Source organism: Solanum lycopersicum, chromosome 7, assembly GCF_036512215.1.
Source record: "Solanum lycopersicum chromosome 7, SLM_r2.1".
NCBI classification, from domain to species: Eukaryota; Viridiplantae; Streptophyta; class Magnoliopsida; order Solanales; family Solanaceae; genus Solanum; species Solanum lycopersicum.
The window spans coordinates 60635521-60691731 of NC_090806.1; the positions used below are offsets into that span (position 1 = coordinate 60635521).

The following is a 56211-nucleotide window of genomic DNA, read 5'->3' on the forward strand; positions in this document are numbered from 1 at the left end:
GTTGGTCGGCGGCGGCTCTTCATATTTTCCCGGGCGTAAATGGAGGCATGAATATGAGGGTAGAGTAGAGACTGTAGACGCCATAACTCGTTGTTGATTCTGCATTCACGAAGCTCTCTCTCTGCATATAATCAGGTAAGTCATCTCTGTTCTTTGTAATAAATCTCCTCTCGTTTGTTTATATGAACTTATTGCTGCTGTTCGCCTAACTCCTAGGGTTCTACTCATAAAAAGGGGTAAGTTTGGGTTGGAGTAGTATTTTTTCCATTGGGGAGTGAGAACACAGTTGATATCATTTGGATTTTGTTTAGCATTTGAACTCTCAAGCTGGTTCAAGTTTTTTTTTTAAAAAAAGAAAAAAGTAGAAGTGACTTCTTAGGTGATTTTTTTTTGAGTTAAACTGACATCTGATTAGTATAATTTGTTGATTCTATTTTCAATTGAATGTGAAAGTTTTTTAACCGAGATTAGCGAACAACTGCACCGGAGAGAGATAGGATAAGCACGGTGAGGTCTCTCAGGTTCAATTTCGAGCATAAACAAAACACTTGGTGATTTTTTTCCATCTGTTCTAGCCTTGGAAGACAGAGTTATATGGTATTTGTTACTGGTGGGAGGTGATATGTATCTTGTGGAACTAGTTGAGTTCTGGTGGGAGGTGACATGCATCTTGTGGAACTAGTTGAGTTGCATGCAAGCTCGCATGCATACTACTATTATAAAAGAATAGTATTAGCAAATAACTAGTTGGTATCAAGATGTGTAAAGAAGAGTTTTGGTGGGTTGATAAAGAAATAGACGTTGCGTCTCACTCAACTGCATAAGCTAGCTATTGCCCAAGATCATTTAAACCTGGTCTCGCAAATGTGAGACTCCAACAACCCGGGGGAGCCAACATCCGAGATAATGAATTGGGACGAGTATAACTATGATACCATGGTAAAGAATGGATTTTGGGCTTAACTCAACTCCAAAATCTAGCTCATGAGGAGAGGATTGCTCAAGACCAAATTAGGAGACCGAGAAGTCCTTGTCCCACCGATGTGAGACTCCAAATAGAAGGGTACATGGGATTGATAAGGCGTAACTAAGGGATATTATTGAAATAAGCTTATACAATTTAGGTGTAACTTCGGAATAAATGAATGTGTTTTAAATTAATAAGTGATTACTGGTGTTTTAAATGATAATCACACAACTTGACTCTTGAAAAAATAAAATGTGTTACATGATTTTTTATGGAGAAATAAACAGTAGAAGGAATTGATACAGGATCATTAGCCACCATTTTCATGTGACCTGTTGTGGATCCCATACTTCCATCTTCACCTTTGGACATTTTTAACTTAAGAATGTGTATGTTATAGTCAATGGAATTTAATAACTTCATATTCAGACTGTTGTGTGGTACAATCTTTTAAACTTAATAAATCATACAAAAGTAGTGTTTTATCAAGGGATTGATACTTCATCTTCTTAGACGTACTCACCTAAAAATAGCTGAACACAAGTAGTGGTACTTCATATAGTTTTTCCAAAATAGTCTTAAAAATTGACCATGCCCATGTCAAATCCATATTGGAGTTGGGTACTCATATCATGCCACAATTCATGCAATGTATTTGATCTTTGGACAAAATCCCACAGAAAAACTGTCATAAATAGAAGAAAGTTGAAGAAAAGAACTTTCAATTTGAGCAAATTTTGATAGTGTACCCACATATGAAATGTGATATCTTTTATGCGTCAAGCTTCTAATTTGATTAATCTCAAGTGCAGTTTATGAACTTGAAATGACTAATGGAAAGCGGAAAACACTCCATGACTTCTTTCCTGGATCTGGTATTCTTCTTTTCGTTTGCTTGATTTAGTTGTATACCACTGTCATATCTCCACTCTCATAATGTAAGTATCTACGCATTAACACGTCATTTGGTCCACATAGTAGTTAACCAAGATTTTTTTGCTGTGAATCAAACTAGAAGTGATTATTATTCAGTGAATAGTCTAGGAGTTATTATGTGGTGAATAGTACTACATGGAAATAATGTGGGATTGCTTACTTTAAGTACACTTTTGTCTTTAAGTACTTTTATCTTTGTATTGCTAACAAGTTTATTTTTCACATTCTATCTTGTATGAAATAATATAACAATTCGCATAACTTAATGTGATTATTATTTAATATCGTCAGCCATTAGATTAGTTATGTGGCGATTGTTTTTTTTTCTTATACAGTCAACCAAAAACTGCATGAGTTATTCAGATTATTTTCCTAATCTGCCACCCAAATACTATTATTTTATATGGAACGTTATGCTTGCATTATGTTTCATTATCTCTCCAACCAAATAGACTGTAAAGTGGTTCTTTATTTTGTTTTCCAGATGTATCAAAAAAGGGGAAAAGTCATGAATGTGGACCAAGAAATGCAAATCTTAGGGACGAGAACAGTACTAATATTGGGGAGGAGCAAGTTATCTATGAAGAAACAGCTTATCGTGCTTTGGCAAAGTTTTTCTGTCAATCCGGTACACCTCCAAAGTCAGTAGAAGACATGTACTTCAGAAAATTTATTGTTTATCTTAATCCTAAATTTCATCCTTCATCTGCCATTCTCTCACGGTATTGCTTGAAATTGTATGAGGAAGAGAGAGCAAAAGTTAAAGAAATTTTGAGAAGCTTGAATGGACGAGTTAGCCTCTCAGTTGAGAGGCTAAAATATAAAAAATTCAATGGCTTTGGCTACTGCTCTACCTCAGATTTTAGGGGATCTTTTTCTGATTTCATTTGCTTAACAGTTCATTTCATTGACGAAAACTGGAAGCTAAGAAGTTGGGTTGTTAGTTTTAGGTCTCTTGAGGCATATGGAGATTATGTTGGTGAGACAATTCAGTGTCTTTCAGATTTTGGTATTGAAGATAAAATATGTGCTGTCACTGTGCATAGCTATCTGGACTTTGATGAGATTGTTGATGTCATTAAAAGTAAACTTCTTGAAAAGAAAAGACTCCAGCTAGATGGACAATTTTTTCGTGTATCTTGTAATGCAGACATTTTTAGTTCAATGGTGAAAAAAGCATTTGGGATGATAGAGGATATAATTAATGACATTCGTCTCTTAGTATTTTGGGGCAAATCACTACCAGTGTGGAATGTGACATTTCATAAACTACAGGAAGCATTGGAATTAGAGGCTAAAGGAGAATACTTGAGAAAGATGATTATAAGGATTATGATATACCTTCTCCCCAAGAGTGGGAGAAAGTTAAGGAAGTATGTAAACTTGTAGGACATGTCTATACTGCAGCAGAAGTGTTATTTATGGAAAAGCGACCCAGTGCAGGCCTTTACTTCCACAATCTTAATAAGCTTCGAATTAATCTGATGAAAGATTCCATGAGTTCAGATGAATTTGCTAGAAGTTTAGCCAATATTATGCTGAAAAAGTTTGGCAAGTATTGGACGCACATGTATTTGGTGTTGGCTCTAGCTACTATTATGGATCCACGCTACAAAGTGAAGTACTTAGAGTTCTGTTTCTTGAAGTATGAAGGTAATGATCTTTTACCGCTATCATCTATTTTGGAGGCCATCCAAAGGCTTCTCGATGACTATGTGGTGCACAGGTCCTCAATGGAGTACCCTATGAGCGATTCAGATTCTGACAATTCTGATACGGGTGAAGATCTCATTTCTGATGAATTTGGTACGAGTGAAGATCTCCTTGAGCCGATGGAAGTTGTTAATGATCCTAGTTTTGGATTTGACTGTTCAGATGAGTTTAGCAAATTCATCCAAACAACTAGTCAACCACCAAAGTCAGAACTTGATTGCTATCTGGAAGAACCTATTGTGCCTTGGACCAAGAACTTTGATGTGCTGAGTTGGTGGAAAGCTGCAAGTCCCCGATATCCTGTCCTATCAAAGTTGGCTCGTGATCTTTTGTCAATACAATTGTCTCTTGTTACAGGCTATGATTCTTATTACACTGATTTGCGTGAACCTGATAGAGATATGACATCCATGGAGTCTGATTTAGTGAATGCCTTGATGTCTACTAAAAGCTGGTTTGGTAAACAACGTCACAATGCGGTAATCACTGATCCTCTGTTTTATGACATCCGTTTCTTCCATTATTTAATTCTTGGTAATTGAGTGCTAGAAGTGGATACAAATGACTTAATTACTAAGCAGATATGTAGATCTAACATATTCTGTTTTGTCCTACATGTAGACTTCTAGCTCGCTTAAAATGTGGGTTTCTTCTTTAAGTTGTTGTGCAAGTCGGTGGATTGAGACTAGAACTTTGTTAGTTACCAGTAGGGCCATTATGGTATTATATCATATTCTTTGTAAAAGTAAAAGAAGGAAACCATTTTCTCAAATTGCAACCAAGTAATAGGTGAAAGAGAAAATGTTGAATCAGCTAAACACTTAGTTATAAACTTTGTAGGTATGATGATGATCCAACTCGGTCCTAGACTCTTAGTTGCTGATCGAAAAGGGGGCTGATGATCTATATGAAGCCCTTTGAGTGTTTCTCTCTCTTCCTTCAGAGTTGACTGATGATGTTGACTAGTGAGGAACTTAGTCATTGTGAACTCAGATCTCTTGCTGCTTCTTTTTTGACTCAAAAAGGGACAACAGATTTTGATAACCATGCCCAATGAGCTCCCACTTGCTTGCGGTCCGGTGGTCCTCAATCCTTGTGGGAAAATTAACTACAAAGCACTATGGATGAGCAAAAGACAATATGATTGAATAAAGTCTAGATGAGCCAGAGGATTAGACCCCGATGTTCATATCAAATATGTGTCTGGGTCCTCTATATGGTTTTTGTAGCTATAGCTTGGTTGCTTTTGGTAAGCCCTAACAATTTTTTATAGCTGCATTTATGGGTTTGACCCTTAATGGAGATAACAGGTGTATAGGCAATCAATCCTTCAACTCGCGATAGACTGATAGTTGACGTTGATGAGACTTGTGATTGCACGAGAACAGTATAGGTATCTCTGTCATGTGGTGTGCATTTGGTCTTTGATTTGGTGGGTTAAGATGCTGCTCGTGCTCCTGTTCTTGTGCTAGATATGGTTAGGATGGTTTCTTGAAAGTGAGCTTCAATCTTCCTAGCTGGGCCGTGCTCTTCTCATAGTATTCTTTCTTATTAGTAGGCCGAATTAAGGACTAGACTTGTTGGATTCGAAGGTTTGCTATTTGAACTGGTCCAAACTTAGTGTTAACCCCTTTCTATCTTCCTCTCATTCAGACTTAGCAGCTTACAGTTTGGTATTAAGTTCCATCAATCATCCTTGCATTGATACAGAACATAAGCAAAAACAGTTGTGAGATTCACATAGCAATGACTAATACATACAGAGTTTGAGGACTAAGATTAACTGTTACTTGTTAGGTGACTGGAGGTGAGCTGTTCTTAGGCTAGAGACCGGGAGTATCCAATAAGTTATATAGAGTGGCGGTGGCCTTGCCAACTTTATTGTTGAACTGAACAGGCCATCACCTAGAGCAAGCAAAGAGACAATATTCCATTGATCAAAATAGAAACTTGAAAGTGAAAAAGCTCAATGGTTGTTTGGTTGATTATTCTGGTTTTCAAGTGACTCCAATGGCTGAAATAGCATGTCGATGTGGAAGAGTCTCAAGTGTCAAACATGAGTGATGCCCTTATACCTTACTGCTTCATATCAAAGGCAGAAGTTGATTGCATGTTACTGGGGTCACCAGAGGTGGATGCTCCTACTTCTTGACTGATAGTTGTTTACAGCATTTATTCACGCCTGAAGAGGAAGAAGAGGATTATGGTGACAAGCGTGGATGGATAGCTATCTACCTGTGGTACTTAGATTTTTTCCATCATTTCAGATATCTCTTCCATGTACATTGACATCAATCTTAGCCCGGTAGATACATAGAGTATAAAAACATTGTGAATTACAAGGACAAAATATCAGGCTTGGTGTTGGTTGAAGATGGAGAGATCTACAATTGAGCACGGTTTTTGCTGATCAAGGAACTGAGGTGGTTCCAAATCCTAGCTACTTCTTTTTCAGTTGACACAATTAACAGCATTAGATGATAGAGATCAGAAATATATTGAGGACGGCTATGGCAAACTCTATCCTCAAAGACCAGCATGGTGAGGTGCTTGCGTTTATGGAGTTCAGTTGGGGATCAGGCTGACTTCTAAATATTCTTGCATGTAAATTTTCATGACGAAGGACAGAAAAATTCACTTTCTGCTTATTACATTCAGCCCTTTTCTTCTCCAGATGAAAAACGTCTTCTTCATTTTGCATTGCGAAAGAAGTCATGATGCCCAATAGTCCTTACAACATTTCATGAGGTAGTTCTGTTGAAATTCTTTTTATCTGCTGAATTTAACCTTGTATTTTTCTTCTTTCATCAAGAACCACGAGGCAGGAGGCATATTATATTTACCCCAAAGCTGAGCATATATTTAGTATTCCGAATAACCTTATTAATTAATATTGTGTTATAAAGCTACCACCTCCCAGTCCTAATGTGTGTTTTCTTTTCCCACCACAAGCATCATATTGTTGAAAGTTAAACGTGTATACAGTTATCATAGCATCATTCTTCTAATTGTTGCACAATCTGCTGGTTGATGGTTATAACTCAAACGTCTGGCATTTTCCAACATCTCTTTCTTTTTCCTCTGCAATTTCAGTCTTATGGATATTGTACTGACTCAACTCTGGCTATCATGCAGATGAAAGCTGAGGTGCAGAATGATTGATTTTGATTGAGAGTTTGACTTCTTTTTTTTTGCTGGAAGTTTGAGATCTCTAGAAGACATCATCAAGATCATCTTTTACGGATAATGGAATGTACATGCACTAGCTACTCGTCGTATATTATTGTAGCTACGGTAAAATAGGCATAGAATCTTTGTTTCTTCAAACGTTGAGTGAAATCAATAGTGTGTTCATATGGAGAGGAATCTGAAGGATGAATATGAACTTATCTTCCTCTGGTATCTGAATTATGTTAGTGTTGTTTATCTTAAACATCTGTTGGATCTTCATGGCTGGAATTGCTCACTCACTGCTATGGCCAAAAATAAACCTTAGCCCTTTGGAGTTTATCATGCAAAAGTGATTTATAAGATCTATCTATGCATAGAGCTTTTTTGTTCTAGCAATACCATGGGGCGTTGGCTCATACTAAATCACTTTATCCATAATCCAATGAAAATTTTGATTTTATTACTTTACAACCCAGTGGGATGTCACAGGATATGTTATTATTGTCATCAAATAAAAAAAAGAAATAAAAATCAGACACTCCTCTTCTGAAGTGAATATATTTCGAACCAAACTATAACTATAAAAAGTAAAGATAAAATACATCAAATCTCCCCTGAACTTGACATCAAAACTTACTTTGGTAACTATACGTGGATGACAAAGTGAGTGTACTCACTCTACTAAAAGCGCGGGAAATAGTTAAAAAAAAAAAACTAAATGATAACGATACCTTTTTATTGGTGTATGCAATCCACGTAATGCTACTAATATTTAGAATAGAACAATATTTAAATTGTAGCACAACTAAAAATGTATAATTAAGTACAAAATCTAACAGCATCGTTAGGAAGGTAAAAAAGATAAATTTAAATATTTGAAAATTACAAGCTACAAAACTGGTGGCAGATTTACAACAGAAACAGAACCCTTTTCATTTTGCTCTGTAAGAATCCACCTCAACCCATGCAAGGCATCTCACAAGGCTTTGGTTAAATCAAAAATCTTCACAGCTGCTGCAATATCACGCAGCTCTTCTATTGAAACCTTCTTCCACACACCATCAATCATCAGGTGGCCTTTTGAACCTTCCAAAGGCACGTCGTTATGGCCATTTCCAATCTCCATATTCTCTGTGTACTGATTATCACCAGGCTCCTCTGTCTTCCTCATTTTCTTTGGATTCAAGCATTCATTCGCAGAAGCAGCCTCCCGCTTGCATCCACATTTATTGGTTTCTGGGATTTCATTGTCTGATGATTTTGCAACTTCTGCTGAATCATCAACAAAATCAAGAATTGGAAGACGACCAGTAGAACCAAATGCATGGGGCAGCATACCAATGGGGCATGCTTTCCATGTTTTTGCAACTACCCATTGGCTCCCGGTATCTGTTGTGTTCATCTTATTGCCCTTTACAACTCGACGCATAATTAGCTCAAGCTTCTGAGCAGCTTTGCGAAGAGAATCTTCTTCCCTGGATAGTAGGAAGCTTTCTGAATTATTGGTAGAAGGATCTGAGTGAATAATCTCTGAATCAAATACACTCAGTGAACAGAGCTTATTTAACTTATCGATGAAAGAGTTCCTTCCAATCATCTGAGCAATAACAAGACCGGATTTCATCAGCTGATTGTTGTTGTTAGAGGACAAGAATAAACATTTATGTAATAGTTCTTGTAGCGTTGCCTCTGGAAGACTAAGTTTTCTTGAAGAGTCTTCCCCGTCAGCAGCAAGATCATTATTGTTAAGAGGCTTTAGTGTCTTCAGGTTTGCAACTATTTGTTCACACAGGTAAGATAATTGTCCAATCAAAAGAGATTCATTTGCACCTGACAATAATCCGTAGAAGAAATGAGTCAATGATGAACAGGAAATTAAGCTAAAACCTATTCGACTACATGAAGCAAATGAAAATCATATAACTGAGAGAAACATCACAAAAAGATGGCACACATATACAGGTGTGGATTTGGAAAAAAAGTTAAAGAATGAAACATATGTAAAACGAAAACAGCAGGGTTTGAAGAGCAGTTTACACTACTGTAGACTGAGCAAATCCTCCCAGTAAGTTAAGCTAGACAATTTTTTTTCATGTTTTTGTGCCTCCCCTTGTTAGATAAACTGGACATAACAAATACTGTAATATGACAATAATATCGTTACACAATAGCTAGCAAAATAGTATGTGATAAATGATAATCCGCAAGCTGCATTCCAACATCTGTGAAAGAAAGAAACCCCCGCAAACAAGGATACAATTCAGCACTCGCTTAATAAAACACTAACGAGCAGTTGAAATTTTCAGCATCCATGGCATAAATTCTTATTTAACTCCCAGTAGCCATTTTAGCAATGTCCCAAATTAACCAGTTGCTCATAAGAACAGGAATAACAGCTATCTGCGTGTTTCCAGTCTCATATAGTATATATGTATCTTCAACAGAGGCATTCATGATACTCCGACAATACCAAGCACAAGAAAATCATCCAAGTAAAGGAATGCCAGAATACATCACTTACCAAGCTGATGCTTTGAGGCTCCCATAGTCTCAATCTTGTCTAGAGCTGCCCTGAGAAGAGTCAGAAGCAAATCGGGTTCTCTATTTGACAATTTCTTCAGGATTGGTTTCCAGTCATCGTATGCACTGTGCATGTCAACAGTTTCATGGATTGTGGGGGCATTCTCTGAGTCCCCTGGAAAATTTAAGGAATCTACTGACTGCAGCATAAGTTCCAAAAGCACAGATGCCACTTCTGAAGATGAGGAAGTATACAATCGCAGAATGGCCTTCATAGCTCTAGTAATCTGTTTCTTAGAACCTGAGACAAATTGTTCTGGAAAAACTCAGGACATTCAGCATTCCAGATATGCTGATAATAAAGCACTTTGGAACACAGTGTCACAGACAATATATACCCTTCAAAAAGCAAAATCCAGTATGAAACACCTTCATGAATTAAGAAATCATACACGACTTCACAGAAAGTAACTCTATACCCTAATTAACTAATTACCAAGTCAATGTCAATGTCAGATTTAGACTCTAGACAGAATATATATTTTTTTGACACTAGACTCTAGACAGAATTATAAGAAAATAAACAAATAGAAAAGATGCTGAATGAACAGTTTATGAAACCTTAAAAAATCCCAAATGATTGCAGCTGATGACCGAACAGCCCTGAATCTGCCGTGTGAACACTTGTAAATCCCAAAGGATACACTAGTTCATCTCACTCTTTCATTGAACTAAGATGCTGATGTTTTTTCCGTTTTATAAATGAACTAACATGCTAATATTATCGGTGCATATATTTGATATGCTACTGATGCTTTAATAGTCATAATGTTTTAATGCTCATTATTCAATAACTTGTTGCAGGTCATTAAGGTGGATATAGCAAATCAGTGTCAAGTGCCAATACTTTCATATGCAGAAGATGGTCAAAAGAAGCTCATAAAGTAGATGCAGGAACACTGCCAATGAATCATGAGGTTACAGATCTGAGGCTGAATAGAATTACCAGAAGATTTAGAATATGGTGGATTCCCAGAAATGAAAGGGAGAAACTTGTTTCTAGCACAAAGTTGCCCAAGTCTCATTCCTGTACAAGCAAACAAAAATTGTTGAAAAAACCCAGATAATAGTAAATGTATGACCGAGAAGAAAGCCAGAAAATTTGCATTAGTTATTTTTTAAGAATTGGATAAAAATAAAAAAACAATCCCAGTAAGAGGTGATATGGAATGTCATAATGTCAATCACTTCCGTACAGAAAATACTTCTCACACCCTTTCTTTATACTTGTTCTGCAATTATATCGTCTGGTTGTCATGTACTGATAACACCATCACCTTCTTGAAAGGATGGATATTATGAAATGCAGCTTTCTCTTGATAACCCACCCATTAAATTAGCCTTCAAACCTATTTTGAACTTCACATAAATTTATTTCTGGTCGCTGACATTACTTACTGTCAACTTTGACGACTTGATGCAATAGACATGTTTTTTTTTAAAAAAATATTTTTGAACTTCAAACTAATTTACTTCTGGAGGTTGACATTCCTGTCAACTTTGACGACACGATAAAATAGACATGCATTGTCACTAAATGTTCCTAGACAACCTAAAATAAGAATTAAATATTAGTAGTTACTATAATAACATGGTCTTTACCAGGGTAACTTTGTGCGATAGTGGTCAATGAAGTGGGATGAAGGTCATGAGGTCATATGTTCAAATTCCAGCGAAACAAAACACTAGGTGATTTCTTGCTCATGGTTGAAATGGCTTGTATCCTCATGGTTCTCACCCCATTTCATTGATCATCAGAATCATCATGTGGTTCAATAATCCATGAGAAATTTAATTCAAATGACTCCAATCGTGGGAAAGAGTGTCCAAGAGCTTCCCTGACTTCTTTTGTACATAATACAGTCACATCGAGATCTAAGTTCCATTTCCAATCGAGCGGTTATGATAATGGTTAAAGAGTACTATTTTTCTCCTTGGGTTATGAAATAATTCACATTTGATGAGATTTAGTAAGAGAGCACAGAATGTAAACAACAAATTTATCATGGAACATACGATTACTTACCATTTAGTCTCCATGTTGCCACGGAATATCGTGTATTTGGATCAACGTGACAGAGCTCAACACAAAGGTAGGTCAATAAAGTGAGAAAAGTAGAAGGTGCGTACTTGGAAAAAGGAACTGACTTCAGGTAATCAATCTACGACCTAATTTGGTATAAGAATAACCCTGTACAACAGAACTTTGCAGTATATGTTGCCCTAATTTAATTTCTCCAGAAGTTGAAAATTTTCAGCTAAATTTTGGTTTATTTTAATTGATTTCCCAATTTTGGTGCATTTTAACTGCATCCCTCATTCACAAAATACCAAAAAGATTTTTTATTTTTTTTGTGCATAGTAGAATTAATGTATGTGTGAAGAGGGGAAGGTTATGAGAACAACAAGAGTTAGTTTGACTTGTGATCAACACATAAGAGAGATAGTCACCACCTATGAGCAATAACTGAAGGGATGAGATCAGATTTTCCAATCTCTTCAAGAGAAAATGGTTTGGCCGCCTACACTGCTCTAGATTGTCATAACTACCAAGTTATGAGCAGTTTCCCACACGTGTACCCACATTTGTTGAGCACCTCACAATCACACTGTGAGACTAGTATATGGGTCTATGAGGTCGGTCAGGATAAGCACCACCATAAACAGGCATGCCAAAGGTCATGAGCAAAACCAAAAGATCTAGGGGTAGAAATAAACAAAATTAAGCTAAAAATTGTCAACTTGAGGAGAAATTAAAATAGTGCAAAAATTAGGTGTTCACAGTATACACCCCTGCATAGCTAAGAAAAGTTTATAAAATTCAGCTATCTATTTGAGAGAGTCAACAATCTCAGCTTCTTAGCAAGCATAATGTCTTATATTGTCTACCAATAGTCTTTTGAAGTGAAAAGGACCAAAGTTCAAATCCCATAAATTTAAAGTTAACACGATTTATGACAACTTAATTCTTTGATTTAGCTACATCTGCATCTTTACATGGAATTTTTTGCACCGAACATAATTTATTAATTTATTGGTCATACCAACAGGTGCTAAGAAAACACTACAATGTAATAGAAATCAAGCATTGTAGCAATCAGATGCAAGAAAACTGATTAATGAGTAACATCAGATGGCAAAACCACCACAATGCAATAAGAATAAGGAAAATTCACTCACGTTTTCCCAAAGTATGTGAACTGTTAGTCTGCTTCACTTTCAAACAGAAAGCCATCTCTAGCAGTTTATGTTTAATTTCATTCCTCAGGTTGACAGTTGAATCCCTTCGAATTACATTCTTTTGAGGTTCCCAATAATATGATTTCAACCAGTCAAGTGCCTGAAATTATTATCATTTTAAGACATAATCCAGCTGAAACTTCCTATTTTTTCTCTCTTACATATATATGAGCATGACAAGAAAATTATACATTAAATAACATCTTTTGAGCAATACACAAGGTCTTTTCTAATTAGCAGCACGTAAATCAGAAAACATTAGGCCTATTCACGGACCTGGGGAACACACAATGCTCATCAAATTCACCTGTGAGCAATACACAAGGTCTTTTCTAATTAGCAGCACGTGAATCAGAAAACATTAGGCCTATTCACGGACCTCGGGGACACACAATGCTCATCAAATTCACCTGTGAAAAGTGATTCGGACTATATGTTCAACCATATGGACAAATATGTACCCATAGAAAAATATGGGGAAAATTAAAGTGGGATTTAAAATTACTCAAAAAAAACAGAAAAATTATGAATTAGTCCTTTTCGTCAGTCTGATCCTAATTTGATTGCGTACTATCACTAGTCTTCATTTCCTTCCTTTGATTTATTACTTATTTTTGTTAAACAGATTTTTATCTAGCTGAATTCGTTCAATGTTAATGTATAAAGGTTGTAAGAATCATGATTGACGATTGGTAGCTAGAGGCCTTTCAGTAATCCAAAAAGATTGTAGCATAATCCGCAGATCCTACAAAAGCCACAACATTAAATGGAAATTAATGAGCACTATTCAAGAGGATCTCCATTGCAACACAATTCTACCAGGGTTTTGAAGTATGTTTATTCAGTATAGCTCAGGCTGAAAGGGGAGCATCAAGAATGGCACAAGCCTCACAGCTTCATCTCGTTTTTTTTTCTGGATGGATACCTCGTAGACACATCTATATATAGTTCCCAGAAACAATCATCTTTTGATAAGTAGAGAATGAGAAAAATCTATTGCTGAAGCAGAAGATCTGCCACATGCATGTTATCACCTGGCAGGGACATTTCTAGGCTTTCTTTCTAAGCAAATATAAATTTGTGCCTCCTCCAATTAGATTTACCATTATAAACCAGAATACATCTTAGTATTGATAACAGAAAATCCATTATGAATACAACCATCAATCTTAAAAAGGAAGGGAACTTCAGGAGGAGTCACAACTTCAAGTCTTCAACTGTACGTGAAATTTAAGAGATGTACATATTAAGCAAAAAATTATAGAGACTAAGGAAGATATCGACCTTGGTAGAGGCAAGACGGACCAACTGCAGTGAAGGAAGATCACGATGAGAGCCCTCTACAAGGAAATATTAACCAATGTTAATAAATCAGCTTCTTCACATTAGAATTCAGTTACAAAATCATAAGTCGTAGCAAGACAAACATTGTTAACTGATGCAAAAATTAAGCAACACACGGCATAAGCTTCTCGGTTTTTTAAAGCCTACAACAGATTCAGAACATAAAGTGCCATCTTGATAGCTATCTTACTTGGTTACTCACTCACAAAGGCAGTAACAGAAATTTACTCTGGTCAATACTATGTATAGATGACTTACTTTTAACAATCAACAACTTTCATATCAAAGTTGCAAATACACATCAACACTAACCATGGCGAACATCAATCAGCATACGCGGAATGCCAATAGCATTTGCAGCCTCAGCTATCGAAATTTCTGCCTTCTTTCGGGTCTTCTCAACAACACCATTTACAAGCCTGGAAAAGTAGTTACCATTATTATACTGATTTTGGTTGCTATAAATACAAACTCATCCACACACAGCTACTATCCTAAAGTTCCACCATTTAAATCATAGTAACAGTCTCAGTGTTCATCCAATTGTATTTTCATATTAAATTAAATAACACTATCAAGGACACTGGGAGAAGCATCACATGCTCAAACTATAGAAGATCTGCAGCAACAAGGAAGCTGCAGATAACAACACTAATTGAGTCTTTTTTTCTACTATATGGAATGAAAAATTAGAAGATATTATAGAGTAAATAGCATCATAACTTATTGATGGTGAGTTGTATTAACACAAGTAATACAACTTAAGTGGAAAAAAAGTCATTCTCATAAGCCATACAAATGGAGGGAGATTTCGAAACAAGAAAAAGCAAGTAGTAAATAAAAAGTACCTCATAATTGCCATACAATATAGCATTGAAAGCATTTCTTCTGACTGCAGAGCATTTCCACCTAGGTCCTTCCTGCAAAAGAATAGCAAAGAAAAAGGTTCACATTAACAAGCCCAAGTGAAAAACAGAAAGGATAAATCGACATTGCAAATTAATAAACAATTGAATACCCTTTGATTATCTACAAACAAACAAAAAATCAATGAAGGATCACCTAAAAAAGGAATCTTTCTGTTGAATTTCTATAATTGAAGCTGTAACATCCACTGCGACAGGAATGCATCCTCTGCTCCTCCAGGTCGATATCTAATATCCAAAAAAATAATAAGTATCCATTCAGTTTTATCGGAAGGAAGAAAAAAAAAAGTCTTTGTATTGGATGTTACCCTTTGAAGAGCAAAAGCAACAGATTGAGGAGAAGAAGAGAAAAGGGAATCTCGAATAGAGTTCCATTCATCCCAGCTTATCCATGGCACCAATTTGAGAGCTAGAGAGTTGCCTTCCACAGTTTCGTCAGCTGATGGTTCGATAAACCCTAGTAGAGACTCCATTGTAGACGTTGGGAAGTTAGAACAAGGGTTTAAGAGATACATGTGAGTTTTAGTTCATCAATATTCAGCATATAAAACCATAGTTTACAATAAATTTATGCTTAGGTAACCATAAAAATATTTATTTTATGTATCGATCGATTTGGTGTGATAATGGAACTCCTACGCCTACGAGAACTCGTCTTCTCAAACAATTATTTCTCTTTTCTATGTTTTATAAAATTTCTACAGCCTACATAAGTATATTTTGGTTAATAATTAATACAAGTAAATCAATCAATCATTAATATATATATATATATATATATATTATTATTATTAACAAGGTGACGTGGTACCTCTCTGTGACCTTCATTTGCATTTAGTTTTTTTTCTTTTTTTCTTTTTTTCTTTTTTTTAAATATATTAATTATTATATCATAAAAAGGATTACTAAAATTTATTACAAATAAATATTTTATTAATGGAGGATCATTTATAACAGAAACTCTTCATCTTTTTTATTTATTTATCTCACTTATAATAAAAGGAGAAATATAATTTATTTATTTTTGACTTTTTTAAAATTTAAATTAATTACTTTATTACAAAAAATATATTATTTTATTTATACAAATAAATATTTTATTAATGTAGAAACATTTATTAAAAAACTCTCTATATTTTTTTTCTATTTGTTTCTCTCACTTCTAATCATGAAATCATAATATATTTTTTTACAGATTAAGTATTTTTTTTAATTTATTCACTAGGAGTTATTAATCATGACTTGCTCCTCTTTAATTTTTACTTTTAATAATATTCATAACTCTCATTTTTTTATGTTCATAACCTCCAAATTAAATTTGTAAGTTTATGATGTCTTATGGTATTTCTTTATTTTGCCTATAAATTCATATTAATTTCATGAAGATTCACATTTATAATTGTCCTTTCTCTTTTCATCATATAAGTTTGGTTTGTAACAAAAAAGAAGTACATTAAACTAAGAAATATTTCATTGCAAATTTTTATTTTTTATTTTCTCTAGTTTTGTCTATATAAATTAGTATTTGGTTTGTGAATCAAATTAATATGTAACAAGAAAAAAGTACATGAAGTTAATAAATATATCATTCTCAAGTCCTTATTTTTTCATTTTCTTTATTTTGTCTATATAAATTCATATTTAATTTTCATGAAGATTCACATACAAAGTTATAATTTCTCTTCTTCATCATACTTTTTTGTGAATTAACTAACTTGTAACAAAAAAAAAGTTTCATTCTAAAGTCTTTTTTATTTATTTTTATGTACTTAGACATGCTTAATTATTATTATTTATGTTTGTATTATAATTTATCAAGTAAGTATAATTTAAAAAATCTCTGTAATTTTTAACAATGTGTTGTCCGTATGCAATTGCTCTTTCAGTAATTAGTTTTCCAGATATAATATAGTTTGATTATAATATTTGTTAGATTTCAAGAAATAATTATTATTTAGTATTGTTAGTTCTATTGAAAAGATGATATACAAATATATTAAATATAGTTTATATTTTGTTCTTTCTTTTGACATGATTATTTTTAATTGATATATGATTTTGTTAATTCATTTGGTCGCATATAATGAAGAGTTTAACATATAGATCAAAACATGATGGTGGATCTCTTTGCAAAGAAAGATGGTAGAAAAGGGAAAAAAATGAAACATAATTAGAGATTATTTTTTCACTTTGAATTATATTAGCAACTTAGTTACTTTTGCTAGAGTTTTTTAAATTTTGATTTATATAAATAATTTAGCTAAATGTATATATTGTTAATGCTAATCATTTGATTCTTTTAGTATTCTACTTTCTTTTTGTTATGAAAAAAATTAACATAATTATTTCATTTTAACAATAACATCAAAATTATGATGATTAGTTTCATTTTTATTATAATTATAAAAAAAGTAATTAAAAAATAAAATATTATTTTCATGATGTCATTTTTTGTGTATGTAATAATCTGTCACCTTTTTTTTTCTTCGAAATGTATTTATAATTTTTATTTAGTCACCAATTATTATATTTTCTCTCTTCATTTTTTGTGTTTTCATCTCTTATTTTTATTTATTTATTTTACAAATAAAATCAATACATAATTAGTAATACATTTGAATTATTTATAACTCATGTCTCTTCATCTTACTTGTAACATTTGATATTCAATATTATTCATAACTTTTATATGTTTTATTTTTTGTAAGTCTTATAAATATTTAATTAAAAATTATAATAAGTAAATGTAATAATAAAATTAAAAAATAATCAATTTTATTTTGACGAAATCAAAGTTTGAACAAAACATTAATAGTGCTACAAAAGATAGAACATTAGTACTCCTACAAAAGATATAGAAAATTGAAACATATAAAATATTTTCAACCTAATACAATATATATATATATATATATATATATATATATATAAATATATATATACACACACACAAAATAAATAAATATATTTTATATGTTTAAAAAAAGTCTATGATATCGCAGACGAGGAGAAATATTAATATTATCTAATATACTCGATACTAATCTAAATATTACATATTTCATATTATTATTTTATAAATATTTTATATAATAGCGCGAAGCGCGAATAGTTTCACTAGTTCTATTATATGTATGGAGAAGTGGGAACCAACTACGCATAAAGATGGAGAAGGCAAATTACCTCGTTACTCTCAACTATCCATAAAGATAAGGAGTTACCTTAATCCCATTTAGGGTTGTTTATGGTTATTGTTAACAATCAAATCAAATCGCAATTCAAATCAAACCGATTAAAAAAATAATATTTGATTTAGTTTGGTTAGACTTGGTTTTTAAATGTTGAAAACTGCTACTATTTGATTTGGTTTTGGTTTTACCAAAAAATAACTCCAAAAATAATCAAACCGAACCAATAGATTCGATATGTAAATTTTGTAATTATTTATAAATAAATTAAATTTTTTTTTGTTAAATTTTAATTTACTTAAGTCCTTAACTTTATCATTTTCTTAAGTCCAACACTTTAACCCAAGTATAACAATCTCAAATCCAAGTCCATCAAAATCTATTTTAGTCTTTACCTATTGTACGTCACATAAAATAATCATACTTTCTATTAAATGAAACACTTTGTTTGTGTAGTGATAACTCTAATATTGCTTAATGTCTTCACTGAACTGATATTAGTTTTTTTTTTTGTAGATTGTTCACGTAGTTGATGTTTGTGTCTATTGAAACACGTACATCCTCAAAAAAATTATTACTTTCATACCAAATAAACCAGAAAAACTGAACCAAACAAATAACAACCAAACCAATGGTTTTTTTTTTTTGTTTCGTTTCGTTTGGTTTTAAAAATTTAAAAATCAACTAGATTAATTTGATTTTGATTTTAATTAATAACCGAACCACGAACATCCGTAATTCCATTGCTGGTTTGGATTTTGTGGCTCAAGTTTAAGCAGTTTTGATGTATGTGGTATGAAGTTCACATTTAACTAGAAGACTCAAACTACAACTTATATTTAACTAACCAAAACCACCTCCCCCCATTATTGTTAACGCAATATGTACGGCTTGCGCAAAAAATACTTCCAGTCTGCGAGCGTCCCATCTTTTTCTTACTTGGATGAAGAAAGACAGAACCTCTCTTTTCGGCCACAGTCAGCAGTTCGCTTTCCACTTCCGAATACCAAAGAGCGATTGAGAAAAATAAATTATGCCCCATTATAGTTATCTAAATATCTATTAAGCCTCTATCACGGTTAAAGTAATTACCTCGTATACCTAAACTTATCTTGTTGATTTAGGAACCGATGAATGATTTTCTTGCTAATTGTGGATGCATGTGTGAAATCATACATAGTTGCAGGGAAGACGAGGCTGGGTTGTTGCTAAACTTGCAGAAGCTCAGTTCTCATGTTAAGTAGAAAAGACAATGATCAACAATTATTGTTGTTTGATCTTTTTATTCTTACATAATCAAACTTCAAAACGGTTATTTGGTTCAACTAACTCTTAAACTAAGTGACCTCATTTTATAATATATAGGTTGGACTCATAAACAAATTTCTAAACTTGTTGGATGTTTTCCTTTATGTACCTCAACAATGTCAATTTCCTATTGAATAGTTGAACTACCCATAATTTATTCATTCTAAACATTGTTGGCTGATTTTGATCAGCTTTTCTACTGTAAATGCCTTCAATTATGTTCATATTGTAATGGTTTTGATTGAAGGAATGAAGACAGACTGTATGTGTTTCTAATGTGTTCAAATGACTTGAAATAAAACACAATTATTCTAGAACAGTTTCACTATCAATTAAACTAATGAGTTCTGGAACAACATATGTATGTCTCATCTATCAATACCCCTCACAAAATCTGGTTCCACATCAACCAACAGTGTTTAAAAGGAACAAACTATGGGTGATTCAATGATTCAATAGGAAAATAGCATAGTTGAGATACCTGAGGGGAAAACCCTAACAAGTTCGGAGATCTATTTATATATTTGACCTAATATATATGAGGTTGAATTTATTAATCAATTATGTACATATTGATTTCCCATATTTATATTTCTTTTAAGAAAAAATTACATAAATATACTATAATAAAAAAATATTTACCATTTATATCAGTAACATTTTTTTTCCACTTGATCACTTTTAATTCATTTATAGTACAAGTTTAATATATATTACAAAGAAAAATTTATTATTCACATATAATACAACTTTTAATGATGGATATACATTTATCACACATTTTAATACACTTATAATATAATGTGTCAAATTTTTTCCAAAGAAACATAATATATTTCAAAAAACAATTACAATTCATATATATTGCATACATAATTCATATCGCAGATTTAACATAGTATTATTATAAATGATAATAAATAAAAAATATTGCTACAATCAGTAATATTTGTTAAAATGTACTAATTTATGTAATTTTCCTTCTTTTAACACTGCATATTTAGAGGCCCAAAAACTGATAGTAAGGCCCAACCGATTAACCCAGGCCCATGATCTTCCAAGTGAGTGAGGGTCTGAGGGAGGGAATCCGGGGGCACTGAGACTGACTGGCGACCACCATTAACTACCAATCAGCGACGGAGATTTTCATTCGCTCTTTAGTAAGGTGCATATTTCTCTCTCTTATCTCCTAATTCTAATTCCTTTGTGTGATCGATAGTTGGCTTGAAATGATTTTTTTTCCAAAGAAACTAAATACATATATCTTTGATACCAGATAATTCTGAAATTCAGATGCATTTGTAGAGAGGCGAAGAGATGGATACAATATTTCTGAAACAAATTACACCTAATTTGACCCGCATGTATCTAGTGAAGTGAATGTGATATGAAAGGTAATTTAGAAATCTAAAGTGAAGGCGCATAATTAGGTCCTAAACTAGTGAGATTTGTGTTGTTTTCTCTTTAAAATATTCGATAAATTATAGAAATTCTACTAATTTAGGAGTTAATTACTTATATACATACCAGTTTGCAATATTACCTAACTTATCATGACTTGGTGCGTTGCCTTGCGTCGCGTCATACATGCATCTCAGGATATATACATTGTATTCAAGTGTTTTAACATGTATTAAGGATACATATACAAATCTCACTCGCCTCCCTCCCGTCTCGCTTGTCATTCTCTTATCTCGCTGGCGTATCCAAAATACACGTGAATCATACCATATACATATTTAGTGTGATTCACACGTATATTAGATACATCAACGAATTTCACTCACATTCCATGTATTCTTGTTCACCTCCCTATTTCAGTGTGTTTGGTAGAAAAAAAATATCATGTGAAATACTATAGGAATAATTGTTAAATATGGTAGAAACGTTTGTGTAATTAATTTATTTTCTGTTCGTGTAATAAGGTAGTTTCGCCTTTTAAAAAAGGACAACTTTCACATATAGCAAATAAAAAATTCGTATTTGTATGCTATAACAAAGTTTGCATAATTACGCTCCATAGCAGACATAGAAACTGTATAATTCGCTATACATGTACAGTTGAAGCAAATTGTATAAAACGAAGTGTATAAAACAAGAAAGAGAAAGACACTTGGGCAGAGAACTGTATAAAAATGAAGTGTATAAAACGAATTGTATTATTATAAGTGTATAGAACGATTATATCCAATTTGAATTTGTATAAAATGAGAAAGAGAGAGACAAAAGAGACTTGACAAGAAATATACAATTGAATCGAATTGTATAAAACGAGAAAGAGAAAAATTAGATACAATTTGAAAATTGTATAAAATGAGAAAGAGAGAAAGACAAAAGAAATTGGGCAGAGAGTATTTTTATTGTATAATTATAAGTGTATAGGACGAAAATATATGTACTTGCATGTGTATATATAATTTTCTCATGCTTTATACAAACAGAAACACAATTTATACATTTCGCTTCTGTTTGTATAAGTGAGAAAGGCGAGGGTGACGAGCGAGATTTGGGAGAGTGGCAAGCGAGATCTGGAAGAGGGAGAGAGGAGAACAAAAATATATGTATTTATACAATTTTTATACACTTGTGTTTGTATAAAAAGTGAGGAAGCGAGCGAGAGACTGGAGGAGAGTGGCGAGCGAGATATTTGGGAGAGAGGCGCTTGACACTTTTTTGCAAACGTTTGCTATGGAGCATAATTAAATCAAACCCTAGCTACTCTATTTATTTTAGGTTATTAATTTGCAATTATATACAATTTTTCCTTAAAAAAAATTAATTCAATATTCGATTTTAGGTCCCTTATGAATCAGAGGCCCAATCCGTTTATTTCCCAAGAGAGTAAGCGGCTGAGGGTTGACACTTCTGAGTGAGAGAGACTGAGGCTGAGCACCACCAGCAACCACCGGCGACCGGCGACGGAGATTCCATTATTTCATTATTAAAGGTATATATGTTCTCTCTTATCTATTCAAGTCAGTTCCTTTGCCTGTGCGTGATTGATAATTGGCTTGAAATGATTTTTTCTTGTGTATATATAGAATATCTTCTGTGATAGAGTAGTGCTTGCTACCTGTTCGATGGATTGTTTGTGTGAAATCTTGTAATTTCCCCCAAAAATTAAAACTTGTTTTTTGCTTCAATTAATATTGGGCTCTTCGAGAACATGAATATTTTGGTTTGGAAGCTTATGGAGTGACATTTTCCGGATAAAAGCCAGTATTTTTAAGAATTAGTAGGAAGCATAAATTTAGTATCTGTCTGGAAGATAGAAATCGAAGCATTGAGATCATACTTTTTAGGAGGTGGAAATTTCTGGGCTTGTTTGGTTTGTTTTCATTCTTATACTGTGGACATAATAATTACATTAAGCAAATAACTTCTATAATAAAATAAATGACTATTTTAAGATAGCAGCATATCTGGTTAGGATTTTGAACTTTCCTAACCATGGACCTGAATTCCTTAAGAAGTGAGGTTTCTTAACACCTATAATGGGAACCGTTGTATGCCTTGAAAGAAAGGGGATACTTGATAAACCAAATCCTCTAGCACTGGAAAATAGCCTTAAGAACCAGCTCGGGATTTCACAAGATGGTGAAACCCCGAGCTAGTTCTTGACTCCATCTTTTCCGCTGCAAGAGGAATTGCTTTATCAAATATGCTTTTCTTTTGAAGTATATACTGGTTCTCATCTATGCTTTCAAAAATCTTAAATTCTTCAGGAATCAAGTGGAGAAAAGTCGAGCATTTTCTTCCATCTCCCCTTCATTTTGTCGTTTTCTAGGTTTCTTAGGATACTGCTTGCAGTACTTTCTAAGACAATACAATATCATTTTGTGCTGAGTTCGCTGAGAGAGTAACTACTGTTGCACAAGCATATTGTTGCAGATGACAGAAGTGCAAAGGTGGAGTATATTGAGTAGTTAACTGGAACAATATTAGAGTATTAAAGAGTCATGTCATTTTGAGGAGTAAGTAGAAGAGCAATAGTAACTTCAGCTTAGCCTGCTTGATTTTTGTTTTTGGAATCCACTGATTTAAAACTGACATCTGGAAGAACAAATTAATCTTAACATCTAAATAAGTAAATTTATAATTAACAACAAAGGGAAAAAAACTGTAAAACTAACAGCAATTGGTTTTCATAGACTTAAACCACCTTTTATGAGCAAAAATGAGATCCCAGAGTTAATTGTCCAAAGTTGGCATTCTCATTTCTTAGTTAAAGAGCTAAGATACTTAAAGGAGGAATAGGGCGCCAATTTTTATTTTTATTTGTTGGTTGAGAAAAGTAAGGTTCATTAGTTAATAGAGTAAGGTTCATTAGTTATTAGTTAACACCCAGAGAGTATTGCTGGTAAGCAAAATCGCAATAGTTAGTTAGGAGATAATGAAGTTAATCATGCATTAAAAATAGAATAACTTGCATTAATCAAATTATTTACAAAGTTGTCCTTCATTATTATGGTGGAAAAGATATAAAAAAAAGGTATTGAGGGGCAATTGAGTCTTTAGTTGAGTTAATATATGCATTAAAAACATTTCATTGCTAATACCTAGAAATCCATGGTATTAGCAATACACACCTTTAATGTACATCAGAGTAAGTTAGAAAAGAGTACCAAACAAGGTACTAGTCATAAATAAAATTAATACATGCATTGTATTTTTTAATACACTGTACCAAACAACCCCATGACGTGTATATATTAGCCCTTTTAACAAAGGTATATGTACTCTAATTGACAAAGTTAACGTCTTACTTGAAGCATATGGGCTGTTTAAGGAATATTTTATATATATATATATATTAATTTTTTTCAATTATATTTGATTATAATTATACTTTTACATTAAATTCGGCCGATCATCCCTTTGGTCTCCCACCACTGCTTTGCGAAATCAAGTATTCCTTCTTTTAGCCACAGTCCTCCTCCTAAATCCTTTGTGTATTGAATAGTTTTATGCGCTCATCATTTAGGTTGAGTTTGATATCTTTCTTGCTTATTTTGGTGATCGTTGAGCTATGAACACCACTTATGGGAGGGTAATACCGATAATTAGACGAACTGAACTTATGCACACCACCTATTCGATAAAAATCCTGATAGGGAAATGAGCTTTTTGGTTAAGTCTGAATAACCTAGTGTTAATCGGATATTTCATAGGAATAAACGTGGGGTCAGTTCACTTGAGCAGTAACTTGTAGCAACTGTGATTCATATTGCCATTTTACTTGAATAATTAATTACCTGCATGACGATTTTCCAGTCATTGAAGTTAGAATGATTGATGAGGAATTATGAATGAAGTAAATTTACTACTACACCATAATGTCAGTTCTTGATGGAATTCTCGAAACATTGAAGTCGTCATCCTTTATATATATAATTGTAATAATATTCTCGTATATTGTTTCAGAGTTGCATCAAGTTTGCTGGTGTTTATGGGCATAAGATGGCCAAGGATTCTAACACCGAAGCAGCTCTCGCAAATAATACTGAGCCAGAAGAACCCACTAAAAGCGCTTCAATGTTTTGACGAAGCAAAATGCAAGTATCCAACTTACCGTCATAATGGTCCTGTTTATAGCACTATGATTAATATTTTGGGCAGATCAGGGAGAATAACTGAGATGAAGCGAACAATTAATCAGATGAAAGAGGACTCGTGTGAGTGTCATGACTCAATATTTGTGAATGCCATTAGAAGCTATGCGCAAGCTGGATTAACAAACGAAGCCATTTTTCTTTTTAAGTCTCTTCCGGAGTTCAATTGTATAGAATGGACAAGATCTTTGAGTACTCTTTTGGAGATATTGGTAGAAGAATCTAAGCTAGAATCTGTTTATCAGTTGTTCCTTGAGAACTCTTGTGGATGGGAAGTGAAGTCTCGGGCACATTTCTTGAATTTGTTGATGAATGCTCTTTGTAGAATGAAACGCTCTGATCTTGCATTGCATATTTTCCAAGAGATGAGTTACCAGAACTGCTATCCAAACAAAGAGAGTTACAGGATCTTGATGAGGGGTTTATGTGAAGAAAAACGGCTCAATGAGGCTACTCATCTATTGTACTCAATGTTTTGGAGGATATCTCAGAAGGGAAGTGGTGAAGATGTGGTTGTCTATCGAGCTTTATTGGAAGCGTTGTGTGAAAATGAAGAAGGGGAGGAGGCCTTACAAATTCTTGGTAAGGTATTGCGAAAAGGACTAAAAGCTCCGAGAAGTTACTACAAGCAGATTGATCTTACTCAATGCCGGAATGGATCAGATACAGAAAATATGAAAGTTTTGATTAATGAAGCTTTGATAAAAGGCATAGTTCCCAGTTCAGATAGCTACAGAGCGATGGCTGTTGACTTTTACGCCGAAGGCAAGATTGATGAAGGTGACAAAGTGCTCAAGGAAATGCATGAGAGAGGCTTCAAACCGTCAGTGGCGATTTATGAAGCAAAGGTAGCTGCTCTTTTCAGGGATGGCCAGGTTGACGAGGCAATTATGGTCATTGATTGTGAGATGGTGCAAAAAAACTGTGTTCCGAATATTAGATTGTATAATGTAGTTATAAAAGGCTTATGCCATGAAAGAAAATCTACTTGTGCTATTAAGTATTTGGAAAGGATGTCTAGGCAAGTAGGTTGCGTGCCAAACTATGAAACTTATGGAACTTTGGTAGATGGGTTATGTGAAGATGGTAAATACGTTGAAGCAAGCAAGGTGATGGAGCAAATGTCAATTAATTCCTTTTGGCCTAGAGTTGGAACTTTGAATTCTCTTATCCGAGGTCTCTGCCAAGTAGGTGATTTGCACAGTGCAATTATGTGTTTGGAGGACATGATCTCTCTAGCCTTGACTCCAGATATCAATGTTTGGCAGTCATTATTAGGTGCAATCTGTTGTGAAAATGGATTGAATGAGGCTTCTTTCAAGACACTAGAGCAGCTACAGACACCTTAGCGTTGTCTATAACTACAACTGTATTGCTGGATTTCGCCCATTTTCTATTTGGTAATAAACCTTTTTTGCTTAACACTTCGAAGCCTGTCTTTTCTATTTTCCTTCTCGCTAACTCTGAATTCTAATTATCTGTCTTGATTCAGTTGGTAATATAACTACATGCTGATATTTTAACCTTAATATCTCTAAATGCCTTTTAGTGGCATTTAAGGGCATTACCATAGTTGTCGCTAATTAGTATGTTACAGCCAACTTGTCCCGGCAATTAAGCATTAGTTGGTAAAAATCATCTTTTTAGTGACATTTAAAAATGCCCAATAAAAGTCTCTGTCAAGTGAAAATCAACCTCTAATAATATCCCGGCAATTAAGCATAGCCTCCGATCTGAAGCCAGAGGCAAAATCTCATCTGAAAGCTAGATCTTCATAGCCCTCCGATCTGAAGCCTCTGATATCCTTCCATGGTACTCTCTCTGTCCCTCGGATCATACTCTCATCGAAACACCTCTTGGTGTTGAATATCAGTGAGGGAATTAAAAATTCTAGGGTTTGGATCTCTCTCCCCCTATTTTTTAGTTTCTAAAGCAATCGGAAGACATAACTCAACTAGTATGTGGATGGACAGTACATTGCCTCCGGTCTATATGATGGTCTGTTACTCAAACACTCCGATTGTTTCAATCAGGTTGGTTTGATTATCATTTTCATTCAGTTTTTGAAGTTTTTATCAATTGCGACATTGAGCTCTGTTTGGTTGAACGTTTAGGCGGTTACAATCTCCTACCGTTAAGTTCAATTTTAAGGTAATCTTCATTGATTTTTATACTCTGTTTTGTCCCATTGTTTGGATGGAAGTTTATGATTCTCCCACTGTTAAGTTCACTACTAGGTAATTTTTGTTGGTATATGGGAAAAAAGTTCAGGTGTGTCGGATTTGTTCGGTTTTCATTTGATTCAGTTCTGAAGAGTTAGGTGTTCTGTTATGCTCTGTTTGGTTGTATATTTAGCAATTTCACTACTATTAAGTTCAGTTTTAAGATGATATTCCTTGATTTTTCTTCTTTGTTTTATCTATTGCTGGATGGAAGTGCATACTTTTCTAGCTATCATGCTCAATTCTAGCAATTTTTCGTTGATTTATGAGCTCATTTTTTGCTAATTTTGAGTGATATTGCCGGGATGGTTTTTGTAAAAAATGATACATTTTGCTTTGATTTGTTTCGAGTGTTCTAGTCCACCATATGTAAAGTGTCTGCTTCTTTTTCTGGAGTTATGATCTAATAGCCAAAGAGGAAAATAACATCAAGAAGGAATTGATCTGTGCTATATTGAGGATTACATCAAATTAAAAGTAAGTCATTAATTTAAGCTGTAATAGAAATTGTCTAACTATATAGTTATGGTGAGCCACTGAGCATTGTGTAACTGATACATTGGTACAGTGGATACTCTCTCCCACTAGAAAGGTTGACGAACAATGATAATCACGAGGAAACTTCATGGCATTTGTAGCCTAACTTGAATAAGTTTCTTGGATTGGCTTGACCTTTTTGGAAGGAAGCTCGAGCTATTGCAAAAGCTTTTATCATGTATGCCCTTGATTTTCATATTTTCATGTACGACCTGTGTTTAGATGGAGATTGATCATACGTATTTCAAAACCTTGAGAATAAAACTGGATATAGAGTATGTGTAAATTTTATTCAAATGAATAAGTATAAAGGATAACCTTCGATATAGAAGGTCATATTTTCAAATTGAATGACAGGTACAATGACCCTCTTAAACACTTTCTGAACACACATTAGGTGTTTAGCAAATATCACAAAAGGAAAGAGACATTCTTTTTTATACGGACTAAAAGCGAATGTAAGACAAACAAATTGAAACGGAAGGAGTAAGTAATTTCTTTCATGTTAATGAACCTGTTATTATTGGGTATTAGGGGACAATCTCTTTCCCAGTAACTTGTTTTTAAGACATCCCCATAAATGTGAATTGATTTTAAGACACTATGGAAGCCACTACTTGTAGTTTATTTAGATCGATAAATACTCCTTGGAAATCTCTGTGAATTGTATGATTTTAGTACTAACTTCCGCTAAAGATTCCAAAAGCTTTTGAGATTACAACACCAAAATTTATTAGCCTATCTTGTTGCTTAGCTCATGAATTGGCAGAACTGCAGAAGGACTGAGTATCACTTGTTGCGAAAGATTCCAAATCTCCTACTAATTGTGAATAGAGGATGCAGATTAGTAGGCATAGCTTTTGGGTGAAGTAGTTGTATGGGCGGAATATATGCTGAATAGAAGGAAAATGATTAAATTTGAGGCCTGAGACAGGAAGAGGAAGAGATTGGGATCGAACATAATGAGCTTCAAAGCAGTTACTTTAGGTGACATTAATGATGTTAAACGGCTGATGTGGTACAGAAGCCTTTGAATAATTTTTTGAGGTGCAATTTACCAGTTGATAATGATTCTCTCTTTCTGTTTTGACATCAGAGGAACATGATCCGTGAGGCAACAACATTTTTGTTGGATGTTCCGAAACCTAACCTTCCAGAGAACAGTTTCCTGCAGACTAAGGTATCTGTTTCCTTCTCATTAAGCGACATCTTTCTGCTTATACATGTTACTTTGGCTGTAACTTTCTTGTATACAGGTCTTGGAAATCAACCTCGTGACTTCCCCAAATGTTGATGATGCTATATTAGCCAATGGTATGTTCACTCGTTATGATCAACCACGAATTGCTCAACTTTGTGAAAAGGTTGGTCTTTGATTCGGTCTTTGCAGGATTGACTGGTTTTCAGCATTTTTGAGCTTAACTTCCCATAAGATATGACCACAATATTGGTTAATTATGTATGTTTCTGCAGCACTACAGTGAACTATCTGATATCAATCGCGTAATTTTTTAATACACATGCCATTGAGCCTCAGGTCAGTATACTCCCGTGGTCGTATTGACTTACTGTTGAGGGTTGTCGGACGTGTATTTATCTACACTACACCAGATTTCAGAAAGTATGTTTCCCAAGTTTCTCAGAAAAGGCATAAAACTAAGTTGTTCAAAATAAGAAAAAGAAAAAGCTAATTCACCTGAAAAACAAATAGGAAGTCTTTGTTAGAAGATACTCACCCATTTAGATGTTGAAACTTATGAAGCAGAGACACCAAATTTAAGCTCACTGAGTCAAATCAGAACTTTTTAGGCCTTAAACACTAGCCTGTTTTCTTGTATTTTTGAAATTTTGGTTGTGTTGTCTCCGGACCATTTGTACACCAGGTTTCACCGTTGTTATGGGCGGCTACTTTGGGTTTCCCCCCCTCTCTCTCCCTTGTTGTTCTGCTTGTCCAAGACTCTGCTCTATCTGAATATGATAGATATTTGGACATTTAAAATTACATATACTTCCTTTTTACAGAGATATGAATCATAGAACTCTCTCAATCCCTTTTCATTTTAAGAAAGTAATTGAGCTTTCAAAGAAAATTATGGTGCAGTGGTCAGGTTCATGTCCTGATGAAAAAATTGTTGGTAGGGAGCCTTCCCCCCAAATGGAGTCAGTCCTACACAATGCAAATCCAGATTGGTCGGGTTCAAAAGTGGGTACTAGACACTGGATGGGAAATCAAAATAAAAAGAAGAGAAGTAGTGAACATAACTGCTCACACTTAGCTTTGATGGGGGCATTTTCTCAAGATCGACTACATGATTTCATTACAGAGTTCTAATTCAGAGAGATGAATCTTCAAATAGTGGCAAAAATCAAATCGATCTATCTATCTATCTATCTTTTCTTGTTGGATGTATATTGACAAGAATATTAGATTTGTACTAGATCATGAACATGTTGTCCATTGTTTTGAGAGACTTTGTAAATGCTTCTCTATATTTTCATTTCTTTTAACCTCAAAGCAATAAGATATTCTTGTCAATGATTTCATTTTCATGTCGGAATTGATGCTGCTAAATCAGTTTTCTCTGCTTCATGATGTTCTAAGTCGCGCATTTTCTTCTAGATGTTTAATATCATTGATAAACTTTACTTAAAACTCTTTCAAGTCAACATGCTGATGGATTATGAAAAAAGAGAAACAAGTAACTTAATGTAACAATGGAGGGTATCTAATGTGGGTATCGGACGCCGGGTGAAAATCAAAAAAAAATAAAAATTCAAACCCTCACACATGGGCTTAGGATGAGATGAGACAATATTTTAAAAACTTCTAAAGAACAAGTCATTATAATATCACTAAACGTCATCTTCTCTTTGATATTTATAAAAATGAAAATGATAAAGCATGTAATTTTATTATTTTTGCACATCAATCAAATAGATGCATGTGAATTTCTTTTGGCATAATACATAAAGATGATTATTAATTTGGCTTCGACGGATAATTATGCTTTCTGACTTTGATCGTAAACTAGTTAATTAATATAAAATTGAACAAGTATGTACACATGTCCTACATGACATAATACACGTAGGATAAAAAAGTTTCATGTAGGACGAATCTGTCTAATTGTTCAAATTTACTAAGTTAAAGAATGTATCATTTCTTTTTGATATGTTAAAACCAATGCATATGAAATGAAGAGAGCATGTTTTAATTGGGATGATACATAAAATTCCCAAATTTGCTCAAGTCTATGATTAGAGGTGGACATAAATATGAAGAATTGAACGGCATCAAAGAAGTTCATTCTTTGGTTCGATTTCATTTTTTCTAATTAAATTTAGTTTTTGAGCACGTGTTTGCACGTGTATTTCATGTGAATTTTTTATAGATATGTTAGAAGGAGTAAAATTTCATGGTATATATGTAAATTGTAATGAATAATAAAATATAACAATTACAAAATAAGAATAAAGACTTGCGACAATAAAACATTCCTAGAAAACTAAATTAAGAAGTCTAATAGAGAAAAAAAAAAGACAAAAAGAAACAAATTTAAGAAAAAATATAGTGTAGACATTATTCTTATAAGACTGATGTATATATTAGATGAAAAAAAAACTACAAAATTAGTACATAACAAAGAGTTCTTATCGACTCCTTTCATATCCTATCAAAATTCAAGAGTCTTCTTCATCTACTTTAACTATAGAACAAAAATAATAACCTAATAATCTTGGTAGGGGTTTTATGAAATAAAGAAGTTGAATTTATATAGATAGAATAGAAGGAATATCAAAAGATATCTTAAAATTTTAGTTTAAATATTTGGAGATTATGAATATTAAAAGATGAGAGTTATGAATACTAAGAGTATAAAAGTTGAATAAGTAATTAGAAAATAATAATAAATAAATGAAGAATATGAAAAAGAAAATTAAAGTAAGCAAATCATGTAGAAAGAACAACTAAAGTTCTTATCACATAATTAAGCATCAATGAATTTAAATTTGTGAAGTTCACGTCATTCTTTAATAATAATCAAAGGGCCTCATTTTTTCAGATTTGCACCCTTTAAATTATTAAATTTCGTAAATTATCATAAAGGATAATACTTTATCCACATAAATTATATAATTCATGAGAGGGGTTAAGGAAAAAGTTATGAGAAGAGGAAAAGTACATCAATTTAGGTAGAAACTTTTTTTAAAAAAGAAAAAATTATAATTATTATATACATATAAATTATAGATGAATATTAATAAATTAGATATTTAATTAGGAATTAATCTTAGGAAATCTAAAAATCATTAACATTTTAATCAAAATTTATACAATTAAATACTAAAACATTGTATAACAATTTAATTTATAGAAGGAGTAAAATCGTAATTCAACTTTCAACTTTTTTTGTTCATACTTTTAGTAATATATGATGATATGATAAAGAAAAACAATCTAATTAGACAAATATCATACCATAAATACAACAATTATTCTATAGTTTGACATAATAATATAGTCTCACTTATTAATAATTTTGTACCAGATTTTAAGTCATATACACCACTTCATTAGATTTCAGGCTAAATTAAAGATACTAGATACATATATCTTTGATACCAGATATATTAAGAAATACACATGCATTTGTACTGAGGCAAGGAGATTGATATGGTGTGTCGGAATTAAATTACACCTAACCTGATCCACATGTATCTAGTGAAGTGAATGTGGTAGTGAAGACACATAATTAGGTCCTAAACTAGTGAGATTTGTGTTGTTTTCTCTTTAAAAATATTGGGTAATTTATAGAAATCCCACTAATTTATGAGTTAATTTACACACTAGTTTGCAATATTACACAACTTGTCATTTCTTGGTGCATTGAGATATGACGAGATACATGCATCTCGAGATATGTAGGATAAAAATTAGGCGTAATTTATTCTAGACACATTGCATTCATGTGGATTCACATGTATTAAGGATACATAGATAGATCTCGCTCGCTAACGTATCCCAAATACATGTGAATCACACCAGATACATATTTAGTGTGTATCTAGTGTGATTCATGCGTATATTAAATATATAGACGAATCTCACTGACATTCCTCGTGTTCTCGTTCACCTCCCTATTTCAGTGTGTTTGGTAGCAAAAAGAATTACAAAATTTTTAGTTCGAGAGATACTATAGGGATAATTAATAAATACGACATGAATCTTTGTGTAATTAGTTTTTTTCCGTGTAATTAGGTAGTTTCTCCTTTAAGAAAAGAATATCGATATTCGATTTGATTCCCATTTTAGGTCCCTTATGAATTAAAGGCCCAAAAGCTAGTAATAAGGCCCAATCCATTAACCCAAGCCCATCCGTTTATTTCCCAAGAGAATGAGGGCTGAGGGTTGATACTTCTGAGTGAGAGACACTGAGGCTGAGCACCACCACAAGCAACTAGCGGCGACCGGCGACCGGCGACGGAGATTCCATTCTCTCATTATTAAAGGTATATATTTTATCTCTTATCTCTTCAAGCCAGTTCCTTTGCGTGTGCGTGATCAATAGTTGGCTTGAAATGATTTTTTTCTTGCGTATATATAGAATTTCTTCTGTGATAGAGTAGTGCTTGCTACCTGTTCGATGGATTGTTTGTGTGAAATCTTGTAATTTCCCCCAAAAATTAGAACTTGTGTTTTGCTTCAATTGATGTTGGGCTCCTCGGTAGCATTAATATTTTGGTTTGGAAGCTTATGGAGTGACATTTGGCGGAGAAAATCCTGAATTTATAAGAATTAGTAGGAAGCATACATTTACTATCTGTCTGGAAGACAGAAATTGAAGCATTGAGATGATATTTTTTAGGAGGTGGAAATTTCTGGGCTTGTTTGGTTTGATTTCATTCTTATACGGTGGACATAATAATTACATTAAGCAAATAACTTCTATAATAAAATTATTGAATATTATGAAGATAGCAGCATATCTGGTTAGGATTTTGAACTTTTCTGACCATGGATCAGAATTCCTAAAGAAGTGAGGTTTCTTAACTCCTATAATGGGAACCGTTGTATGCCTTCAAAGAAAGGGATACTTGATTAACCAAATCCTCTAGCACTGGAAAATAGAATGAAGAACCAGTTCGGGATTTCACAAGATGGTGAAACTCCGAGCTAATTCTTGACTCCATTTTTTCCTCCGCAAGAGGAATTGGTTTATCACATATGCTTTTCTTTTGAAGTATAAAGTGGTTCTCATCTATGCGTCAAAAATCTTAAATTCTTCCGGAATCAAGTGGAGAAAAGGAGAGCATTTTCTTCCATCTCCCCTTCATTTTGTCATTTTCTAGGTTTCTTAGGATATTGCTTGCAGTACTTTCTAAGAAATACAGATCATTTTGTGCTGAGTCCACTGAGAGAGTAACTACTGTTGCACAAGCATATTGTTGCAGATGACAAAAGTGCAAAGGTGGATTATATTGAGTAGTTAACTGGAACAATATTAGAATATTGAAGAGTCATGTAATTATGAGGAGTAAGTAGAAGAGCAATAGTAACTGCAGCTTAACCTGCTTGATTTTTGTTTTTGGAATCCACTGATTTCAAAATGACATTAGGAACATATTAATCTTAACATCTAAATAAATAAATTTAGAATCAACAACAAAGGGAAAAAAACTGTAAAATTAACAGCAATTTGTTTTCATAGACTTAAACCCACCTTTTATGAGCAAAAATGAGATTCCAGAGTTAATTGTCCAAACTTGGCATTCTCATTTCTTAGTTAAAGAGCTAAGATACTTAAAGGAGGAATAGGGCGCCAATTCTTTTTTATTTTTTTGGGTTGAGAAAGTAAGGTTCATTAGTTAATAGTTAACACCCAGAGAGTGTTGCAGGTAAGCAAAATGGCAATAGTTAGTTAGGAGATAATGAAGTTAATCATGCTGTCCAAGTCAGTTATAGCTTTTAAATTGCTTCAAACAGACAAAAGATAGAGACACATGTTTCAGATGATGCAAGGATCTCCTCTTTCCTTCGAAGAATATGTTTCTAGTTCTTGGTCTATCTAATCAAGTTCAAAACTGGTTAAGAGATCTATGTCCAACAGGGTTGGGCTCATCATCCCAAACTGAAAATGAAAAGAAGTGGCAGTGAAAGGCCAAATTCTTTTTTTCATCAATTGTAGTATCTATGCGGCAATCCTTTTAGATTTACTATCCTTTTTCTATTATACAAAATGAGGTTTTAACCCACTTCAAAAGATCCCTTAAGATCATTAATATGATGAGTTTTCTTACAACCAAGAAACAAAAATATAACCGTTTATAGATATTGAAATGAATGCCTTCCATCATAAAAATGATGAGTTTTCTGACAATCAAGAAATAAAAATAATGATAATGAGTTTCTATTGGTAATTTCTTTTTCCCAGTCATAGTATATGACATTATCGGTCTTAATCTAAGGAATCCATCCCTAACGAGCTAGGTTGTCAAAATTGTTTTTGGTTATTTCATAGAATATGTAGAACAAAAAGAAGAGTCAAGAGTAACAACTTTCCCCATTATGCAAGCATTGGCCTGATCCTGTTTACCGGTTTGTGATCAGAGGCGGATCTATATGTGGGGGCACAGGCTCACGTGCACTCATGCTTCCCACAGTAGACCATGTCTAGTAATACTATATCTTTTCAAAAGTACTAAAATAGTTATGAGTTATGACTTACATGTACACCCTAGCTCAAAGACTCATTTGGTGTCAATGGTTATCGAGGATACGTATATTTGTGAGGTTCAGGTTCAAATCTCACGGTTATATATATATATATATATATATAATGTATGTATGTATAAAAATACCAAAATTTTAAAAATTAAATAATTTTGCACCCGTCTTCATGAAATCCTAAATCTGCCCTTCCCACTCTGTACCTTGCTGGACAAGCTTACGTGCTCCCTTCATGTTGTTTTCTATCCACATTTGCCTTAATCTCAGACTCATCTTCTCCTACTATGTTGTCCACATAATTGTAAAAGGTAATAAATGGGACATTACCTCTCTAGATCTGATATGGGACATTATTTTTCAAATATGTTTAAGAGGAGCTTGCACTGTGGTCAATAAAGCTTGAGAGCCATGAGGTTTCAAGTAACACTTGGTGATTTCCTTAAATCTATCCAAGCTTTGATAGACAGAGTTACCCGATACTTGTGTTGGTGGGAGGTAGCAGGTACCATGTTGGGATTAGTCGAGGTGCGCAGGAGTCTGGCTAAAAAGAATTCCCCTTGGTCAATGAAAGTAAAGGATAAAAGCAAGTCACCTTAAATGATCTGTCAAGTTGTAGTAGATCTTGCTTGTTACTTGGTTTGTCACTGAGCTCTATGAAGCCATCATATAGAAGGTTGTTTAGCTATCTGTTACAAGTAATACTAATTAGCTCCAGGGTGAGAATCAAAACTGCATTTCTCGAAGATGAGAAGTACTTCCTGAATATTGAGAGCTTTATCTGAGAGATATTTTCTTATTTCATTAGCCTCCTTGATGATATTTCTTTTGATATATCTTTATATTCTCTAGCAGAAATGGTGATTCCTCCACCAGTTAGACCAGACAGAGTGCTGAAGTATCTCAAACCTTACGTGCTGAGGATGCATTTCACAAACAAGTATGTAAATGCTCAAGTAGTTCACACGCCAACAGCAACAGTGGCTGCTTCTGCAAGCTCACAAGAGAAAGGCTTAAGGCTTGCCATGGTAGAATCAAAAGAAAATACTAGAGACGTTGCTGCTGCAGCAAAAATAGGTAAGTTGTTGGGAGAGCGGTTGCAGGCTAAAGGAGTTCCTGCTGTATCTGTTTTCTTTAAGAAAGAACAAAGATACCATGGAAAGGTCAAAGCAGTTATCGATTCAGTCCGAGAAGCAGGCATAGAACTGGTTTGATTGGATTCCCTTTTATTAGTCTGCTTGGACAATTTGCTTGCCTCAGTTCTTGCAATGTATAAGATGTCACTTCTGATATTTCCTGTGTTTTGAGGCTTCTATTCCAAGAACAAGGTTCATAACCTCGTCGCCCCCCACACGCTACATATTTTTCGTAGCAAGAGTTGCATGATACTTGTGAATTTTATTCATCATTTGGTTGAAAGTTCATTAAAAGCCTTCAAAAATCTGAATTTGATTACTTGTACTCCTGGAGTATTAAATAAAAGATGTTATGCTATTTGACATTTTAAAAAGCTTTTTGTGGCCTTAAATACACTTTGCATAGCTTATAATGAACAAGGGTGGGTTTAACTACCTCAAGGGTTCGTGGGTACCAGGCAAAAAAAGAAGAAGAAAAAACACTTGAAAGATGAAGTTGAGAGATAATGTATGAAATTATAAAAATGCAAGACTTAAGGAGAAATGTTAATTCATTATTTTACCCAAATTTGATTAGCAATATACTACCTCCGTCCCATTTTATATGTCACATTTCGAATTTTAAGAGTCAAACAAGTTTCTATCCTTGACCATAAATTTTTCATAGATCTTTTAAACATTTTGAATTATCAATTATTGAGATTTGTAGTACTTTTTACTTAGTTTACAAATATATAAATTTCGTTTCAACAAATTGAAAATTTCATGCGAAAATTTTTGGTCAAATTTAAACTATTTGACTCTCAAAACATAAAATGTGTCATATAAATTGAGACAAGGAGAGTACAATTTTAAAGGCTATAATCAAAATTATCTAATCACCTAGAGAAAAATAAAACCTTACCAATTTTTCATGTTCATTTGGTATGATAATTAATATTGCTACTCCTAAAATTTTGTTGGGAGTGTCACCCCCGAATGGACCTTATATGCACGACTATAATTCAGTCGGAACTTCAATGTGAGCTCAAGATACCAGATGAGAAATCGAAAAAAAGATATTACTCCCTTTATCCTGGTCTTACTTTTTTTTTTTAGTCTGTCCTATAAAATACATATACATATATTTTTATGTATATATATTTGGTAAAATTCCAATTTCATTATTTTACGAGGCGATTTTAAAGTTACAAGATTTAAAGACACATTTAATTAAGATTAGAGAATGTAAAAGTCTATCATCATTTTTTGAAAGAATATTGAAAGCACTTGTGAATTTAATGCAACTTGTTTCGCTCTCAAACTATTGACAACTTTAAAAACACCTATCTACTTGACTAACTAAGATACATCTCATACACCCTCGAACTGTTGTATGACATAACAAATGGCTCAAACTCTTATAAGAGCATGTAATAATAAGTCTAGAGAACTAAGAAGTGTTCGAAACATTCCTAAACTTGACTATGATTTGGGAGTGTATTTCTCTCATATTACAAAATCGGAGATGTATTGAAATTTAGTTAGTCAAGCAAATGATTGTTTGTAAGGTTGTTAATAGTTCAGAAATCAGGACCAAGAGAGTAATATCTTTGCAACTAAGAATCAAAACCAAACCAAACCACTTTAATCATTTTTAGATTATCAAAAAAGCAAACCAAATCAAATACAATATACATTTATCGATTTTGTTGTTAAGGATTAGTTCTGTTATTGACCATAACAAAAAATCAAAAAATGATTTCATTTAAAAGATATGAAAAAGAAAATAATTAAAATGACTAACATTAAAGAACTTTAGAACATTAAATTTAGTGTGAATAAAGCTTTTGAATTCTCCATTTTGACTTAGACGAAAGAGACAGTGACATTCCTAGTCTCACCAAGAATTACGATCGACACTTATATATATAAATCAATAAGATAAATGTTCTCGTTTGAATATTTTTGTTTAATAAATATAGGAAAAAAGGATAAATATACTCCTAAGCTATCATAAATGGTATGTAAATACCCTACGTCATACTTTTAGGACATTGATGCCTCCGTCGTCCATAAATTAGAGTATATATACCCTTTATACTAACAGACATGCACGCGTTATAATCTCATAAATCGACCTGACATTTATTAAATATCGAATTGAAAGATAAGATTATGTTACATGTCCTTATTTAATTTTTCTAAGAGTAAAGGACATATATACTCTAATTTTTTACGGCAAGGGCACCAATGTCACAAAAGTATGACGGAGAAAATCTACTTACCATTTACGATAGTTTTGAAAAATATTTATCTTTTTTTCCCATATATAAAAATTATAAATAAAAATTAATGAAATCATATATAAGATATTTAAAGTTGTTTTTAAAAAATAATATATTATGCATTATAATAATAAAATATAAATATATGATTTATCGATTCAATTATTTCTTCGAATTTATTTTCTTAAATAAATTCAAAGCCAAATTAAATACTATCCGTTTCTATATATCCAAAATCAAACCAAATTAAAGCCCCAATAAAATGTAATCATTTATTGATTTTTCAATATGAATTGATTTTTATCCAAATCGTTAACCAACAAAAAATAAAAATAAAAAAACAACTTATGGAAACCCAAACTTTTAACTAATTCGGAATTGCAATTCTAGGGTTCAATAACATTTGACTTCTTCTGCCCAGTTATAGCCAACCTACTCCATTCGCCATTGTTGATGTTTTGCTGCACTCTGTTTTCAGCTGAAACAGAGTATAAAACAGAAACCCATCTTCCAAATCCTCCATAGCCATTGAAAAATCTTCAGAAAACTATGTGGAGGATTTTTCATGGAAGAATCACAAGATGTATTGAACAAGCTACATTTCACAGACATTACTTCAATTCTCATCTTCCACAGAACAATCTAATCTTGGTTCAAGAACTCACTGAAATTCTCAAAAACAAGAAATGGAAAAGCCTCATTAAACTTGCAAGCTTAAAAAATAAGCTAAACCCGTATGTGGTTCGGTCTGTTCTTCATCAAGATCAATTGAGTAATCATCTTGAACGCCTCCTCAGTTTCTTTCAATGGTCAAAACACAAAGTGGGCATTGAATCAGATTTGGAAATTCACTCATTTTTAGCTGCTCGTTTATGTAGTAACAATTTGTATAGTCCTGCTAATTCTGTTCTTGAAAATGTAATCAGGTTTGGTTTGCCCCCTTTGGAAGTTTTGAAATCTATTGATAATTGTCGTAAAAAGTTTGATGAATCGAGAAAATTTGATCATGTCGTATTTGGGTTGTTGATGGATAAGTATAGGGAGAAAGGGTATTTGTTTGAAGCTGCTAGTGTTGTTTTTGCTCATAGTAATGATCTTGATTGTATCCCTAGCTTATTGTATTGTAATCGTTTGTTGACGGATCTGTTGAAAGATGGTAACTTTAGATTGTTTTGGCGAGTTTGTGATGCAATGCGTGAAGCAAATGTTACGTTTAATGCCCTTACGTATACTAGTATGGCGGATGCTCATTTTAGAGAGGGGAATGTTAGTGATGCCAAGGAAGTATTGGCTGAGATGGAAGAGAAGGGTCTTTGTTCAAGTAATTTTACCTACAAGTTTTTGATGAAGGGTTTGTTTAGAGCTGGGTATGTGGATGAGGCAATTGAGGTTAAAAAAAGTATGTTTGCCAAGTCGTTAGTCCCTAATCGATATTTTTATGCCACATTTATTGATGGGCTTTGTGCTGCCAATAGATTTAGAGAGGCAATAATGGTATTAGCTGAGATGTCTGAGATGGGAGTGAAGCCTGATGCAAAGGTTTATGAAGCTTTACTTGATTGTTACTTGAGACATGATGATGTGGATGAGGCTTTTAAAATTAAGGATGCTAAAGGCATCACTTTAGCCCTGTGCAATACGCTTCTTCGTGTGCTCTGCAAGTGTGGTAAGATGGAGAAGGCAAATGAACTTGTGGATGAGATGACTAGAAAAGGTATCAAGCCTGGTTCGACAACTTATGCCTTGTTGATTGAGGGACATTGTCAATGGGATAATGTTGCCACTGCCTTGGAGCTTCTTGAAGAAATGAAGAAGAAAAATCTGGCCTCTGTTGAGTCAACCTATTGTATGATAACTGATTGTCTCTGCCGCAATAAGGATCCAAACACGGCTATGTCTTCTCTTCCAAACTTGATAATGAAGAAAGGGAAGCGAAATGCTCATACGTGGAGAACTTTATTGATGAATTATCCTGGTAAAGGTCACTTACTGAAGTTGAGGGGGGTTGTGGAGGCAATGCATAAGCATGGTATTGTGCCATCTACTTCCCATTACAATATTCTTATAAAGGGACTCTGCGAGACGCGGAAGATGAAAGCTGCTCAAAGTTGCTTGGTTGAAATGGTGGATAAAGGCCTAAACCCTGACCAGGGTACTTATGAACCCTTTATTATTGGATATTGTCGAAAAGGGCAGTTGCAAAATGCGGAAAGATATTTATTGCAGATGCTGCATCATGGGTTTAAGCCCACAGAAGAAGTTTATAGTGCTTTGATTAGTGCGAACTGTAAAAGTGGTTAGGTAAGCAAAGTCTTTGGTGTATTTTGAAGTATGCATGCAAGTGTGGGAGGCTTATCTTGTCCTCCTTCGTGGTCTATTGGTGAATGGAAAAATGCTAAAAGCAGCTGAAGTTATTTCAGAACTTCATGGCAAGGATCTGGTCCGCTGATGTTTCATACTAAGAAGCTCTCATATCCATTTACCCTTTACAAGGAATCGCACAACTGAGGTATTCATCCAAACTTACTATACTCGCAATCACTTGATTGTTGGGCTGCTTAATGCAGGTCAAACTGAGAGAGCTAAAATGATATACAATATCATCTTAAAAGAAGGTTTTGGGACCAAATATTTCCACATACACTACCATGATATTTGGAAGGCTGCTAGATACTGACAATAGATAGATTAATCATGAGAAACTGATTCATTAATGTCTGTAAAGAAGTTCGCATGGGCTTGGTCCCTCTTAAGGAGGATCTACAATTTGTTGCCCTCCTTTATTCATATGATGATATGATAAAGCAAGTTTATTGAAGCAAACACTTGAACTTTGTCATTCCATTGGTTTTTATCTTGTCAAATTTCTGCTTTGTTCAGATTCTTTACCTTCTAATAAGCTGTTGCTGCATTTCTACTCAGAATCAGTGCTGCACTTATATTGTCTTTTTCATTGTGTGGGACATTCTCCTCCATTATAGGTTCTAGTAGTGTACCTTAGGTTTTATGAAGGAATTTCGTATGAGTAGGATCATGGTTCAATTTTCTGTACATGAAATTTTGCAAGTCTATTTATTCAGAGCGTTCAACATCTTCTGGTATTGCAAAAGGTCATTTTGTATTAACCATATCAAGTTTTTGTTGCCATTTCTGTGCATCAGTGCAAAGTGGCATCCTTGAAAACTTTAGCTGTTTGATCTATTAATCTTCACATCCCCCTACCCAACCTACACTAACTTAAAAATAGAAAAAACATACATTGGGATCATTGAGTAATTCAGGAGAGAGAGAGAGAGTAATTGGCAATATACTTATATACATGCATTTCTTAATTTGAAGCATAAATTTTATTGCTATACAAAAATATGAACATAGTTACAAATATGAGGAACATGATTATCCCCTTTCCCAAATTAATTTTTGGTACAAGTACCTATGCTTGCACCACATAATAAAAATGGTTCCTAAATACTGCAAGAGGTCACATTTCACCTCCTCTCTCACCCACAAAAAAATAAAATAAAATAAAAAAGTGAAAATGAAGCCAAAAAAAAAAAATGGTGGGGGAGAAGGGAATGTATAATGGCTTAAATCATTTTCTCAAATTTATCAAGTTTTTTCACTCTTTGCATGGACCTAATCAAGAGAGTCAGGAAAACACCTGCATACAGAAAGATAAGGTCAATTTTGGCAGCAAAAACAAGTGCAATTCAAATTCATCAAACCTGAAGATAGTCCTGAAAAATTCACCTGCACCAATAAAAGATCCATTTGCAAACATTTGACTGCCCTGACTGGTAAAAGTGACACCAAGGTTTAGGAGGGTGCCCCCTATGACTGTGTACATGGTTGCCATTTGAAGAATTGTAGCTTTTCGAGCTGCTCTCTCAGACTTAAGAAGATCACAATTTCAAGAAGTATTGGAAAGTGAGAAATGATTTGTATAAGAAATTTTACGAGAAGTATTAGAAAGTGAGAAATGATCTGTATGAGACTAATTACCTCGAGGACCCGAACTCTGAGTTTCAGATCTCCGGACTCAAGCTGTTTAACGATCTCTTCTATCTGCTGGACTCTGTAAGGCATGGAAATGGTGGATGTCCGTGCCTGGCAGTATTCCACATTAGATGGTATATACATCAGTTATGCTTATTTGATCGTATCTTAAAACAAGAAATTGTTAAGCAAAGGTTTAATAGGGTACATCATTAGCCTGTTTCCTTATTTCCTGAACAAGTTGTGGACCACTGCGCTGCTGCTGTCTCAAGTCCAAGAGCTCCTGCAGGGCAGATTGAATAATTTTGGAGCATTAGAGGCTAAGATTTGATTGTCAGACGGGTTAGTTGTTTGACAATCTTTCAACCTGTGCATATGGTGCTGCAATCTTAGGGAAGGAGAAATTAGGATCCAATATATAGCCAATCCCTGCAAGAATGCAACAGGAGATGGAAACATTCAGTTCAGTGATCTGTAAGTGGATTTAACATCTAGCCACAAAAATGCGAACTGACAAAAAGGGAAATAATCTCAAGAGTCTAGACTGTTTAAAGTCAAGGATCTTAACAATTATATTTAACTAATGGATGTTGCCTTGCTTTTCAGAATGAGAGAGAGGGGGAGGGAAAAAGAGAGAGAGATCGCACCTTCTAGTGTGGAAAATGCCCTGAGCACAAATGTAAAAGTGGAAGGGAAACGGAATGGTTGATCAGTTGCTATAGCAAACAAATCCTGCATTGTCTTCCTCTTGTTACATTGTGAAACACGCAAAGATAGTTTGAAGTGAAACTAACTTTCTACTTCTTGAAATTATAGTATTGTAACTACAGTGCAATTCCATACACATTTGATTTTAAAAAATGGAATATGTCAGTCTAATTTCCGAAATCAATTTCAAAATTGTGATAGACTTCCCAAAAGATAGGATCTTCGCAAGGTGAGTTTCAAGAAAACATGGCAGCAATGAGAAACTACAGCCAATCTTCATAAATGCCTCTTTAAACGAGTGGATCATACAAATATTTGAACCAAATATAGTCCATCGTATATTTATTATCTTCAATATACTAAAGGATACCAAAATTCTAATAAATTTGGCTATTATTTTTATAGAAAGTTGCAAATTCTGCATACCTCACCAATTGCAGCCAAAGTTTGCTGCTGATCTGGTCTTTGGTTCAACAAGTTGTCCAAGAAAAACTGAACAGATCTCCTCACCTAAGAAGAACAAAAGGTTATTAGGAGTTTCAATAGATAGCTACTCTTAGATAAGGCCTTAAATTCATTAGTGATTTTCTTCCTTTTCTTTGCAGGGTTTTGAGGTCAGGGTATGTAACATACAGCTGACATGTCTCCTGTGGGCTGAAGTGCTTCCAGATCAATAAGCCCTTGCATAACCTGTGTACACATAATATTTCTCTTATTAATATACACAGAATTAGCTCTCTCTACTCCAAAATATTTTAATGCAAAGCACAATAATGCTTCTGGCCACCAGATACAAAGAGATGGATTCAATTGTTTCTTCTGAGTTTTAAATGCCGCAACAATGATAACAAGTGGAAGGGGAATTTACAATCAATATTTGTCTTGCTTTGAGGCAGGTGACAGGTGGTAAATGCAAGTGGAGCATGAGGAAAAAGGTTGATTGTCTTATAAGATTTGCTCTCCAAGAGAGTCAAAAGCTGAAAGTAACTAGCTAGAGTAAGTCGAATACATCTAATCACTTCTATATCATCCTTCACTGCACAACTTACCCTAAATACAACAACTTTATGAATCTCTCTTGCATTGTAAGTACATTACTGAGAATCTTTTTGATAAATTAAAATTATTTCAGAGAATTACAATATTGTCAATTGTTGAAAATGGAAGGAGAATGTTTTCTACTTGAGATGACACAATCACACAAAAGTATTTATTTTGGGTTTTGCTTAGAAAGAATTTTGACCTCAAATGTTTAGTTGATCATTAATTACATTTGGACCAAGTTATGGCCTATGGCTATGTTAAACCTGAAAGAATGAAGAACCTAAGCATACCTCTTGATGGAGACAGCAGGATAACAACACACTCAGAAAAAATAAAGAATTTCAATAAATATGAAGAAAATAGTGTGTATTGGGACCATAACGGTAGCAGGTATATTTGCACCAGCTTGTACTAAGACTACTGTAGCACAATGCATTTGGTTCCTAATTGTGCTACTACAAACTACAAAAAAGAAACACTAGCCTGACCTTTTTTGCATCCTTTTCGTAGACAGAATAAAAAAGTCCCAGCAACCTCTCTCTTGTGAAATTCTTGATGTCTCCCATCATACCAAAATCATAATAGATTAAAGCTTCGTCAACATCAATTGCAAGATTCCCTGGATGTGGATCAGCATGGAAAAAACCAGTCCTCAGTATCTGCACAAGGTAATGCCAGGAAAAGAGTATCAGACACAAAGGAATAACATCTAACCCAGCTGATTAGCATCTATCCAAAAGATTTCAAAATGAGTGCAAAATTAACTAACTCACCTGAATTAAATAGGCTTCTATGGCGTGAGATGCGATTCGGGATCGGCTATAACCCCGCGAATCTATCATATCCAACTGGTTGATCTTTATTCCTGTTCATTAAGGTAATGGAATCTTAAGCAAGATAAATAGAATGAAAGTATTTATTGAAAAAAAAAGGAGCAGGAACAAAGCAAAGAGAGAAACCTGGAACGTATTCCAGAGTCAAAACCTTTGTTGCTGTATAGTCCCAGTACACCAACTACATTGGGGAAGGAAAATAAATAAATTAATAAGGTTTTCGATAGTAGTAAAAGAACCTGTTGAATTTCTTTTACCAGAATAAGAAGTGAATCAGCCATGATATGCACTAATTATTTCTACTTGGATCCTACTCCATAAAACTTGCTTTTATCCACATGTAGCTCTTATTAGCATTTGCTTTTCCCCCCCCCCACACAACTGGACACACACACACACAAAATGAAGATGAAATAAGGGCTAACTGATTAACGGCTAATGTAAACAACAACATAAAGGAAAATCAAAAGAAGAAACAATATATGGTTTGGGTTGGAACTCGGAAGGAAACATACAGGCACTCGGACCCACTTTATGTTCCGAAAGTCCCGACGAAATCTATCAGCATTCTTCCCCTCATTTATATAATCAATTTCCTCATACAATATCCTGAAATTTTCATAAAGACAAAGTTTAGCAGATTGAAATATATTCTACTCATCTCTTATTTATCAGAAGGTTGCGGTTTAGACATTGTTTAGCATTGCATAAAATTATCTCTTAACCAAATGGTGATTTTGAAGACTGAATAAGCAATAAGCTTATGAGAGACAATACTGGAAATAAGCAGCTCTAACTAAGAATCAAAGTCTGACAGATAACAGAATGTTGTATCGTGCAAACTTTCATCCTATAGCTAATTTATACCTTCTCCTGAAACTTCTTTTCTAAAACTTCCTCTCCTTTTACATGGGGGGGAAGGGATGGAGTCAGGAATGTCAATCTAATCGGAAACTTCACCATGGTTCTCAGTGAAAGCAAGAAAATACACATTTAGCATTTTCTAATCAATAAAATTTATAAAATTTGTAACTAGTAGAAATATGATCTTTATATGCAAAAAAAAAAAATGAAAGAAAAAGAAGCAGATATCTTGAAAATCTAGGACTCCAAGTAGCAAGTATGCTGTAAGGCTTCTATTTTATAAGTACATAAGACACATAATTGCACAAGAAGAAAGAAGATGAATAAAGTTCAAGTGCTCGCATACAATCACCATAGAGTCTATCTCTACATATGAACAAGAAACTAAAGTATCATCCCCTCATCTATTTGTTGGTATTAAGCTTATCATATAACTGAGAATTGAATTAAGAATTAGCTAATACTTTTTCCGCAAATATGCAATTGAATTGAAGCGGTAGATTGATATAAAACTTAAGAACTACATCAAGTATCTGGACAGATAATTAGTTGAAATCAATGATAAAGTTAACTTCTCAAATTATTGTGCTTATTTACCACTTCGTAAACACTAGAGACTCTCTGTTTCTATTTTCCATGATGTTTAGGATTTTTTAAAATATTCTATGTGATTAAATCAACCGTGAACTACCATACATGATTTGAAATATAAAAAAAGGAGGGCAGATGAGTTTGGAGGTATAAAGCCGTGTGCAACTTCTACACAATAATTTGGAATACAATAAAAACTCCAAAAGCACATATGTGTTTGACCTCCCATTGTGGAATGAGATGCTTCACCAAGGAAGGAGAGCCTGACCTTTACCTTTAAGGTTTTGGTTGTAAGGCTTTAGGTCCATTAGAGGTTCTGCTACTATCTTCACTGAAGTTACTAAAAACAATTTACAAGCAATAGGTGGAGGAGCGGAAAAGCCAAGAACATTTATAGGTGGGTACGGCTTTTGGACAGGCCTACAGCCCTCCCCTCCCAACACACACAAACATTTTCCAACTCAATTTGCACCCCCTCTCGACCTTTACTTCTACACCTTTTGTAAGGTTATAGAACAAATGAGATATCCCGAACCCTTTGTCCATTTTGTAATATATTTCAATTGTTTCCCCTTTTCAGCTCAACCAAATATTGTTATTCTACACACATCAAATTATCAATGGAAGGAATTCAAGAACTATATAATAGCACTTCCTTCAGCACCAGTTGTATGGCTTTCTAAGCTAGAATGAACGCCAAGGGTTTGAATTGTTCATCTTATTCAGCAAGAGATAAGGTTGGGCAGGAGATAGTTAACAGTAGTTACAGACTGGAAATTCATAGAAGAGAGATGATTCCTAGTAAAAATGTCATCTGGCGTCAGCTTAGTTTTGCTGAAGCATAAAATTGTCATTTAAGGTTCAATATATTCTGGTAGATTAGAAAGGAAAGTGGGCTGAGTAAATAGCACAAAGTAGACATAATTACTTCTTATAGTAATTGCCACTACGTCTAGCTTTTGTAAGAACATGGATTAGAATATTCTGGCTTACTTAGCACATTCTTCATATATTCCTATCCAGTCACGAGTTGGACCACCAAGAGTTTCACTTTTCTGAAAATACTCTGCGATCAACTTTAAATTTCCTGAATCAAAAGAGAATATTAAACTCAGTAAGCAATAAACACGATTGGCTAACATTTTTGGTGCATGATACTTACTCAGATCAATGTCAAATAGTTTCTTTAGGCCGGGTCTCTGAACTTTTACAACAACTTTCTCTCCACTGTGTAAGATAGCCCGGTGCACCTAAGAGCATTTTGCAAACAAAAAATCAGGACGAATTATATGCAGTATTATGGAAGACCAGGTTGCTAAAGCCTGGCTACAATCTAAAAGGTAACCACTTTGTGCTTCATTTCATCAAAGTCGATGGGCTTCGTCTCAAAAAATTAGCTGATGGACTAGATAATATTTTTTAAGAAATCAGAGCTAAAAGAATACAGTTCACTTTAAAGAAATTTAAAAAAAAATTATAAATAAACCAAACACCTGACCAAGACTAGCTGCTGCAATGGGTTGATCTTCAAACTCCTTATACAAAATATCAACTGGAATTCCCAGCTCCTTTTTAATAAACTCTTTTGCTCTCTCGGGGGAGAAGGCTGGTACTCTGTCCTGAATGATTACAAAGCAATACGAAATCACAGTCAATGCTAGCATAATTCATTTTCAAGCGTGAACTAATACAAAGGCAATTGTGCAAGTAATTGAGGAGATCATGTTCGCTTTCTCAGAAAGAAGGTAAGCTATACCTGCAACTTAGCAAGCTCATCTACAAATTCTCGAGGAAATAGATCAGATCTAGTAGAGGATAACTGCCCAAGTTTGATAAATGTTGGGCCAAGCTGCAGCACACATTCTCTTAACCATGAAGCTGTTCCACGTCTTCTCACTTTCTGCAGGTACAAAGCTCATTACATAGTGCTCATCGAATCACATAATCCGAGAAGACGAAGAAGGGATGAGAGAGTATCATTGCATGATTTTTGCTCCATACTTGGTAACAGGTTACCCTCAAATATCAATGCAAATTAAATAAAGAAAAGAGAAAAACCAACCTGTTTATCTTCAGTAAAGCCACCCACATATGTCCATTTCGCATTGTCCAAGAAAACACGCACCCGCAGCGAAAGGACAAAGGACCACACATCTATACTTCTTTGGATGGAATTATAGTTCTCATTAGCCCAGCTGAAACCTTCATCTGAAGGTAAAACCTTTAGATCTTCAGCAGGCAGAAGTTCTTTAGATTTTTGTTTCTTTGCAGGAAGTGGAGTAGCAACACGCTTAGCTAGATTTGTTCCATTGATTCTCTGTGTGGAACCATTAACAACCGTGGAACCATTAGCAGATGGTGCAATTCTCTTTGTCACTTCACTTGTAGGTACCATTTTAACTGGACGACCATTTATACCTACTTTTTCAGGGGACTCTGTCTGTTGCATTTGCACTTTAAGCCGGTGACTCTTTCTAGGTGATTTACCAGATTCTCTATCAAATTTCGACAAAAATAGGATAGAGATTGAGCCTGAAAAACTTAGATTGTTTGCATTGCTTCCATGATTTATCAGTTCTCCTCTGCGGCAATAACAGCTTTGAGAAGCCAACATTGCCGCCATTTATGGTATATATCCTGAACATGAGCCAATAAACAGATCAAAAAAGTTTATTAGAGCCAGCAACAGACAAATTTCAACTCTTCCACTGCTGGTAGATAAGAAATAGCTATTGCATATCAAGAATCAAGTAAACATAACCAATGTATTTATACAAAAAAGTTGTACATCGTAGCCATTAAAACATTTTACATTTTCCGAGCAATCTGAAGGAGAGATACTAGTACTACTGCCCAACTATGCCAGTGATAAATTTTGTCATGTAAAGACCCAAAATTTACTTCATTACCTAATCACTAGCCTCCTTTATAACCATTACTCTTTCCCAACTATCTTTAACTGATCACACAAATTTGCTCAAACAGTCACAGCTAGATGGAAATTTTCTTCCCGTTACATGTTCAAATTCATCAACCCCCATCTCCAGGAACTAATTTCATTCAGTCAAGCTAGTAGTCAATTAACTACTCTTCAGTCTCACAGTCTGATTCAATTTCGTAACCCCTATATCCATTCCTCTATACAGGAACATTCTATCGAACTGTAAACCTCACGTACACTTACCAGAATAAGCAAGTTCTTTCTTTGATCAAAAACAGCAGACTATACAAACATAGACAAGAAAAAGGGAATAATAGGTTCTGTTAACAACAAAATAGGGAAAAAAAACTCAATTTTGGACTATCACTCTAAAGTTCTTCACACAAATCCGATCATAGCAATTCTAAGAAGAAAAAAGGTCGAAACTTTTCCCAACCCACTTGCTAAAAATATGCATTAGAGTTCAAAAGATAACACTTTTAAGAGAGCAATATCACTTACAATGAGCAGCAAGAAGAAGAAGCTTAGCACAACAACAAGAATCAAAACCAGAACTCTCTTTAAATTGTGAATCAATCTTTAACCAAATTCTTGTGGACCACAAACAAATTGGTAGGTCACTTAATTTGCTCTTCTATTGCTTTAAAGAAAGGTGTAAAATGAACAAACACTTGGCGTGCACTCTTGGCAACTCACTATTATATTTCTGTTTCTTTTCAGTTAACTAATTCAATATCATAAAGTTCCAATTTTTCTTTCCTTCTTATGAAAATTCTTTAGTAGTACTAAGATGGGGTTTGAGGAACAAACAGACAAATAAGAGAAAATGGAGTTTTTAATTTGCACCACCATTATTATTGGTGGCTCTTCTTGTCCACCTGATTTCTAATTCTTTGACGTGTTCTATTTACACTCCTTACACCTCTCACTACTCTTTTCCCTTATAAATATCAACGCACCATGTTTTTTTTTGGATATCGCTATTCATGTCGTCCAAAAATTAGGGAATATTTGTTCTTTATTCTAATGAAAAGACTAAACAGGAACGAATATGCAGCACAATCTTATTCGTCGATTTCATATTTAATAAATGTCGAGTTGGTAGATTAGATTATGACACGTGTATGTATGTTAGTATAAATGGTATATATACTCTAGTTTTTGGACGGCAGGGACACTAATATTTCAAAAGTGTGGTTGAAGATATCTGCATATCATTTACGATAACAAAGATATATTTATTTTTTTTCTCATAATTACATACTCAAAAATCAATATATTAATGTTATATTAGTATAATTTTCCGACGAATGAAATTCCGATGAACCCCTAATCAGTTCAAGTAGCTCTTCATGAGAGTTGATTCCCTATGTTGTATTCCTTTTCATTTCTCCTTTTCCTAGCCTAATTTTTTTTAAAAAAAAAATCATCACATAAATTTTCCATACCACTCTTTCCTTTTAGTTGTTCAAAAGAATATCATCTCATTAAAATTAGAAACAATTTAATTTTTAAATTTATATTTTATTCCTTTATTATTAATAAAATAATCTACAATTGCAAATTATTTTTATCATACATAAATTTTTAAAAATCTTTTTCTTTTTCTTAATTTTTCTGAGTCAACTATCACGTAAAATTATAGGAAGGAGTAGTGTGTATTCCAATTTACAAGGTTTGTAGAATCATTCAATGCTTGTTAAGATCTTTTATGACACTAGCTACGAAATTTAGCCAATATTTACGTCACATATATTTTAATATTAATAATATTCATCACATGCAATATTTCTTTTTATTATTTGCAGTTGTCAGGTATGATTATTTAGTGTAATTAGGTACGTACTTGCTCATATACATATACCTAGCAACGTCAAGGGCGGAGCTAAAAGTTCAGTATGAATTTGATCGAATTTAGTATGATATTTATTTTAAATACGTATAAGTATTCAGTTATTAATATTTGATATCATTGAATATGAAAAAAAAAAAACACTTCCCCAAATAAATTCTGCAGAATGCAATTTAAATTTAATTGAAGTTTTAATACGAGTTTTGGACACAAAATAACAATAATAATAATAATAATAACTGATGTCATATTATGAGTAGGGTTAATTACTTGAGTGAGTCCCTTTTAATTAATAATTACTAAAATTAGATATATTCTTTAATTATTACTATTTATAGCAATATATAAACAATATTATGTATACTTATTTTATTAGATTTAACTTCTCTTTTTACATTTTTCTCCTTTTCTTTCACTCTCTCGCTTCTTCTTTTTCCTCCATGCACCTCTTCTCTCTTTATGTTCTTTCTCTTTTTCTTTTCTCTCTGTATCGTCTCTCTATATGCTCTTTGACTCTTTCTGTCTTTCCTTTTCTCCCCTCAACTCGTCTTTCTATGATCTTTCTTGATCATTCAATATTATATTAAAAAAATTCATCAAAGGGAAGATCTATAAAAAAAAAAGAAAAAGTTAGGGATTCACAAATTGAAAAATCAGGCTTGCTTAGTTTGTAGAAGAAGTCGATTTATTATTTTGTTATTGCTTTGGAGATTTGAGTATATATGAAGATATGAAGGTTTAAATAAATGGAGATTTGAAGATATGACGTCATCTTTATGGTCTATACTTTCTTAAATCTAAAGGTGCATTCGTAAGAGAAAAGTGATATTTGAAGATATGATTCATCTTTGTAACAAATAAAGATATATGATAAACAACAAAATGAATTAAACTTGAATTAAAAATGTATTAAATACATATTCAAATTAAATTAGAATAGAATCAAACATGAATACAAAATGTAGCAAACGAAATAACATTTTATAATCAGTAAACTAAATAAAATATGTATGAATAATGAATTAAACAAGTGATTCAACCACAAAATATCAACTAATAACCTGCAAAATGAATTAACCTAAAAGTGTATTACACAAATATTAAAGTTGAATTAGAAAAGAGAACTAAGCATGAATAAAAAAACACCACTAGTAAACCAGTTAATGATCTATATAGTGAATTAAACAAATAATCTAATAGTAACAAATCAACAAATAAACTGCAAAATGAATTAAACTTGTATAACACAAATATTAAGTTGAATTAGAAGAAAGAATCAAGCATAAATGAAGGACGTAACTAATAAAAGACCACTTTGATCTATAGAAGTGAATTAAACTTGTATCAATAATGAATTAAACAAGTAATCCAATAGCAACAAGTCAACCAATAAACTCAAAATGAATTAAATTTGCATTAAAAGTGTATTACATAGAATTAAAGTTGAATAAGAAAAGAGAATTAAGAAGGATTGAAAAATCTGAATTAAACTTATATTATTCATGAATAAAACATGCATTATATGTGTCTTATAAATTATTTTGATTTGTATCACTACAATGTGAGTAATGTTTGCAATATGTGTTAAAAATGCATTGTTCACGAATAAAACTTATATTGTATGTCTTGTAAATTATTTTAATTTATATCACTAAAAAAATGAGTAACGACTGCAATAAGTATTAAAAATGTATTGTGTGTGTCTTATAAATGTACTATCAGTGAGTTACCTAAATTATTTTTGTTGGTATCACTAAGAAAGAAGTGAAGTGTGCAATATATATTATAAATGTACTACTCATAATAAAACGTGTAATATGTATATCTTATAAATTATTTTGATTTGTATCACTAAGAAAAAGAGGGATGTTTGCAATGTGCATTGCAAATGTATTGTGTTAATGTTATAAATGTGTTACTCAAATTATTTTAATACAAGTTTAATACAATTATGAAACATGTCTAATACAATTTTTATGCAATTGAAAAACAGTTTCGTAAATTCCACCTTTTTCGAGTTTTAATCTAATAGTTCTCTTAAAATCAATTGTATAAACTTAATCAAACCTTGTTAAAATTGAGATAGAAACACCAAACGTCATTTTTAATTATTTGTAGGAACAACCTATCCAAACTATAAATTCGTAAAGTTCAAACAATGAATTCTAAATCTGAAACTTTATAATGACCATCAATGCTGAACTCTTGTTGCTTGATTTTAGAGATTTTAAATTTCTTCTTGAAAATATAATTTTATACAAGTTTTTAGTCATTTTGTTCCTTTACTTGTCGTGATTCTGGAAAAAAAATAGTGAAATATGAACAAAAATTAATTGAGAAAAATTATTTAGATGAAAATTTCAATGAAAAGAAAAATAAAAAGAAGAATACGAGGAGAAAGAAAGAATGACAGAAAGAGAAGAAGAAATAAAATAAAAAGAAGAAGAGGAGGAAAATAAAAAAGGGTACGAAAAAAGGTGAAGCAGTGGTATTTCTTTTTATTCCAAAAAAAATTATTATAATCGGTTAGAAAAATTATATTGTAATAGATGATAAATATATTTTGTAATATAGCATATTTATGTAATTTACCCTTATAAATATTATATTGATGTTATATTATAAGGACTAGATATGTATCACATTTATTTTAAATTGAAATGTAAAAAGCTTTCTAAGTTATATCCTAAAAAATATGAATTATTAAGACACTCACCTTTCCAATCTTAACAATACAAATTACTTTAAGCTATGTCAATATATAAAATCATAAATATTATATACCTGGATTTTATATGTTGGATTTGATTCATTTTCGTTATATCTTCTTTTCATTTTTTTAAAGTGCATATTTAGATGAGTGACACTTGTCATATTAATGAGGAATAAAAAATGGTGAAAGACGATAATATTATTTTTACTAAAGTCAGTAATTTTTTTTTCCAAATTTGTTTTTTAACAATGATTAAGAAGCTTGTTAAATTAATTTAATCTAAAAGAAACTCTTTTTAAGAAGGCAATAACAAAAAGAAACACTTAAATTTGAGACGGTGCAGGTATATCCTCATCTTAAAATATTTGTCACGATTTTTTTTTAGAGTCAAATAATATTTTTATATTATTTTTTAATGGAATAATTGTATAGAATGTCAAACTAATAATGTAAAATAAATACAGTAGTTACTGTTTGATTTATTTGTGTTCCATAGGAAACTGTTTGTCAGTCGCCTCTCTCCCTCATATTCTCGCTCGCCACTCTCCCTCTCTCGCTCGCTCGCCTCTTTTGCTTTATACAATAGAATTGTATAAATTGTATTTCTGTTTGTATAAAACGAGAGAAAATTGTATATACACATGCAAATACATATATCCCCGTCCTATGCATTTATAACTATACAATACAAATATTCCTATCCAAGTTCTTTTGCTTTTTTCTCTTCCTCGTTTTATACAAATTCAAATTGTATTATTTTTTCTCTTTCTCATTTATACAATTCGATTCAATTTATATTCTCTTCCCAAGTGTCTTTTGCCTTTCTCTCTTTTTCGTTTTATACAATTCGATTCAATTGTATATAAATTCAAATTTTATACAGATACATAAACACATACAATCGAATTGAGAGGCTAACAACAATTTATACAAATGAGAGGCTAACAACAATTTATGCAAATGGTCTGCCAGCGAAATTATACAAATCTGAAGAGGAACCAACAAATTATACAATTGCTTCTTTGTATATATGTATAGCGAAATAGGCATAACTTTCAGTTGTATATGCATAGCGAATTACACATATATATGTTTGTTATGGAGCACAATTATGTAAACTTTGTTATAGCATACAAATTTAAATTTTGTATTTGATAAATGTGAAATCTGCCCTCTTGTAATAATCTAATAATTTAAAATATCTAATCTAATTTAGTTTAAAAGAATAATTAAATCAACTCTAAGAAAATTAAACGTGGCAATTATTTAAAACGGAAAAAAGTATTTATTTTTAGTTTTCATACTTTTTCTGAGAAATTGTTAAGAAGGTCCAATGAAATTTATTCGGTATTAATTAGTAATGTGGATACACAACCAATGATCAATTTTTGTTTCTTCAAATTGCATCATATTCACTTTCTCACGATATCTCTAAATTGATTGCTTCCTCCCTTTTAAGAAAAGTGGTATTTCAATATTTTTTAAAAGAGGAATAATGTTTTATATATTTAAGAAGATATTAATGCTTATTTTTTTTAGAGAGAGTTCTATATAATTTGAAAATTACTAAAGAGGCAATTATGTTATGTTTATAAAAATATTCTCCACATTCGTTAATATTATACATTTTCAGAGATAATTATATATTTAATCATGCATGTACGTGTATATAAAAATTAAAACAAAATTGAAGAATAGGTTTCTGTTATTTATATTTAATTTTTTTGTATGACTTATACTATTTTTTGTAAGGTAGATATGAAATAATACAACGTTTGTGTTATTTATGTGACGTT

The 56211-nt window shown here is 33.1% G+C and overlaps 5 protein-coding genes across 16 annotated transcripts; 3 read left to right on the top strand and 2 right to left on the bottom strand.

The window, feature by feature from the left end:
• Positions 1 to 7502: 7502 nt before the first annotated feature.
• Positions 7503 to 15615, bottom strand: LOC101262228 (uncharacterized). Of its 2 annotated transcripts, none has more exons than XM_004243532.5 (9): positions 15186 to 15615; positions 15014 to 15105; positions 14800 to 14871; positions 14264 to 14370; positions 13892 to 13947; positions 12548 to 12707; positions 10314 to 10394; positions 9309 to 9608; positions 7503 to 8617 (listed from the first exon to the last, which is right to left on the bottom strand). In XM_004243532.5, exons 1-9 carry the CDS (start codon positions 15390 to 15392, stop codon positions 7764 to 7766), a joined length of 1929 nt encoding a protein of 642 aa, XP_004243580.1. In that variant the 5' UTR covers positions 15393 to 15615; the 3' UTR covers positions 7503 to 7763. The 2 variants fall into 2 exon arrangements, with proteins under 2 accessions (XP_004243580.1, XP_010323905.1); XM_010325603.4 differs by having other exon boundaries at positions 9309 to 9623; positions 15186 to 15566.
• Positions 15616 to 21996: 6381 nt separating this feature from the next.
• Positions 21997 to 30292, top strand: LOC101261725 (pentatricopeptide repeat-containing protein At1g05600). Of its 9 annotated transcripts, none has more exons than XR_011210779.1 (6): positions 22152 to 22320; positions 24798 to 26385; positions 28841 to 28924; positions 29001 to 29108; positions 29218 to 29281; positions 29846 to 30292. XR_011210779.1 is itself a non-coding variant. In XM_069287002.1 (2 exons), exon 2 carries the CDS (start codon positions 24823 to 24825, stop codon positions 26332 to 26334), a length of 1512 nt encoding a protein of 503 aa, XP_069143103.1. In that variant the 5' UTR covers positions 21997 to 22320; positions 24798 to 24822; the 3' UTR covers positions 26335 to 26407. The 9 variants fall into 9 exon arrangements, 1 of the variants encoding a protein (XP_069143103.1); XR_011210780.1 differs by having other exon boundaries at positions 29884 to 30292; XR_011210775.1 differs by having other exon boundaries at positions 28499 to 28924; positions 29218 to 30292.
• A 2801-nt stretch (positions 30293 to 33093) lies between these two features.
• LOC101261135 (uncharacterized) lies at positions 33094 to 36980 on the top strand. 2 transcript variants are annotated; one of them, XM_010325601.4, is made up of 2 exons: positions 33094 to 33255; positions 36326 to 36980. In XM_010325601.4, exon 2 carries the CDS (start codon positions 36328 to 36330, stop codon positions 36682 to 36684), a length of 357 nt encoding a protein of 118 aa, XP_010323903.1. In that variant the 5' UTR covers positions 33094 to 33255; positions 36326 to 36327; the 3' UTR covers positions 36685 to 36980. The 2 variants fall into 2 exon arrangements, with proteins under 2 accessions (XP_010323903.1, XP_004243576.1); XM_004243528.4 differs by having other exon boundaries at positions 33124 to 33255; positions 36323 to 36980.
• A 2290-nt stretch (positions 36981 to 39270) lies between these two features.
• Positions 39271 to 44713, top strand: LOC101265045 (pentatricopeptide repeat-containing protein At5g61990, mitochondrial-like). Of its 2 annotated transcripts, none has more exons than XM_010325600.4 (2): positions 39271 to 41382; positions 44183 to 44713. In XM_010325600.4, the coding sequence occupies exon 1, from the start codon at positions 39423 to 39425 to the stop codon at positions 41172 to 41174; it is 1752 nt and encodes a 583-aa protein (XP_010323902.2). In that variant the 5' UTR covers positions 39271 to 39422; the 3' UTR covers positions 41175 to 41382; positions 44183 to 44713. The 2 variants fall into 2 exon arrangements, with proteins under 2 accessions (XP_010323902.2, XP_004243877.2); XM_004243829.5 differs by lacking the exon at positions 44183 to 44713 and adding an exon at positions 43983 to 44109.
• LOC101260838 (protein ACTIVITY OF BC1 COMPLEX KINASE 7, chloroplastic) lies at positions 42198 to 50841 on the bottom strand. Its single transcript, XM_004243527.5, has 18 exons — positions 50352 to 50841; positions 48972 to 49546; positions 48666 to 48809; positions 48403 to 48528; positions 48072 to 48159; positions 47903 to 47996; positions 45970 to 46063; positions 45581 to 45635; positions 45395 to 45486; positions 45110 to 45280; positions 44211 to 44267; positions 44004 to 44087; positions 43517 to 43601; positions 43237 to 43298; positions 43078 to 43152; positions 42876 to 42980; positions 42624 to 42765; positions 42198 to 42534 (listed from the first exon to the last, which is right to left on the bottom strand). The coding sequence occupies exons 2-18, from the start codon at positions 49530 to 49532 to the stop codon at positions 42461 to 42463; spliced, it is 2109 nt and encodes a 702-aa protein (XP_004243575.1). The 5' UTR covers positions 49533 to 49546; positions 50352 to 50841; the 3' UTR covers positions 42198 to 42460.
• Positions 50842 to 56211: the final 5370 nt, after the last annotated feature.

What these genes read in the sequence shown, in the direction of transcription:
- LOC101262228 (XM_010325603.4), bottom strand. Translation starts at nt 15,392, where the DNA reads ATGTATCTCTTAAACCCTTGTTCTAACTTCCCAACGTCTACAATGGAG. An exon ending in CAGAAAGATTCCTTTTTTAG is followed by an intron (nt 14,872 to 15,013) that starts GTGATCCTTCAT and finishes ATTCTTTTGCAG; the next exon opens with GAAGGACCTAGGTGGAAATG. An exon ending in GCTGATTGATGTTCGCCATG is followed by an intron (nt 13,948 to 14,263) that starts GTTAGTGTTGAT and finishes ATTTCCTTGTAG; the next exon opens with AGGGCTCTCATCGTGATCTT.
- LOC101261725 (XM_069287002.1), top strand. Translation starts at nt 24,823, where the DNA reads ATGGGCATAAGATGGCCAAGGATTCTAACACCGAAGCAGCTCTCGCAA.
- LOC101261135 (XM_010325601.4), top strand. Translation starts at nt 36,328, where the DNA reads ATGGTGATTCCTCCACCAGTTAGACCAGACAGAGTGCTGAAGTATCTC.
- LOC101265045 (XM_010325600.4), top strand. Translation starts at nt 39,423, where the DNA reads ATGTGGAGGATTTTTCATGGAAGAATCACAAGATGTATTGAACAAGCT.
- LOC101260838 (XM_004243527.5), bottom strand. Translation starts at nt 49,532, where the DNA reads ATGGCGGCAATGTTGGCTTCTCAAAGCTGTTATTGCCGCAGAGGAGAA. An exon ending in ATGAGCTTGCTAAGTTGCAG is followed by an intron (nt 48,529 to 48,665) that starts GTATAGCTTACC and finishes GTAATCATTCAG; the next exon opens with GACAGAGTACCAGCCTTCTC. An exon ending in CCACAGGAGACATGTCAGCT is followed by an intron (nt 44,088 to 44,210) that starts GTATGTTACATA and finishes TGTTCTTCTTAG; the next exon opens with GTGAGGAGATCTGTTCAGTT.